At 42.7% G+C, this 72,089-nt stretch overlaps 4 protein-coding genes across 4 annotated transcripts; 1 reads left to right on the forward strand and 3 right to left on the reverse strand.

Moving 5' to 3' along the window:
• Nucleotides 1–8,919: 8,919 nt before the first annotated feature.
• lrrc18b (leucine rich repeat containing 18b) lies at nt 8,920–11,763 on the reverse strand. Its single transcript, XM_070852314.1, has 2 exons — nt 11,464–11,763; nt 8,920–9,924 (listed from the first exon to the last, which is right to left on the reverse strand). Exons 1-2 carry the CDS (start codon nt 11,719–11,721, stop codon nt 9,496–9,498), a joined length of 687 nt encoding a protein of 228 aa, XP_070708415.1. The 5' UTR covers nt 11,722–11,763; the 3' UTR covers nt 8,920–9,495.
• Nucleotides 11,764–23,877: 12,114 nt separating this feature from the next.
• vstm4b (V-set and transmembrane domain containing 4b) lies at nt 23,878–36,631 on the reverse strand. Its single transcript, XM_070852075.1, has 8 exons — nt 36,370–36,631; nt 34,073–34,480; nt 26,445–26,498; nt 26,082–26,189; nt 25,937–25,970; nt 25,702–25,826; nt 24,872–24,936; nt 23,878–24,184 (listed from the first exon to the last, which is right to left on the reverse strand). The coding sequence occupies exons 1-8, from the start codon at nt 36,419–36,421 to the stop codon at nt 24,059–24,061; spliced, it is 972 nt and encodes a 323-aa protein (XP_070708176.1). The 5' UTR covers nt 36,422–36,631; the 3' UTR covers nt 23,878–24,058.
• A 10,738-nt stretch (nt 36,632–47,369) lies between these two features.
• Nucleotides 47,370–55,970, forward strand: LOC139219825 (uncharacterized). Its single transcript, XM_070851812.1, has 3 exons — nt 47,370–47,499; nt 47,583–47,680; nt 49,095–55,970. Exon 3 carries the CDS (start codon nt 49,227–49,229, stop codon nt 55,602–55,604), a length of 6,378 nt encoding a protein of 2,125 aa, XP_070707913.1. The 5' UTR covers nt 47,370–47,499; nt 47,583–47,680; nt 49,095–49,226; the 3' UTR covers nt 55,605–55,970.
• Nucleotides 55,971–58,065: 2,095 nt separating this feature from the next.
• LOC139220344 (bone morphogenetic protein 2-like) lies at nt 58,066–60,626 on the reverse strand. The gene is made up of 5 exons (XM_070852425.1): nt 60,314–60,626; nt 59,901–60,040; nt 59,540–59,656; nt 59,122–59,311; nt 58,066–58,493 (listed from the first exon to the last, which is right to left on the reverse strand). Exons 1-5 carry the CDS (start codon nt 60,624–60,626, stop codon nt 58,078–58,080), a joined length of 1,176 nt encoding a protein of 391 aa, XP_070708526.1. The 3' UTR covers nt 58,066–58,077.
• Nucleotides 60,627–72,089: the final 11,463 nt, after the last annotated feature.

Raw genomic sequence — 72,089 nt, forward strand, 5'->3', positions numbered from 1 at the left:
ACTTCAAATTTGGTCAGGAAAGCCTCAAGATGTTGATGTTGGTCTGGAGCGAACGCCGTGACTCTGTGTCAAAAGCTGTTGCCGTGGTGATGCAGACACTGTCGATTGAAAATTTTTTTTCGCCATCAAAATTAAAAGTGCTGTAACTCCACTGTACAAGGTCCTATCTTCACCAAATTCATACAGTTTGATGACTGTCCGGCTCTGAAGACATGTACATGGCCATTTTGAACCATGGTCATAGCGCCACCTACTGGCGGGAGGAGGTACATGTCTTCTTTCTCGGACGTCTCTCTCTCAGCAGGTTATCCACAGACACCTCAAATTTGAGCCAAACATTCTCAAGATGTGGTTGATGCAAAGGTATGAAGGGCTTGAGGTTTCGCCAAACGCTGTCGCCGTGGCGACGCCTCGTTCGCCATGAAAAACGACTTTAATTTCCGAGCTTACACATGCGTGCACACTCACGAAATTTGGCATACACGTCAGGAGGCCTACAATGAATAATCTTATTGGGTTAACAGATTTGGATGGGCCAAAATGGCTCTACGGCGCCCCCTACAAAACTTTGACAAACTAGCCCCCGGTGTACGTTTTACCTACATGTACCAAATTCGGTATACTTATGCGGGACGATAGGACCTACAAAAAAGCCTCTTGGAGCGTTGACCTAAACCCAACAGGAAGTCAGCCATTTTGAATTAAGTGTCAAAATTTCAGCCATTTATAGGGGTCGTAAATGAGCGAACTAGTCCGAGGGGGTCAAAGCGATCAACTTCAAACTCGGTCAGCTGGTGAAAACACTATTCAAGATGAAAAGTTATCAAAAGCTTTATATAATCTTTTACGATTTACCCGTGGCGAGTTGTCAAAGTTCAGTGTCCCGCCATGGCACCGAAAGTTCTTCTAAGTTCACTGTAGATTCTCCAGTGTGTTTCACACTTTTCATGTTTTGTCTGAAAAGCCTCAAGACCTTCACAGTGAAGTCAACACTTAATATACTGGAATACAGGACGTCATTAGCAGCCGTTTTCTAGCGCAACATGGGGGACGCGGGAAGTGACGTGCAAGTCCTTCACGCGCTGTCCAAACTACATGCACGTTCTGAGCCGCGTGGAAGGGTCGGAGTCCGGCGGCGGGACGGAACCGCCGCACGCCCTGACGAGCGCGGACGTGCGAGGGCCCTCCAACGCTGCTTGCAGCTTTAATTATTATTATTATTCTTCTTATCCACAATGAATTGCTAATTTGGGGGCCTGAACATGCACGAAAACTCACCAAAATTTGCACACGCATCAGTCGTGGTGAAAAATTACGTATTTTAAAGGTTTCGCAAATGGGCGTGGCAAAATGGCTCTATAGCGCCCTCAACCCACTGCCCCAGAAGTGCGATTTTTTCACGTGTATGCAATTCGGTGGGTTCGTGTATCTCTTCAACACGCACAAAAAACTAATTTGGACCAATGACCTAAAACCAACAGGAAGTCGGCCATATTGGATTTTTCACGCATTTTTGGCGATTTACAGGGGACGTAAATGAACGAACTCGTCCGAGGGGGTTCAAGCGATCGACTTCAAACTTGGTCAGCTGGTAGAGAAGGCCTCAATGATGAAAAGTTATTAAAAGTCTTGTTATTACTTTAACGGTTTGGGCGTGGCGAGCTGGCAAAGTTCAGTGTCTCGCCATGACTCGCCATCAAACAGGAAATTGTTAATAACTTGACTGTACGTGATCCAATCAGCACCAAACTTGACATGTCTGATGAGAGTCCCGCCCTGAACACGTCTACGTGTCAATATTCATTCTAAGTCACAGCGCCACCTGGTGGTGACAGGAAACTTTATGTTTTACGCTATGATGGCTCAAGACCAGCCAGTTGATCGGATCCACTTCAAATTTGGTCAGGAAAGCCAGAAGATATTGGTGTTGGTCTGGAGCGAACGCCGTGAGTCTCCGTCAAAAGCTGTTGCCGTGGCGACGCAGACACTGTCGATTGAAATTTTTTTTACGCCATCAAAATTGAAAGTGCTGTAACTCCACTGTACAAGGTCCTATCTTCACCAAATTCATACAGTTTGATGACTGTCCGGCTCTGAAGACATGTACGTGGCCATTTTGAACCATAGTCATAGCGCCACCTACTGGCTAGAGGAGGTACATGTCTTCTTTCTCGGACGTCTCTCTCTCAGCAGGTTAACCACAGACACTTCAAATTTTAGCCAAACATTCTCAAAACGTGGTTGATGCAAAGTTATGAAGGGCTTGAGGTTTCGGCAAACGCTGTCACCGTGGCGACGCCTTGTTCGCCATGAAAATCGAACGTAATTTCGAAGCTTATGCATACGTGCACACTCACCAAATTTGGCATGCACGTCAGGAGGCCTAAAATGAGTAATCTTATTTAGTTCACGGGTTTCGGTGGGCCAAAATGGCTCTATGGCGCCCCCTATAAAACTTTGACGAACTAGCCCCCGGTCTACGTTTTACCTACATGTACCAAATTCGGTATACATATGCGAGACCATAGGACCTACAAAAAAGCCTCTTGGAGCATTGACCTAAACCCAACAGGACGTCGGCCATATTGGATTTTTCACACATTTTTGGCGATTTACAGGGGACGTAAATGAACGAACTAGTCCGAGGGGGTTCAAGCGATCGACTTCAAACTTGGTCAGCTGGTACAAACAATATCAAGGATGAAAAGTTATCAAAGGTTTGATATAATCTTTAACGGTTTGGGCGTGGCGAGCTGGTAAAGTTCAGTGTCTCGCCATGACTCGCCATCAAACAGGAAATTGTTAATAACTTGACTGTACGTGATCCAATCAGCACCAATCTTGACATGTCTGATGAGAGTCCCGCCCTGAAGACGTCTACATGTCAATATTCATTCAAAGTCATAGCGCCACCTAGTGGCAAGAGGAAGTGCATGTTTTATTCTCAGACGTTTCTCTCTCAGCAGGTTGATCACAGACACCTCAAATTTCATCCAAACATTCCCACTACATGGATGATGCAAAGTTATGAAGCTCTTGACGTTTTCTCAAACGCTGTCACCATGGCAACGCTGTTCGCCATGGAACAGGAAATTGCTGTAACTTCAGTGTACATTATCCAATCTCTTTCAAACTTGTCACGCTTAATAAGAGTCCCGGCCTGAAGACATCTAGATGCCAATTAGTGACCACAGTCATTGTGCCACCTGGTGGCAACAGGAAGTAACACGTCTATGGCAATGATCATTTGATTTGCATGAAATTTTCACAGTGTAGTCAACACTTCATATACTGGAATACAGGATGTGATTAGTGACTGTTCTCTAGCGCCACATAGGGGACGCAGGAAGTGACGTGTAAGTCCTTCACGCGCTGTCCAAACTACATGAACGTTCTGAAAGCGCATGGAAGGGTCGGAGTCCAACACAAGACGGGGCCGCCGCACGCCCCGACGCGCGCGGAGGTGCGAGGGCCCTTCAACGCTGCTTGCAGCTTTAATTATTATTATTATTAGGGCCCGAGCACCAAGCGGTGCGAGGACCCTATTGAAACTGCGTGGGGGAAAAACGTGCAAGGGAGGAAAACGGGCCAGTACCCAAGAACCAAGAGGTGTATGGACCTCACAGTCCTCGAGCAGGTAGGCCTTGGAAAAATATGTCAAATGGAAAAAACCAGGTGACCAGGGGGCTTGAAACATAGTTGAAACTGTGTGGATTATTATTATTATTATTATTATTATTCTCGGGCCGAAACAAACGCAAATTTGAGGGCCTGAACATGCACGAAAAGTCAGGAAAATTTGCACACGAATCAGGCCTGGCGAAAAATTTCGTATTTAATGGGTCTCACAAATGGGCGTGGCAAAATGGCTCTATAGCGCCCCCTAACACTAAAACCCCTACCCCCGGAACTGCAATTTATGTACGTGTACGCAATTTGGTGGGTTCATGTATCACTTAAAGACGCACAAAAAAGTAATTTGGACCAATGACCTAAACCCAACAGGAAGTCGGCCATTTTGGATTTTATGTTAAAAAGTAGGGTTCGTAAATGAACGAACTAGTTTGAGGGGGTTGAAGCGATCGACTTCAAACTTGGTCAGCTGGTAGAAATAATATCAAGGATGAAAAGTTGTTAAAGGTTTGGTATAATCTTTAACGGTTTGGACGTGGCGAGCTGTCAAAAGTTTGTGCCTCGCCGTCAAACAGGAAGTTGTTAATAACTTGACTGTACGTGATCCAATATGCACCAAATTTCACATGTCTGATGAGAGTCCCGCCCCGAACACATCTACATGTCAATATTCATTTTAAGTCATAGCGCCACCTGGTGCTGACAGGAAACTTTATGTTTTGCGCTACGATGGCTCAAGACCAGACAGTTGATCGGATCCACTTCAAATTTGGTTAGGAAAGCCTCAAGATGTTGATGTTGGTCTGGAGCGAACGCCGTGACTCTGTGTCAAAAGCTGTTGCCGTGGCGATGCAGACACTGTCGATTGAATTTTTTTTTTCGCCATCAGAATTAAAAGTGCTGTAACTCCACTGTACAAGGTCCTATCTTCACCAAATTCATACAGTTTGATGACTGTCCACCTTTGAAGACATGTACGTGGCCATTTTGAACCATAGTCATAGCGCCACCTACTGGCGGGAGGAGGTACATGTCTTCTTTCTCGGACGTCTCTCTCTCAGCAGGTTAACCACAGACACCTCAAATTTGGGCCAAAGATTCTCAAGACGTGGTCGATGCAAATTTATGAAGGGCTTAAGGTTTCGCCAAACGCTGTCACCGTGGCGACGCCTTGTTCGCCATGAAAAACGAATTTAATTTCAAAGCTTACGCATGCGTGCACACTCACCAAATTTGGCATACACGTCAGGAGCCCTAAAATGAATAATCTTATTGGGTTAACAGGTTTGGGTGGGCCAAAATGGCTCTACGGCGCCCCCTAGAAAACTTTGACGAACTAGCCCCCGGGCTACGTTTTACCTACATGTACCAAATTCGGTACACTTGTGTGGGACCATAGGACCTACAGAAAAGCCTCTTGGAGCATTGACCTAAACCCAACAGGAAGTCGGCCATTTTGAATTAAGTGTCAAAATTGCTGCGATAAATAGGGGTCGTAAATGAATGAACTAGTCCGAGGGGGTTGAAGCCATCGACTTCAAACTTGGTCAGCTGGTAGAAACAATCTCAAGGATGAAAAGTTATCAAAGGCTTTCTGTAATCTTTAACGGTTTGGGCGTGGCGAGCTCTCAAAATTCGGTGCCTCACCGTCAAACAGGAAGTTGTTAATAACTTGACTGTACGTGATCCAATATGCACTAAACTTCACATGTCTGATGAGAGTCTTGCCCTGAACACGTCTACATATCAATATTCATTCTAAGTCACAGCGCCACCTTGTGGCAACAGAAAGTAACATGAATTAACTATCAAAATTTCAGCGGTTTATAGGGGTCGTAAATGAGCGAACTACTCCGAGGTGATTGAAGCGATCGACTTCAAACTTGGTCAGCTGGCAGGACAAATATTAAAGATGAAAAGTTCATCAAAAGCTTTATATTATCTTTAACGGTTTGGGCGTGGCGAGCTGTCAAAGTTCTGTGTCTCGCCATGGCACCGAAAGTTCTTCCAAGTTCACTGTAGGTTACCCAGTGTGTTTCACACTTCTCCTGTTTAGTCACAAAAGCCTCAAGACCTTCACAGTGTAGTCAACACTTCATATACTGGAATATAGGACGTCATTAGCGGCCGTTTTCTAGGGCAACATAGGGGACGCGGGAAGTGACGTGTAAGTCCTTCACGCGCTGTCCAAACTACACGAACGTTCTGAGCCGCGTGGAAGGGGCGGAGTCTCCGCACGCCCCGACGCACACAGAGGTGCGAGGGCCCTCCAACGCTGCTTGCAGCTTTAATTATTATTATTATTCTTCTCGGGCCGAAACAAACGCAAATTTGAGGGCCTGAACATGCACGAAAAGTCAGGAAAATTTGCACACGCATCAGGCCTGGCGAAAAATTTCGTATTTAATGGGTCTCACAAATGGGCGTGGCAAAATGGCTCTATTGCGCCCCCTAACACTAAAACCCCTACCCCGGGAACTGCAATTTATGTACGTGTACGCAATTTGGTGGGTTCATGTATCACTTCAAGACGCACAAAAAAGTAATTTGGACCAATGACCTAAACCCAACAGGAAGTCGGCCATTTTGGATTTTATGTTAAAAAGTAGGGTTCGTAAATGAACGAACTAGTTTGAGGGGGTTGAAGCGATCGACTTCAAACTTGGTCAGCTGTTAGAAATAATATCAAGGATGAAAAGTTATTAAAGGTTTGGTATAATCTTTAACGGTTTGGACGTGGCGAGCTGTCAAAAGTTTGTGCCTCGCCGTCAAACAGGAAGTTGTTAATAACTTGACTGTACGTGATCCAATATGCACCAAACTTCACATGTCTGATGAGAGTCCCGCCCCGAACACATCTACATGTCAATATTCATTTTAAGTCATAGCGCCACCTGGTGCTGACAGGAAACTTTATGTTTTGCGCTATGATGCCTCAAGACCAGCCAGTTGATCGGATCCACTTCAAATTTGGTCAGGAAAGCCTCAAGATGTTGATGTTGGTCTGGAGCGAACGCCGTGACTCTGTGTCAAAAGCTGTTGCCGTGGTGATGCAGACACTGTCGATTGAAAATTTTTTTTCGCCATCAAAATTAAAAGTGCTGTAACTCCACTGTACAAGGTCCTATCTTCACCAAATTCATACAGTTTGATGACTGTCCGGCTCTGAAGACATGTACATGGCCATTTTGAACCATGGTCATAGCGCCACCTACTGGCGGGAGGAGGTACATGTCTTCTTTCTCGGACGTCTCTCTCTCAGCAGGTTATCCACAGACACCTCAAATTTGAGCCAAACATTCTCAAGATGTGGTTGATGCAAAGGTATGAAGGGCTTGAGGTTTCGCCAAACGCTGTCGCCGTGGCGACGCCTCGTTCGCCATGAAAAACGACTTTAATTTCCGAGCTTACACATGCGTGCACACTCACGAAATTTGGCATACACGTCAGGAGGCCTACAATGAATAATCTTATTGGGTTAACAGATTTGGATGGGCCAAAATGGCTCTACGGCGCCCCCTACAAAACTTTGACAAACTAGCCCCCGGTGTACGTTTTACCTACATCTACCAAATTCGGTATACTTATGCAGGACGGTAGGACCTACAAAAAAGCCTCTTGGAGCATTGACCTAAACCCAACAGGAAGTCGGCCATTTTGAATTAAGTGTCAAAATTTCAGCCATTTATAGGGGTCGTAAATGAGCGAACTAGTCCGAGGGGGTCAAAGCGATCGACTTCAAACTCGGTCAGCTGGTGAAAACACTATTCAAGATGAAAAGTTATCAAAAGCTTTATATAATCTTTTACGATTTACCCGTGGCGAGTTGTCAAAGTTCAGTGTCCCGCCATGGCACCGAAAGTTCTTCTAAGTTCACTGTAGATTCTCCAGTGTGTTTCACACTTTTCATGTTTTGTCTGAAAAGCCTCAAGACCTTCACAGTGAAGTCAACACTTAATATACTGGAATACAGGACGTCATTAGCAGCCGTTTTCTAGCGCAACATGGGGGACGCGGGAAGTGACGTGCAAGTCCTTCACGCGCTGTCCAAACTACATGCACGTTCTGAGCCGCGTGGAAGGGTCGGAGTCCGGCGGCGGGACGGAGCCGCCGCACGCCCTGACGAGCGCGGACGTGCGAGGGCCCTCCAACGCTGCTTGCAGCTTTAATTCTTCTTGTTACTATATACGCTTCCACTGTCTATCCATCACGTAACATTGCTCGGTCTGACAGTAAGGCTGAGTCAGTACCGGGCTGCTCGCTCCTTAATGAGTCTATCTGCTGAGATCTTAATCCAGTCAACTCAGCGCTCCTCTGCTCAGCGATGTGGTAAAAACTGACTGGACTGGTTTTCAGATTGTATTGACTTTTTGGGTGAGGACAGTGAGAATGAATATTAACCCGGTAATAAGACAGAGAGGAATAAACAGGGGAGCAGAGGTGGCAACGAGTCTGTTATGTGGAGGTTTCGGAGGTGTAACAGGAGCCTTTTGCATCTGAGCCGTGCAGGTGTCTGTCAAACTGTCCTCGGAGAGACACCTGACCCATAATGGGCCCTGAAAAATGACTGATGAAAGTAGAGGGCTGTGAGTGAGCGTGTATGAGCACAGTCATGTGTAACATAGTTAAACCTGCATGAACTGCCTTTTTGGTCACTTGGGGGCAGCAAAAACAAGCTGTAAACGCAAACAACGACACATTTTCACCCCTTAAACTGGTGAAGTTGTTGTTGTTGTTTATTGATATTCATCTGGGGTCGCCTCTCTGGGCACCACAAATATAGTAATCTATATATATAATTTATGTCTACAGGTAATGGTAGGGGGGTTCTTCCCCTGAAAATAGCTGCTGACTGACGAGAGTGGTCAGATTGAAAGGACATAGTACGCTGTCGGTTGTTACAGCTTAAAGATGCTAAAACACTAAGCTGGGAGGAAGGGTGATAAGGGTGATAATTCTCTGTGGGTTTGTCACTACGAGTGATTACAATAGCTGTATCCATTTTTAACATAAAAATACTGATTATTGCTGCTTTAAATGAAAGTTTAAGGCATCGCCACTGTTGTGCAATAATAACAGTGGTGCTTTAATAAACTATTATTCAATATAAGCAAATCTATAGAGACCAAAAAATGTTCATGTTTAGTCTTCTGTCATTATAATAAACTGTAATAAATGTACACATGTTCAAAATCCCTTAGGTGGTACAATTTAATGAAGAAAAAAAAACTACCAAAAGTTTGATTAACAAGACATTTGATCATTTATTTCCTGCAGCACTACCTTTTTAAAGACCTTTTTCAGTGTACTGACAGAATACTTGTACTGGAATTAAAGTACCATCACTTATTGCTTGTTAAAACACTCTGAATCAATGAGAGAAAGCTGTTGTTTGACAGACGTGCTGGTGCTTACTGAGTGTTTGTGGCCTGTGGTAGTCTCTGCTGCCCTCTGGCCAAACAGGTTGTCAACACATGCCACACAGCACATAGGAGTTAGTGCACAGTACAGTTTTCCTCTGTTCATTTTCATGCACAGTTATGAAGTCATGTCAGGGAGCTGTGATCCTTGCTTGAATTCATGCTGCTTGAAAACTTGTATTTTTACTGTTTTGTATTTGTTTTGTATTTCTTACAATAAACTTCAAGTCAGAAAATCACAAAAGTAAATCCAGATTAAGTTTATGTCATCAAAGAGGCTCACTGGATATTAAACTAATTTATTTTTAGCAATCTGAAATTTTATTAACTTAACTTTAGAAGGTTAAAATGGCTTTTTCTTGTAAGAAAATGTTTTTTTAAGTGAAACCGATCTCTACATCTCCCTGTCTTCCTGGGTCACCAAGCTGGCTATACCCAGTCATTAGGGCTCCTTCCCTCCAGTCACATCCTCCAGCTTCTTCCTCTCAGTTTGGCACTTACTCAGACAGTCCTCGCACAGGAAGCTCTTCTTGACCAGGTAAAGCTTCTCTGTGATCATGAGCGACTCGTGGCTGGGCGCCTGCTCGGTGAGGATGGGGTTCCTGTCCAGGCTGACCCTCTCCAGCTTGGTCAGTCTCGAGAGGCAGCCGGGTATGCGGGTGAAGCGGTTGTCAGAGAGGCCGATGTGGCGGAGCTCCTTCAGTGCGCCGATGGAGCCGGGAAGAGCCTCCAGCTGGTTGAGGCCCAGGTTGAGCGTGTGGAGTTTCTTGAGCAGGCCGAGCTCGCTGGGGATGCTGGTCAGACGGTTGTTGCACAAGTTCAAAACCAGCAGGTTCTGGAGACGGGCGATGGTCACGGGGAGCTCCTCCAGCTGAAACACAAACACACTCTGTAATGTCATACAACAGTTTACCAGTGGTGGAATGTAATGTAAGTTCATTTATGTAGTAAAAAACTACAGTAAAGTACTGTATTTAAAGGATAACTTTGTATTTTTTTTAAACCCAGGCACTATTTTTTACATTTCTTTGAGTTTGAAATGACTGATACATAAACTGAGACATAAAAATAGTCAAGTAGTCCACCTCTCTTGGCAGCCTAGAATGGGTGGTGAGCGTGTGGTGAAAGAAATATAATATCTATAATATAATCCTTTGGGGCAGTTGTGCCACATCAAAGTGGATCCACTAAAAGAACTTGCTTTTGCAACTCAGATTGTTATTTGAAGTGTCTGACAACATTACAGGATGGATCCCTACAGAGATAGACCTGTAAGGTCCTTTTTGTTTAACCAGAAACAGCCATTGCCGCGATATCCAAACCCACCAGACTCCATTGAAAAAAATAGGAATTTACTTTACTTACCCTTTAAAACACCAAAGTCACACAATAACACAAACAAACTAACCGATGTTAGTGGTAGACCATGTAAAATGACTGCTTTTGACAATACAGTCTGGTGGCTTTGAACCAAGCCGTGTAAAGGCTGTTTCTGGTCAACCAAAAAGGATCTCACAGGTCTGTCTCTGGCGGGATCCTTTCCAACATGTTGTCAACATTATGAAGAATTACCTTACAGCTGGGCTCTCGGATGCTGACTGAACAGATCTACTAGACCAATTTGAAACGTTTTTGTACTCACCAGTCATTTCGGAGCCAAAATATGCAAAGAAAAATACAGGAGTCATCCCTTAAGTATAAATTTTAGTTATATGTACTTTGCTTTCTACTACATCCATCCACTGTCTATACCGCTTATCCTTAAGAGTCGCGGGGGGCTGGGAATTTATAGTCGTCAATTAACCTGCATGTCTTGGCATGGCTGACGGATAAGCGGTATAGATAATGGATGAATGGATGGATATATGTCCATATATCCATCCATTGTCTATACTGCTTATAATTAAGGGTCGCTGGGGGGCTGGAGCCAATCCCAGTTGACTCTGGTCACCCTGGACTGGTCAATCACAGGGCCATAGGCCATATATGTCCACATGCTAATCAGTACCTAATACATTCACAGCACACACCGTGAGAGAAACAGGGGGGTCAATAGAGGTCCACTGGTCATTTTTGCAGCAGTTCTCAACCGGGGGTCCTTGAGGGAGTTCCACAGGGTTCCAGCAAAATGGGAATTACTTTGATTTCACAGTTATTTCATTTGTCACAAGTTGAGAAAATATATGAAAATGTTCACGTGTCACAGCAGCCACTATTGATCTGCCAATCTATAGTACACACTCTTATGGAATAACTAAGTCTAAGATGGGGCTCCCTGAGACCACATCTTATCAAAAGCTGGTCTGCGGCCTGATGTGCATCAGTGTGGGGGTCCTTAACACCAAATGCATGTGCCAGCGCCCTAGAGGGTTAACCCAGCCCTCACTTAATGAAGTCAAACAACACTCACATAGTTGCTGTGCAGATCCAAAACACAGATATTGATGAAATGGTCAATGAAGTCCGGGACCTTTCTGATCAGGTTCCTGCTCAGGTCCAGTTCATCAATGTCACACAGCTTCTGGATGCACTTTGGCACCGTGGAGAGCTCCTTGAAGCTGAGGTCCAGGCGGCGTTTACCGACCAGCGACAGCTCCACGCAGTTCTGGGCCATTTTCAGGGTGATGGTCGTACCCTTACTCTGTCTGGTTTTCTTCCCCTTGGCCATTCTGCTGCTGGGGGGACACAGGACAGGGACGGGCTCTGTAGTTAACGGTGATCAGCGACGTGCTGTGACATACGAGGTGACAGTGGAGCCCAACTGCAAGGTTATGTTACCCAGCAGAACCCGGCCAGCTGAGCGGAGTTTCACCTTCCTGCTTGGGTGAAATATCTGTAACACTATCACACATTGTTCCATGACAAACCAAATCCACTAACACTTTGCGGGGCCTTTATTCTAGTGTGTTTACAATCTGTGATCAGTGGACAGAACTGAAGAGCAACACTGTGGTCTGTGAATAGACGTTTAATCGGAAATAAATCAGCTTCTTATTTGGAGATTACTGAGCTGTTTCTCCCCTTTAGGAGAAATAATGAGCAAAAAAATAACTCCGTCTAAAACAAATGATCCTATCCTGCCTTTTTGATACAAGTGAGACAACTCTGAGAGCAGATTGAAGGCACAGGCGGTCATGATCATGGAGACACACTTCTGATATGTTTCCGGCTCATTTAGAAGCCAGTCAGGTGATCTTTTGGATCTTACTGTTATATCTGAAGAGCTGAGTATTCAAATCAGTGTTTAAAATTGAACTAGTATTAGACTGAGAAAAGAGGAAGGAGTGAGAAAATAGGCAAAAATGATCTTATTTTGAAGTGTCCTTTCCTCTGCGTTGACTGTATGGACTGTAACTAAATAAAACGTTATAATACAAAGAGAAGAAGAAGCCTTTAAGAACAAAAGGCAGTGGTTAGTTCCTCCAAATATTTTCAAGAATCTTTCTTACCAGATGAATGGGTCCTCAGATCCAGCACAGAGAGCAGCAGGAGAGACAAAAGGGAATAAGACTCCTGACAGATTTGTAAATAAAAACTAGCCAGGCTGCTGTAATTAGAGCAGGAAGGAGCTGACATGCTGTGCAGTGGCCGTCTGTCACACACACTCACTCGGCCGAACTTGGGATTTGTTTTCTTTTGTTTCCCGGGCAACTGCTGTTTGCTCTTGGGGCCTTTATGGCCGCGAGCATCTACTGCACAGTTTGTTCCTCAGCTGTGTGTGTGTGTGTGTGTGTGTGTGTGTGAGGAAGACATTTTAAAAGATGACGGCAACTGTCTCTGGGATTATTCTGTTTCAAATAAAAATCTCATATGAAGGCAGAGGCGAGTTTTGTGGGCTTCGTATCCTGTTTTATTTTCCTATTTCTACCAAACCTCAGTGCAAAACATAAACTATTCCCCTCCAGAATGTCTAAATCTAACGTGAGTCAACCGTACACATGACTTTATTCTAGTGTTTCACGTACAGCACTAGTGACGCACTATAAACGTCCCTAAAGCCATTTTCCAAACAAAGAAATGTACGTAGTAATGTGCCTACATATGCATGTCGACATTTCCCTCCATAAATGAGTCCCTTCTATCCTGCTCAATAAGAATGAATATATCGTACCAACAGTCTGTGCCTGCTAAACAGCCCAGTCCTTGTTTAATGTCCCAAAATACAGCAAATCTGGATTTTTCCCTAATGCTCAATCAGTCACAATTTAATCTGATTTTGCTTGCTGATGGTGACAAAGACCCCTCACAAATGAACACATGTAAACACGTTAAAATTCAGATTTAACCGGATACACACAGAAGTCTTTCAGCACAAACAATGTCATGTTTGTGTGCAAGTTAAATGCGTAATGAAAAAAAAAAAAAAATACATGAACTGAATAAGAATGAACTATACCGCTTAATGCTGCCGTGTGTATAAATAGTTTCCAGTCTGACCTTTTACCCCCCCCAGTCAAATACATAAAATAACATAAAATGAATGAATAAAAAATAAAAGAATGAATAAATAAGATTTGTCCAGTATTTGTGACACTATACTATAATAATAATAATAATGAAATGAATATTAATATAACATTAAAACTGACTAATGTTATATACATTATGTACAACATATCCTATATCTATATCCCATAATTACATTTAAACAGATCTCAGGTCTCCCTCTCCCTCTCTCTCATCAACACACACACACACACACACACACACACTGTCAGCTCTGAGTATAATGTATCTGTCTACATCCAGCCTGACGCACTTCCTCCTCTCTGCCAGCAGGCGGCGCTGCCTCTGCACTGATCATGGTGTCACATCACCCTACCTGGAGAGTATTGCAGTTCCTGGTCGGACGTCCCTGAGATGCTGCAGGGTGAGACATCTCTGCAGTTAGATTTCCTCCTGCTGTTCAGGAAAAGTTGTCTGGGAGAATAAATGGACAAAAAACATCCTCATCACTCATGTGGTCATAGTCTGAAGTGGCCTTATTCAGGTCACGCTGCTGTCGAGCACTTCTGACCGAGGCCTACCAGGAAGTGTTTAGTTCATTTCCTATATAGAAAATGTGTTGAAAGGTGAAACAAACTGAAGAAAATTAGATAAATGTGAGAATTTCAGCTATAAGAAGATTATCACCATGAACATGTAACTATTTTGTGCCTCCAAAATAACATCAGTTGCTGGTCAGAGAACAGAGGATGAGAGGCAGGCCTGTCAGAGCAGAAGCAGCCGTGGCCACAAAATGCCATATTAGACCAAACCCTTTTCACCTCCCCCCTCTCGCCTGTGTGTCTGACACGTACCTAAATATGTGCTGCTGTTGGATTTCCTCTTTTGTTTACTTACTTATCTTTATTTCTCCTGCGACGGTACGACTCGGCCCGTAAGCCTGAGTCATTTCCCCGCAGCAGTGTGGAGCTCAGGTCGGGAGAAATGCAGGTCACACTGGAGGAAATGGTGCTGACCTAATTGAGCCAGGGAGTGCACACAGCAGTTCAGATTACGTCTGATGATTAGAAATGTGAGCAGAGTGTGTGTGTGTGTGTGTGTGTGTGTGTGTGTGTGTGTCTGTACATCTATGTATTTGTGGGCGTGACAGAGACTTAGAGAGAGATAAGAACAAAGAAAGAATAAAAGTTCTGTCTTTAGCCCAATTTCTTTTTTTTTTTTTACAAACATTCAACATTTGAGCCACTGCAGTCTACCACATACATCAACTAAGTGGTGTTTTCATGTGTTAGATGGGTCAAAGGGGTTAGAAAAAAAAAAAATTTGTATCATAATCCACTGGATTACTTTTTGGATTACTTCAAAAACAAAAACACAAAAAATATTTCAAATTATTAAAATGTTTTCAGTTCAAACAAAATGCATTTTGCGTATTCAGCATTTCCGGTTAAATCAGCTCAGTAAGCTTTGTGTGAGTGATGGTGATGTTGGAGCCGGAGGAGGAGCTGCTGCTTTAATCCTCCACCGTGAGTCAGCGCTGCTCTTATTTCTTTGGCCTAAGAACCCGTCTGTCGGACACGCTGGTCATCACTTAGCAGCATTGGTGAGCTGAAAGCTCATGGAAAAAAAAAAAAGTCAGAATTTCAAAATTGCCACATTTTTTAGATGAAATCAAAATGCAATCAATCTATCTTTGACAATGTGACTTTTTTTTTTCAAATGTAATGGGATCTGATTTTAGTTAATCATTTCTTAAAATCTGAACATGTAATCCTGATTACATGCACACAGACGAGTGTTAGCAAGGATGAGTTATTGTAGCCAATGAGCTAAAAATGTCAACTTTGAACAGCGTCAGTTCTGAAGTCATTGCATTTATGGAATTAAACACTAACGATGCCTAACATGACTCGCTCAGATTTCTGTCCGACGTGCTCTGACAGCACACAAACACGAGCAGTGATAACCTCTCCAAATCAAGGCGGCTGCAGTTTGTTTGCCTGAACATTAGTTCTCCTCTGATAGAAGAGCTGATCGGCTGATCAACAAAATGACATTTTGGAGAAACTTTCCAGTTTTGCTGAATTAGAGAGATTTAGATTTGATTGGTCAGAATTTAAACTTTTGCAGGTTTATTCTGGTGACAGTGTTGTGTGGTCGAGGGTGTCTTTTATCGGTCCGAGAGGCTCGGGTCCAGCAAAGAGCTGTAGAAATAATAACAAAGCCAGACCCAGCACTGACGTCAGGCCTGCCATCACTCTTGTAATTAATTGACCAACATGTCAGCAAAGGTTTCCTTTCTTTCGCTCGCTCATTTCCTTCCTGTCCTTTCTTCTTTCACAGCTACATATTTCACACACTTTCCTGCTCGTCACCACCACAGTTTTGTAAGCTAAGTGTCCTAATTTGCACGGATACTTTCACAATCATTGTTCCTGCTCAAAAAACTCTTCTGTTTTTTACGCAGTTGATGATTTGAAGTGAGTTACCACCAAATGTTTTGGTAAAAACCTGACGTGTGTCATGAGCCAGAAGCTTAAAGGGACAGTTCAGTGTTAGTGTATTGCTCAAGGCAGCAGTAGGACAGACAGAGCGGTGAACATATTGTAAATATAATGTACACTTACACTGAAACTGATTTTTTCTATTTTGAGGCAGCTAAAACCTCAGACAACCCCACTTGAAAAAAAAAAATCGATACTATCCTTTTAAAATACCCTCGGTGAAAGACGAAATGACAATGCTTTGACATAAATTGCATCCCACGGGAAAACCATCACCAGGATCACATGGCACGCGTGTTGGTTAATTGTCACTTCTCAGTTTCGCTGTGATGTCATGTTCTCACTTCCCTGTAAAACTGCCTTGCTTGGGCAGTTTTTGATCAAAAGAGCGAACCATGAACAGCTAAGGTACCATTTTTTTGCACAGATTGCAAAATGCATTGTGTTGCATTGCTATTTTTACTCATTTGAGTCATTCTTTACAGGGTACAGAAAGCTTGAAAAGACACACATAAATGGTGGCTGAAGGATGCAGCTTTACATCACAGGGACGTCCTGTCCAGCGTGCCTTTGTCATCTTTACGAACTACTGTCTAGGCCTTGCGATCCAAAACAAGAGGAAGGCTGCTGTTGTGCGGGGATGAGTGATAGCCTGTTGTACATGTTTAGGAAAGCTGGCACCGCGGGGGCAGAGGCGCTCATGTGTTTATCTAGGCTCCGAATGGATGTGGCTTTTCCTTTCCTTTAACTGTGTGACTGTTGTGTTGTCTTTGCTTCAGGCCTGCAAGTTCAAAGAGCTCCTTTCCTTTCTGCGAATGTTTACCCACGTCTCACTCGGGACGCTTTGACACAGACTTGACATGATGTTCATGCGGCACGTGAGAAAGTGCTTTGGGTGGATGAGTCAATTAGTCATGTCGTTGTCGTTTTGATATATGAAAGTAATGACTGGGTCCGGATTAGTTTGTCGGCACTGTGTATACAGACGTGTCTTTGACTGTTTCAGAGCTTGAATTATGAGACATAAAGTGATCGGTCATTGTTCCTAATCACTTCCAATAACTTGCTAGAGGAAATCCATTCAGCAAACTGCGTGGACATATCTGGGATAGCCCAAAACTTCAGTGTGTAGGTCGTGTCGGCTTTAAACACCACTTCGATGTAACACATTTACACATCAAGCAAACACGGAGCAACATTAGCGTTCACTCTCCTTTTAGCTCCATTTTGCTCTCCGCCAAGTCCTGAAACAAATATCCGAGTCCTCAGTAGCCAAATGCTCCGCCGTGTTCACCACCTAGTTGCTGTCTGTGTTTGGTGCTGGGCAGGAAGTTACTGTGGGTTTATCAGAGCTTTTGAAAGCAACTGCCTGCTGTGGCTGACAGTGAAACCAAAACAATGAGCTTAAAGATGCTACAGTGCTACGTAAAGCTGAGGGGAAGAGTCATTTGACTGAGATGTCATCTACTGGCTTAGCATATGAGACTGAGCTTTGTTCCTGAAACCAAGGGCGTCTCTCTGTTTGACTCCCCTGTTTACCTGCATACTTACAGGCCAGTCGTGCTCAGTCCAATATGGCGGCATTGTATCTCAGCAACGGGCCCATGCAGCATCTATGTATATAAGCCTGTGAGCAAAGACATGAGCTGTCTTTTTTTCCCCTTCTTGTAATCACATGAATGTGCAAATATTCACAAATGTGGAGCAATATCAGTGATAGGCTGCTGGAAACCCCTGTATGAAACACAGCAAGATTGTTTTCCATGAGCCTTTATGTTTGAAGAGGAAGGCGATAGGGTCAAATAATCCTGGTCGTAGGTCACTCAAATCACATGCTGAACAATTTGTGTTTACATGGGACTGTTTATTATGTCTATTATGTGGAGAGTGCTGCCTAAGAGTCCAAAGCACCCGGAGTGTTGGACCAAAATGGTCCAGGGTGAACGGTTGTTAGAAAGGGAAGAGGACAAGTTTTTGGCAATTAATCAGGTCATTATGCTAATTACTCAAATTGCCCAACATGCAAATGAAAATTGAATGTAATCTACTGGGACATTTCAGTCATAAACGTTCATACGAAACACCATTACTGCCTTCGACAAATTTCCAGTAGACTATTAAAAAATATTCATTAGAGCAAGTACAGTAGAAGTTGACCTACAGTCAGATGTGTGGAAGATGACCGTCCTCACCAACTGTTAACAATCTGGAAAGCCATTGTAGTATGATGTCATCACGAAGGGGTGAAAGGCAGCCAGCCGGTGAGCCTGAGAGCGGCTGTTCCTCATTAGCTCTGCTCGGCCTGCAGTTCCATGCAGCAGCAGAGCCAATCGCAGCTCCGGGGGATGACAGTCGCCTCCGCTGCAGACTCATAAATCTCGTAGTGGAACGCCTCATCAGTCACCGCGTGTCTGTCAAACAAATCCAGTGTGAGACAAATGTAAAAGAAAACTAAAACCAGAGCAGTAACAGTTATTCACCCCTGTCATTTATACAGGGCCAGATCAGATATTACCACTTTAGCTGACCTGCGAAGGGGGCAAGCTGACTTCCCTTCCTACTCTAAGAGTTATTTTTTTATCAATGACCGGACTAACACAATGCTCATTTTTACACTCTGGACTAAGACACTGGACTTTTTTAGTGTACTGTAAATAGTTGCACGGTCCCGTTGCCTGCTTCCTTTAGGGCAGTGCTGTTTTTGTCAGCAGTCCTACACTCTGCCTGTGCATCCCACTGGGTTCAGATGCTCATGGACAACGTCCAAGTGGGCCTGGTTGAAGACGGAGGTTTGTGTGGACGTGACCTTAGTGCTGAATACTTACAGAGAGGATCGGTGTGGAAGAGCTCTCTAAACATGGACTGACCTCTCAACACTGGATTTCGTATGCGGACGTCCAGTTCCGAACCTTAATGTAATTCCTACTTCCTGTGTTTTCCACTCGCTTGAGTCTTTCATTATAAGCTCTTTTCTGCCTGGAGACCAGTGTAGCTATGCATTACTGTAACCACACAGGATGTGCATTGTATTTCTATGTACTGAGATGACATGCATGGGACAGACCGAGCACAGACACACGCAAGGGTTTCGGCTTTAACAATAGCCTTTGTTTGGCTGTTTTACTGGTGACATCAGTTGTTTCTTTTTAGGGGAGCGTCTGCAAAGCCTGCTGTTTTGAGCCCAAGACAGGAAACTAGCATCAGTCCGTCCCACAATGCACCTCCAAACCTTCCTCGCAGGATTTCTTTTACTCTTTCTCTCCCGTTCCTTATTCTTCATTCCCTTCTCTTTCCAACAATCCCACCCACTTAAACAATTTGAATTTATTTACCTTACGGATCATATTTTATTGCTATTGAACCACTTCCCTGCGAACCAAGTCATCAACTGATGTGTTTTTTTGTCAACTCCATGTGTTTTCCTTGCGGGTGAGACATTTTTATAAGACCTCCGGGGTTCCTTTTGTGTCACGCACACACAGGGAGCTTCCTGTCTCTTTTCCTTACGAAAATAATTTGGAGGTTGCGAGTAAACTAAACCTAACGTTTAAATCTGCCCCTCTCATTACAGCGCCTCCACCACCACAAGAGGAGCTGACACCCAACCAGGCTGCTGACGGCTGCCCCCTCTCACGTCTCCTCTTTATGTCAACAAGGAGGTGAAAGGGAACCAGAGCTGAGTCTGAGCTTTGATCACAGTTTAGATCTCGCTGATGATGATCAGTGAGTGTATATTAAGAACACATGGAAGCTTGAAGAACACACTTTTGTTGTTATCTCTTGCTGAGTTCAGGGTCCGAAGTGCAAATATGGTTTGACCCAATCCAATAAATTAGTCAAAATATTTTCAGTGCTCGAACTAGGACCATACATCTTTCATCCAGTTAATGGGGCGTGGATGGTACCAGCAGGGTCCAAGCAGTGTAACCTTGAAATCGACCGCAGTATATGAGCTTTGATCAAGAGAAGAGCCAGGCTGCTACTTTTGAAATCTACTACGGATGAAGAGCAACAGTTTCATGTCAATTAAATTTGAAAAAATAAAGCCAGACGATGTGTATCTGACAGAAGTTATCACACATTTTACTTTCTACATCTGATATTCCTCATGCTAAATATAATGATAAGCCTACAATGCCAGTATGACTGGCAGGTTAAAAATAAAAAAGTTGTAGTATTCAAATTTTAAATTTACGGGAAAAAACCTCTATAAAGTCACAAGTATATGAGAAAAAATAATGCCAATTTCCATGTATTATGCATGCTGTGGATTACTTACTTAACTTGGTACAACATACTTATCAGATTTAGCAAAAAGGAAAAACTCATAAATCTCTGATCATTTCTGAGTTGTTTCTTTCAAGTGTATGCCTTTATAATCTCAGAGAATATTCTTTTTTCTTACAAATTTAGCACTTTAATCTCAGAAAAAGTGTTTTTTCTCAGAATATTACCCTCCTCCCCAAACTCTGTACTTTTTAAAAATATTTTTTTTTACCTACGCTGGCCCTTATTATCCGTTGTAGTTGTGCAATGCAGCCCGTTCAATTAATTGGTGCAGGTCAAGACAGGAAACCATGTTTACCATCTTGGTTTAGCATGTTAGCATGCAAACATTTACTAATTAGCACCAAACACAAAGTACAGCTGACGGGAATGTTTAGTTGTGTTGTACAGTCTGTTGTATAATCTGTTTGCATCCTGAGGGCCAATTGAAAAAGTCAGAGGAAGACTAAAGCCATGTCATCTATGTATGGAGTCTGTGCCAATCCTCCTTGTTGTTCGGATTTCACAGGACAAGGGACGAATGTTCCTGCTGGACACACGAGAGGAAAAGTCAGGTGGTTTTTAAAGTCAGAGGGCTTCATCCTATGGGGGGCATACATGTCTGTACAAAACTCCATGGCGGTAGTTGTGGAGATATTTCAGTCTGGATGAAGGTGGCGGACGGCCACCCAAAGAGCGCCGCCGCTAGCATGGTGAAAAACACGTCTCTGGCAGCGTACCGCTCACATCCACTTTTATATTTATTTCACTTACTGATACACAGAAGAGCAGAAATGCTGGAATGTTGATGAATGCAAAGTCAGTGGTGGGCAGAGAGAGGGAAAAGAGAGAGAGAGAGAGAGAGAGAGAGAGAGAGAGAGAGAGAGAGAGAGGCACAATTCACACACATGGTTCTAGTTAGCGGACTCCCATTAAGGACAATGTGGTCTGGAATGAACTTTACATTTCACAGTTTAAGGGCATTTTTAAGACAGTTCTGCCTGCCACTGAAAGGTCACTTTCAGTCACTTCATACACGGATAATACATACTGCGCAACTGAAATACACATAAGAGAACAACAACGGAAAATGGGAATGGTAACAAATGGGGGTCGATAGTGGTTTGAATTGAAATGTAATATATAAGCAGGGAAACAAAGAATGTCAAAGTCCACAACCGCCAGCCTGCAGTAAAAAATGGGTTGTAAATTTGCGGTGCTAGCCAGAAATCTTGTGCTATACTGTACTTGTTGGGGTTTTCTCAACTGACCCCTGGCTGGCAGCCATGTTGAAAGTCAGCTTTTGTGTTATAGCTGCGGATTGAGGGTAAAAACTAAAGTGTGACTTTTTTTTTTTTTTTAAACTATTCCAAACAGACATGGATAACTTCTGTCTAGCTGTGGCCGGAAGGACTCTCTGATGATCGCACCATCTTCCGTGTGTTCATTAGCTGTTCGCTAGCTCGGCGTATTAGCTGCTCCACAGATTCTCAGAAAGTCGTTACATAACTCCAAAGTGAATAAGACATATGAGTTCATTCTTAAATGTTTTACACAAGAGTCTAATTAAATACAGAGACGTGTGTTTGTGAAGGGCTCCATCTCAGTGGTGGAAAGTAACTAAGTACATTTACTCTAATACTGTACAAGTATAATTATGAGGCCTGAGATCCTTCAGTAAAAATTGGGGTCTATTCAGTGTCAGAGCCTCCAAACCTAGTTTCATTTCAATAACTGCTTTAGGCCCAACAAGGTCAAACTTTCCAAAGACACAAAAAATAAACTCAAGTCCAAAAAAATAGGGAGAACAGATCTGTTTAACAGTAATCATCTCAGGACTGCTCAGATTTATCTGGTGACCCTTTGGGTGGGTCCAACCCCGAGGTTGGAAACCACTGAAATAAAATAACAAACTGATGCAACAGTGAAATGTTTCTTACACGCTGATGCATCAGTAACAATAACTAATAATCTAATATATACTTTTACTTAAGTATGATATGGATTGCAGGGCTCTCTCACCACTGCTTGTGGTCCTTCACGGACAACTCCACAGCAGATAGTGGAAGTCTTGGGGGAAGGGAGTGATACGGTGCCTTTGTGTCTGGGTTTCAAGTTCACTGTTTAAAAAACTCTCCTTTGCTTTTCCATGCTTGAATCCAGAGGATCATTAAATGGAAAAAGAGGCCTAAGCACTTTCACACTCAGATTCGTGGAAAGTGAGAACACAGGGAGGCCGCACGAAGGTATGCGGGAGCCGATATGGTGCATTCTTATCTCAAACAAGAAAATCACCTTGAGGTTTGAAGTAAACTACGACTTCCGTCGGCCCAAACCCAGTTCTTTGTTTGTCCCTGATTGCAGATCAGGTGTCACAGTTGTTTGCAGCTTTTTGGATTTATAGTATGTGCCTTTGTACGTGTGAGTCTACAAGGGTGTTTAGCCCTCCACCCTTGTATGAATATACAGTATATGTTGGTGTGTGTGTCACTAACAGCCTGTTAAGTTGATGTTGGCACCAGATGAAAGGGCTCGCATGGTCTCACATAACTTGCCTGTGGGTGGGTGGGGGGGGAGCACTGAAGGGCTAATCGCTACTTTAATATCAACTCTGTGGAGTTGTGGTCATTATAAACTGCAGTCTGACACACAAAAACACACTGAACGCAGATGCTGTGAGGCAGATAATGCTGGGAACACACTAGAAGTAAATCACATTCAAAACTGCACTGGTTCACATCCACAACAACGGATGCCTTTAATTTATTTTGTGTCTCCTTCATAAATCTGCTCACTCTAAATGGAGTTTCCCACAGCTCACTGTGGAAGTGACCTCAGAGATGTCAGCAAAATATTGCTTACAAAGAGCCTGCATGTATTTCAACTAATCAAAATGCCAGGATCCAAAATAGTGTGCGTTTATGAATTTAAAGGAATAGTTCGACATTTTGGGAAATGGTTTAGATGTACATTAACCCTTTATAGGGCACTCATTGAAATACTTAGAAATTCAAAATTTCAACCCTAGACCATTACTGGTGGTCATTACATGGCAAGTTTTTTAAAAAAAATGTCGAAAATCGGGGTCAATTAAGTTACCATATATGGTTTCTTGCCGGTCTGTCATGTAGCCTGATTGTCGCTGATTGGCTTGGAGAAATCTTGTAGTTCTACTGCCTCATGGTGAGGCAAGGGGTGGTATTTTGAACTCCCACTTAAGTTACCAAATATGGTCCCTTTGCTCGATAAAGGGTTAAGTATGAAGCTAAAGCCGGGAGGCAATTAGCTTATCTTGGGAATGTCCCATAGACTGTAGGCCGGGGAAACAGCTAGCCTGGTTGGGACCATTTTCTAAAATGTCTAAAATAAACCATAAAGAAATAGCACTGTTCTTGCCAGATGGTAGCAGAGCACTATATCACTTCACCGCTGACCCGCTTGATTGCAAATATCGACCAGGACCTGTTTGATATGAAAGGGAAGGCTCGGATTAGCCCGCTAATTAAAAATCTCCGATCTCCAATCGGAGAGCTGCACAGCCTTCTATTGTGTTCCCAGTTTAAGCTACACAGGGTTCAAAAATGGGTGCAAAAGAAAAATTCTACAAAATGTTTCCTTTTGCATCTTGGTCTCAGAAAAGGAAGTAGTATCAAAGAACATATAAAGTCATAGGTACAGTAATAGTGAGACATTTTGGCCTTCACAAACCAATAAGAATACAAAATAATACAGACTATAAATAGACAATTCCTTTTTACACAAGGCACAGTTACTAGTGGTGTGTTTCTCTCATAGCTGCTGCTCCCCAAACAGTATCTGAGCGTACACGGTGCCGCTGCATGACGCCTTGGCTTCTGGAATCGGCTTCACCAGATCCAGCTCTGCGTAGGTCAGATTCTCCTCCACTATCCTCGGCTGCAGATGTGGCGACGGAGGAGAAAGAGGGCAGAGGAAGATAAAAACGGAGGAGAGGGGGATGGCGAGAGAAGGAAGTGGTATCAGTGGTTAGAAAATGAGCGGGGAGGTTGAGAGAGATTTTCATGTCAAACTTTGTCATTAAGCTTATGATTTCTTGCCAGGATATGAATTCAGTCAACAAATCCTCTAAAACTGAGCTAGAACTGAATCCGAAGTTGGATGTTTCCCTCTCTCCTCTCCTTGGTTTCTCTCTACTTTACAGCGTTGGTTTGGTAGATGTGAGCAGGCTGTGTGTGGGCGTCACCTTACAGGATTCATAGGTTGACTTTGCCAACATTGAATTACCTCTTGCCGCATTCTGTGCCATTAAAATGCTGAGTTGCCACAGAGCCAGTTCTTTCCAGTGATAATTACAAAATTACAGTTTTGTGGCACATTTTATACCATTTCTGGTGTTTAGGCATACGGACAATAACAATACTAGGCCGTCACTATGAATGCCTTGCTCTGTCTGGTCATTTTTAGGTAAAAGGTATCAACGCATGTTCACTAGAAGAGAGGTTTATGAATATGTAGGTTACACACAGGTGAAAATGACTACTAGGTAGGTTCTTTATTATTTGGCCACAAATAAGTATTATGATTACAGTGATCGATGTATAAAAGGGCATGTAAAGCACTCACCAACACTACTTTCCTTGGTTGTGGTTTTAAAAGTTTGGGTTTCCGTGTTTTGTCTCCAATGGGAGCTGCAGGGACACAACAAAAGTTACTGGTTTTGCAGAGATCTGTGTCTGATTCTAACATCAAGCCTAAAGGTGATTGGTGTCCCAGGTGGAGCTCCATTCACCCAGCAGGCTTAAAGCTGCTAATAGCTATGTGCAATCAAAAAGTTCTGTGCAATGTGAGCACCTCTAGATGATGAACCCACAAAGAATTATCACCCATCCCTGTAGCCCCTGTAGCGTTTTAGCATCTTTCAGCTCAGTGCTTTGGTTGTATGGCCTGCAAGTTAAAGGAACAGTTTGACATTTTGGGGGAAATACACTTATTCACTTTCTTACTGCAAGTTAGATGTAAAGACTGATGAAACTCCCATGCTTGTATGTTATATGTGATGCTGGTTCAGCACGAAGACTGTGGAAAACACCTTGTGTGACTGTGTTTCAATTGTAGAGAAAACGAAGTGCAAAAACTTCACTTTACACCCTGTAAAAAAATGTTTTACAGGGTGTATGTGGCAAAGATTTTTTGCACTGATCAAGGTAACAAGGTGTATGGTGATTATTGAGCTTTGAATGCTAAAGAATGCTAATGTTGCTTGGTGTACGCTGGATGTGTAATCAGGCATAATAAGTATATTATGTCCTCATGTATTCTATCATAGCATGAAGTCCCCATAATGACTATACAGCGATATTATGGCAATGCTCAAAAACAAAAATCTAGTGGATTTTTCCAAAATGTTTTAGACAAACTTTCAGGTGTAAATGCACCCAGACACTCTTGTTTACCTTTTGCAGGTATCTCTGGTGGTATCTCCTCTTGGTAGTCTCTGCTCCTTTTCTTCCTGTACCTCCTCTCCTTCTTGGGCAGAGCAGGCGACACACTGACCACACTGGTGACCGTCTCTCCTGAGCTGGATTGAGAGCACATAACCAGAGTTTCAGTGCAGTTTAGAGAATTTTAGTGTCTGTTAGCTTTTTTTTTTTTTTGGCCATGTGTGAGACTGTCGCCCTAAGATCTTACCTGTTCTGAGGGCTTTTGACCAAGTGGTAATTATCTGCAGAGATACGAGACATTCAGAAATGTAAACAAGAAACAAGACTCGATGGAGAAAAGAACAGAAACAGGTTAACAGAGAATATTGAGTTATCTTGATGTTGCTGCTAACCTTTTAACCTCTGCTTCCTCTGTATGTACTGGCAGGTTACTGTCACTGTGAACATGCACATACACAGCAGGCCCACTGAGCAGATCAGCACTGCACACAGGTACACATCTGCAACACAAAAACGTGCACACACACACACATCAGTCCAACAGAGTATCAGCCTCATACCTAGTGTTTGACTCCACGCAAAAATCTGAAGGAAAAAATGTACAAGTGCATGTTTTGCTGAGCTATTTAAGGCACTGTACTATATTCTTTGGGTTGGGCTATTTTTGCCTGCCAAGGACGATACGGTGCCAGTCCACCACGAACACACACACACACACACACACACACACACACACTAAAAATATAACCACTTACCTTCAAACAAGCTCCACAGGCTCTCTTTGGCCTTGGTGGCTGGTAGGACATGCACTTCATGGAGAAAGAGAGAGAGAGAGAGAAGAGGAGCATGTAAAGTCTGTAGTCATCACTGTGGCCTCCCTGCCGCCTGATTACACGCTGGCTACAGTTTAAATAAAGCTAATTGTAGGAAGACAACGAGCTGAGGTCGGCCTCCTCCCTGCCTGATCCTGACTCTGAATCACTGTCCTGAGGGCTCAACCGTAACCTTCCCTGGACCAAAAATGACAAAAAGCTTATTAACTCAGACGTTAATGCAAAGAGTTGGTTTAGAGTTATGAATCATCGTAAACCTTTACCTCACATCCACCCATGCTCTGGTCGTTAGCCTCTTTTTCCCCATTCATAACAAACTGTTGTGGTAAAACAAGGCGATGTGTGTCCATTTTATGTCCTCTCAGACTAATTTTTCCTTTTTTTGGCATGAAAATGTTTCCCTTTCTCCGCTCCCCTCGGATGTTAAAATGTTGGCTCCATGGGACTTAGTTAAATTAGTAATAAATATGCATTTGATATATACATGCTGTTTGACAACCCATTTGTTATGGTGCGGGACAGATTTATGCTAAAGCTTAGAGCAAAAATGTTGGTATCCTCGCCATTTAATGATCCCTGTGTACGTTGTATTTTAGCATTTAGGGTGAAGTTAATTAGCCCTGGTAATATAGTAAAGTATTAAAACAATGACAAACTGTTTGACAGACTGGTCTTTCCCAAACAGTTTGTGTGTTTAGAAGGGAGTACTTAGTGAACACCATAACAAGAGGGAAGAGAAGCTCTAAAGTGAGTGTGACTTCAACTGTCTTAGATAATTATGGCTCCCTGGACATCCCCGTTTAGAGGAGACAACTGTTGGAGACAGCCCAACGCGCAGCCGGTGGAGGAATGTGAATGCAGCCTTAATCAGTGTAATGAGAATTGCAGCTATGTACTGAGAAAATATGCCTCTCATACTCAACCTGAAATCTCTCCCCACACACTCGCTCATTTCTCCACCCCATCTGACCACAGTAGTCTTAACACCGCTGCACTCTTGCTGAGCTGGTGGTAGGAAGCTCGTGAAGTGACACCCACCAGGGCATCTTGAAATACCCCAAACCGCCAGCGGCTGACGACAGGCAGGCTCGCCACGCCGGCTGGAGACTTTCCCACAGGCAGACTGGCTGTCCTGCGGGCTGACTGACTGACTGACTGACTGACAGACTGACAGACTTGCTGTAAGCATGGTTCAGATGATCCTGCGTTAGTTCTCCAGACTATTTTTTGAGCGCAAAACTACAGCATCAAAACATACAGCTCTTAGCAACCGAACATCTACTATGTCTTCCAACCAGATGGTGACCCGAAAAGTTGGAAAAAGTCTATAAAACGTAAGACTTGATCTTCCGTATCAGCTCTCATTTAACCTTTAGGTCCAACCTCCCGTCACACACACTGTCAGACATCACACGAAGCAGTCGGATGGGATGTTTACCATAAAGTCTGCAGCTCTGAGAGAACTAAGATTAAATGACAGCAAAGAGTTTCTCCACAATGCCGCATCCTGCTGACACCTCCACAGCCGAACTACCCATTTCACTACAAGGCAGCAGCAGTAACAGGGCGCACTTACACACACCTGCTGACAGCACACGTCTTTCACTAGTTCACAGAGCACGACACGTTAAGCAATATCAGCTCAGGATTCCAATAAGATCCCTCTTTGCTGTGAACTGGCTCTTCAGGCTTTTTCAAACCCTCAAAATGAGCTGATGGACATTTTCACCTCGGTTCAATTCCTTTCTTAATCTTTTTTTTGCTAGACTGTTGGTTGGAAGGCTTTTACAGACCAAGCATACCTTTGGATTTGCTCCCCACCTGTGAAAGCACTGAACCTACGCCTCGATCATTTTTAAATTGAGGATCGATGAAAAATAACATATCTCTGTGGATTATTGAATTTTTTTTGCAAATTAGGTACTTTGTAAATACGAGTAGGTTTGCAGTTTAAATGGTTTAGGACTGTGCTAAAACAAAGCCTGTGCTTAATCTCAGTTTAGGTGAAAACACAGATGCTTGGTGTTTTCCAACTTCTAAAAATTGCCACCGATCAAAAATGCAAAATAACATGTACAAAAGAAGATGAAGCGCCGTAATGAAGACAAAGATGTCGGTTTTGTGTCAGCCCACGCTCGGATAAAGTGTGTAAGCTTCCAGCGGGTGTCTTTAACATTGTGTAATTTGGCTGTTATGTTATTTGCTCGCCTGTGTGAAAGCCATTTCTTTGATTTACATAACACCTATGCTGTAATGCTCCCTTTTTCCCCGTTACCATCATTCTTCATGCAAATCTTCAAAAACCACCAGTGTGTGTTATAGACAGTAATATTGGTGCTAAAACCACAGCAAACACACACACTGCCTCGCTGCGGGCTGCACAGTTTCTGAGTGAAATATTATTTAAAACAGACTCTCTACCGCTTGTATAAAATGGCAGATGATTGAATTCAAAGACCCGCCCTTCTGTCACAGTTAATTACTCGCAGCATAAATCTTGATAACATCTATGCCGTTCGTGGGGAGTTTTTGCCTGAGGTTCTGTGTAGCTCTGTCACTGCGACAGCTGTACATGCTGGAATAATCCGAAATGGGATAAATCTGATGGACTGTGCACCATAAAACTGGCTTTTATCCTCATCTAGAAAATGTCTTCTTTTTACTGCAGCTTTCGAATGGCTGAGGACCACGCTGGAAACATTCTAACAAACTACTTTTTGTTCATCAGAGCCAAAGACGTGCATTCATTTGCTGTATTTAATTGGATTGGTGCCTCTTTTTTGTGCCCCAACAAACCCAACACTGTAAACATCAATACACAGACATGGAGCTGGAGTGAATAATGATCCTGTGTGTCTTCCCCATCTACTGAGTCAGTCACCGCTCTAATTTACTGTATAATAAACGACTGGAGATGAATGGAAGTACACAGAGACGTTGTGTGTCTTAACAAAGCTTTGAATAATCCACTCTTCAACTTCCTGTTGTCTCTGTGTGTCCTTTCTTCGGAGAATTAGAAGCTTCCCGTACTTTTGCTCACTGTGTCCCCATCAAGGCAATAAACATAGATCCATTTTGTCGTCTGCTTACTCATATACCTGTTTTTTACGCCACTTTTAGCTCTACAGCCATGTTTGGGACTCCACTACGGTGATAGTGCTGCATCCTCACTATTCTTAAACCCATGCCACATCCGTCTGCCGTGTACCTCCTAGAAACACCCTTGTTAACTTGTATTCGCCCACATGTGTTATAGAAATACCTCAGAATTCAGTTTGTTTATGCCAAGAGGAGGCTGTGTCCACACTGCACTCTGCCCTCGGCTTTTCTACCAAACCCTCTGACCTCTCTGCATGTGTTTATTGCAGCAGTAGTGGGGAGAGTAATGGGACTTTTGTGTGCGAGACAGATCGTGGAAACACCTGGTCACCTAATGTTATCCGACCACAGAAATTCCATCAGCTGTCACAAAAGCACATGTTTTGTGCACATAAAGTCTCCATCATGTGCTGTTTCTCATGCCAAGAGGCGACCAGGAGCATTGGTCCCAGAGGGGTTTTAACTTCTCAGATGAGTAGCTGATGTTTATCATAGCTGTCAAGCATTGGTGTGAATACTGGGATGAAATAGTGCAGTTTTCCAGTGTTTTTAGACCTTTTAGACCTTTTAACGTAGATCCTGGCCAGCGCTTTTCAAAGTGTTCAGTATTAAGAAGTCATAATTGAAATGGGTTAGGGCCTGGAGGGATGTCATTCATGAGCATTATGGGAAATGTAGGATTCAGAATTTTTTGGAGCTAAACTCACACGAGGAATGTAAAGTCAGAATATCACATTTATTTTATTTTTTTTATAAATAAAAGTAAAATACTTAGCTGGTAGAGTGCACCTTTAAACTGATTCCTACCAGGATTCAACTAACCAAACATTTATTTTGCTTCCTGCAGCATGAGCACACCGTTTTCCAAAGTTAAACCTCATATTTCTTACCATTTAAAAGAAATGTATTCCAGGTTCAAATTAAAATTAAAATTCCACAGGTTTTTTAAATCATTACTTTTGTTTTTGATTATATCTGACAAGAAGTACCTGTGCAGTCACACAGAATTAGTTTTTAAAACTTTTATGGCAGGATTTCAATAAATACGTTGGATTAAATGTGGAATAGTCGGATTTTCAGAAACAGATTCACCAGTCAGATTTTGGATTAAAAAAAAATCTGACCTAACTTTAGTCAATTTCAATTTATTTATTCATTTAATTTCAAAGCAAAGGAATTTATAGACATTAAACTTTAAGCGCCTGAAAACACTAAACACTTTCTGGTCTCATCCAGAATTTTGGACTTCCTACAGGCCTGTTATGTGAAGAATAATAAAAGATTTTAGCTTTATTTTCTACATGTATTTCCATTCATGTCATAATTGCAGTATTCATTCAAAAATGTCGCTCTGGGCTTTATTTATTAATATCTCTGGAGCCACAATGGACTGGCGCTTCCTTGCATGAAAATAACTCTCCACATCCTTTACCGCCAAAGGTTATGAGCCAGACACGAGCCAGTTGCCCACTCGACTGTCACTGCAGACAAACATTCGAACTTTACCTTCCTCAGCACAACTATCTCTTGTTCCATTTCTGCTGAGGCTCTCTGGACTGTCTGTTCTACTTTTGGGAGGGAAACTCCATGTGAGAGCCAATGTCAACAGCTCTCAGTAGGGAGTGCGTGTCTGCTCGGGCCCAGACTTGGCTGTGGACACCCCGAAAGTCACAGCCTGTAGGAACGCTTCCATGGAAAATGTGGTGAGCAGCGTCTAGTGTTGTTGAACACTGACAGTGCCACAGCAATGAGCTTGAATAAGATGAATTGTCTTTTAAGTTGTTGTATGGATCACTCCAGATAAACCACTCTCGAAGCAGCAATCTCACATTGACTGCTATCAGCTGAGCTTTTCGTGGAGCACAATACTGACTGAACCTGAAGCCATTTCATCCTGTGTGTGCTGCTCTAAAGGCTTGTTGTTCACATATGAGCACATATGCGTCTAATTTCCGGTCTGTTTGAGGTAAATGACAGAAAATCTGGATACCTAGCATTAGCATCACATTACCAGAAACCTACACTTCATTTACACAGCAGAACGTCCCAGTACTGCAACTCCTGTTGACTAACATGGAGACGCAGGACAAAGCAACTGACTGTTGACCTCTCCTGTCCAATCCTATTTCAGCAAAAGTAACCAGGCACAGCACGAATGTCAAGGTTTGGATTTGTCTTCATGTGGCCTTAATGAGAGTGATTTAAGAGCAAAAATGCACGAGTGTAAAGGGTGGATTACACAGAGTTTCCTTTGGCTTAAACTGCAAATGTTACCATGCCTGGTTAACTAGCCTCTACCAACAGTGGTAACTGAACGTTATTTTCAAGCTATCACAGAGTACTGCAGCAACAGGTCCTAAAATCTGGATATGAGTTGGCATTTTTACACTTCTAGTTCCCTCATTTTAAAGTCAGTGAATTTTTTAAAAAGGGTTTTTGGTTAGATGGTTATGGTTAACACAAATCTGGAGATTCTCACCTTTTGTTCTTCGACATAAAATGTCATAAATATTCCACTCTTGAATGTTGAAGCTTTTACGTGTCTTAAAAAAGTCGATTGCTAACAAATGTCTAAATGAGACTACGAGCATGCCGAACATGGAAACTCATCTAATCACTGGTCCACATTTACAGCCTCTCCAACTTGTAGATTTATCAATTCAAATTGCAGTGTAGCTTATTGATGGTGGTGTTTAAGTCATGCGACCCGGGTGTAGTTCATTTAACTATTCATTTGTTTTCCAATACGCTTATTTTCTGCAGTAATCTAAAATCCAATGGAAAAATTCCACTGGCTTTTTGTTGAGGGAACTCTTGGACACTTATGAGAGTTTAGAGTAGCAGCCCTGCATTTTAGCTTTTATTAATACGAAGGAAAAAGTCAATCTCTTCATGTTTGCTGGTGAACATGAGAACTGTATTCAAAATCTGACACGTGAAAAGTCGGGAGGAAAAATTGACAAAGCTTTTAAAGTGTGTTTCTGGTTTTCTGAAAGCGAAGGGATTTCAGAGCTGTTTCTGGTACCAGTGGATTTGTCATCCATTCCGTTGTGTGAACGTCTCACGTGCCAGCGGTGGCACTGAAACCTCACACTCTCTCTGCTCTTTCTCCAAGATCGTCTACTCAGTCAAAGCTGCAGCGGAGGATCCTTTTATCTCCAGGCTTGCTCCTAACCAATGACATCTCCCCTTCCAAATCAAAAGCAGGACAGTGCTTTTGCTTGGTGAGCCCACTCCAGTGCCTCTTCAGCCAGATGAATTACATCATTCACCACATTACTTGTGGTCAGAGAAAATGCTACTACTGGGGACGCAGAACTGCTCCGCCAGGAGAGTTTTTCTGCTACCTTCAGTGTGCACAATGTGAGTCTTCCCCTTTGGGTCTGGACGCCACATTTGGAAACATTTGACAGAATTACCGATGAAAATGTGGTGGCACAAAGAGTTGTTACCCCCCTCCCTCTCCTTCAGAACAAGTCAGAGAGAGTTAGCAGGGCGCCCATGCTCTTTATAGAGACGTCCAGATAAAGCCTCAAACAGTTTCATGTGTTCACAGCTGAGAGCTGCTCAATAGCAGTCACAGTTTACTGCTGCTGGCCATGAAAGATCCCTGCAGACACTCCTGACATCTGCGTAAAACTTCTTTGCGGTCTTACTATTATCAAAACAGCATTTGTCATTGCTTCTGTTGTGGTTGAAGGAATACTTGTTAAGTCTCCGCCCTGCACCATCAAAAGCACTGATGTCATCCTGTGAGAAAGTGGGCTCCAGCTACTGGTTTCTTCTACCAAGAATGAATTATGGAGCAGCCGAATACAGAGTTTCCCCAACTTTTGTGGCTCAAAACCCCAATTTTCCATAACTCCACTTATTAAAAACAAACACATTTCTCAGGTATTGGGTGCTTTTCAAATGTTCCTGAAGAGTTATGGAAGAGCATTTTAGACCACAATCTCGGCGATGCCACTTGAAGGTGCAATGTAAAGTGTTTAGTAGCGTTTAGCAGTGAGCTTGCAGATTGCAACCAAATGAGATCCCCTCAGCTCCACCCCTCCCTTTCCAAGCATATAGAGGAAGTATGATGGCCGACCAGGATACAATATGGCTGTGCAACATTGTGGCCAATGTCAAGAACCTGCTGCATCTTTTACTATTTTTATTTTTATTCTTTTATTATATTCCATTTCTGCTAATAGATCCCCCTAAATCCTACATTCCAAACCTTTAAGAGTCTCTACGTGTTATAGGTTGACACTGATATTCACACACTGACATTGTGTGTGACATGAATCCAAAGCTGACCATGCTCTCTGTGAAGGAACAAACTACAAACTATTTAAAAACCTTTCACACCTCAGTGTTTCAGTGGTCTTAAATCTGCGACTGAACAAATGCGAAGCAGGGCGATGCTCATGGAACGCCTAACTGCCAAATCTAAATCTACCCCTCACCTCTGAGCTCAGTAGCAGCGGTGCAGTTTGACGAGGCCTTCCAGCGGTCCTGGTGCTTTTTAAACTCCTGCACCCGGCACATGTAGAGCCCCCGGTCCCCCTCGGACACATTGAGGATCACCAGGTCAAAGATCTTCCCCTGCTTCACCACCGTCAGCTTCAGTTTGGGCCACGGGAAGCTCTTTGTGTAGTTGCCATAGAAACGGGCCTTCCTCATGTTGACGCGGGCGATGAGGAGCTCGTCCTCTGGCCGGTCTGTGCCCGCTGGCAGGAAGGTCCATTTCACCACAGGTAGAGCAGCATTGCGGCGCCGCTGGGACACAACACAGGAGAGCGAGATGTTTTGACCCTCCTGGGCCACCGTGAAGGGGGAAGGGGTGATGGTGACGTTGATGGCCAAACACAAATCTGGAGAAGCAAGATTAGCCAGGTTATTTTAGAATCTTGTTTTGGAGCAGTATGTAGTATCAAGACGTCTGGGTCGGTATGGATGATGTCTTTTCTAAATCAAACATCCCATATGTGATCAGATCAAATCCCTTATGAGCTTAAAAGCTGATGCAGGTTACGTCTTAACAAAAACACAAGCGGCTGTGAAGTCATGCTCTGCTCTTGTATGACTGCATGTTGGTCACAGCCGTCCTCTGAGTTTGACAGAGTCGAGGCATCTCCTTGAAAACATTCAGCTGTTTTCCTGTCTTTCCATTGTTTTGTCCATGCTTCAGATGGTTGGCTGCACTGTAAAAAAAAATGGCTACTCAAGTACTGAAACTAGCAGAGAATACTTCCTTTACTTTGTTTGGATTGTTATTTAGTTGTTCTTATGTAGAACTCACAGAGTTAACAGAGAAACGTTCAGCAAATGTTAAGTCGACATTAAGAGCAGCAAGTTTCTGTCAGCACTAAGGGATTTACACTTCTTCACTTCTTCAAATGTCACACAGCCAAACCTATTTGGCTGTTGCTGTAATGTTAGGAGCCACATTTAACCTGCAGCTTTGGCCAATTATTAAAGAAAATCACTTAAAAAGACATCACTCCCCTGAATATGAGAGTATTGGTTGCATCTTTACCAATCCCACTCCCTTGTTACCAAACATAGAGGAGAGTTTTATCAAATCATTTTCACATGTAAATGGTAACTTGATATGTGGTAACATCATATTGCAGATGTAGTCTGACAAACACACACAAGGAACGATAAAGAAACATAGCATGCATGGATCGCGCAACTCTGAATTAGAAAAAAGGGGGATTAAAGAGAATCCAAATGCATTTCATACGTGGAGGCATGGTGATAAAACAATTGCTTTCTTATGGTGTCAGATCTGTGTCAGATGTAGGGAGAAATGGATACGCTCCAAGGTTGAGCATCTATATAACAAATTACTCGACAACTGACAAGAATGGAAGGGAAAGTTGAAAAATGATAATAAGAATAAAATAAAAGTGCACAGATTTGCTTTAACAGAGTCATTTTAAGATCATGAAAGCAGCGTGAGAGGACAACAAGCAGTGGAACATTTGAAGTTTGTTCACAGGTTTGTTTTACAGATGAAAGCCTCTTCCTCTTCCCCACTGCTCTGGTGGCTTTGTTGTTAGCCAACAGGCTTCCTCACCCTCGCGCTGACAGACGCGTTGTTTGTGGCGGCGTGACGACATTCGTTGGCCAAACATTGAGGAACAAACTTTACTGCTGCATGTGTTGCATGACAGTCTATCACGCATATGTTTTTTTTTCCAACCGTGGGCAATTTCATAATGCGCACTTTTCACGACACGCAAGCATTTTAGTGTCCCACAGCTCAGATGCTTTCAGCTCAGTAATTCAAATCAGTGCTTTGTCTTTCATTTAGTTTTGAGTGACAGAGCAAAACAAGGAGAGTGGCTGAAAAGTGTTGCTTTGCTCTTGCATGTTTATTTTGAGCTCTCAAACTGTTCAATTTAATAACCTGGTTGACAGAAGATCACTGAAATCACTATAAATGAGTGTAGAAGAGAAACTAGAAGCTCTGTTTTACTTCCAAACCACCAATTTTCACTCTGGGGTCCCCTCTCATCTCTGCACACACACATTTTGCTTTGATAAACTTATTTTCTTGCTAACACACCCTGAAATCCGTTTGTTTCAGGAGAAGTTTTAGTCAGTTCTTATCGACCAAAAGGTTTTTCTCCATCACACCAACATCCTTCTCTGATTCTCAGATGCTTTCTGCAAAGCTTCTCTGGAAAATAGTGGGGAACATTTAGTCTCCACCACATCCACTTTGGTATGAAGCAAAATAAACTTTTCCTACCTCCAAGCAGTGCTCGAGTCAGGAGAGCGAAGACCACAGAGGAGATCTTCATTTTCCACGGCTGCAGCCTCCATAAACTCCCAGTTAAATGCCTCTGAAGAAAAGAAGGTTCTCCTGGTTCCTTCCTCCTCCTCCTCCTCCTCCTCTTCTCTTTTTTTCCCCCAGCCGAGGAGTGTAATATGAAACATTGGACGCTCTGTTTCTAGTCAGAACCTCCCTCTGGCCCTGCCCCCAACTGTCACACACAGTGAAAACACATTTGGCAGGCTCACGTGCCCACACACAAACACATGCACATGCACGCAGAGCAGACAGAAACTGACAGGTGACACACACACACACACACACACACACACACACACACACGCACGCACATGCACACACTTCTGCATCTGGCGAGTGAGTGGGAAAGGTAATTTCCTGTGCAGGATGGAGGGGATGGTTGGGGGGCGGAGGGTGGGGTGGGAGGTGGTTTGTTGTTGAGATTGACGCCGAGCAAATCACACTTCCAGCTGTGGAGGATGGCGGGCACAGACCAAAGTCAGGGCTTTTATTTTGGAACACTCACACATGCTGACAAAGAGGGGGGAGGGTGGGTTGCACTCTGTGTGTGGGCATCTCCGTGGCCAATAACATGATGGAGAAGAACATTGAATGTAGAATATTTCTGCATTTAAAGTTACTAATTTCTCCCAGAGGTTCCTCTCGTGTTAGTCCTCATCCTGCTCTCAACATTGGCTATCAAACTCCATATTAGGTAAATCATTGTGTGTGTGTATGTGTGTGTGTGTGTGTCCACATCTATCTACCCTCATCTCTTGTCTCATGTAACAGGATCCCACAGTGAATCTTTGTGCAGCACTCTGTCAGCTCGGGGTTTTGGGGACACTTTGCTGGCTTTTATCAAACCTCAGAGAGTTGGATTCTGAAGATCTGGGACACTTTTGACTCACAGATAAATAAAGGAGGGGGTCTGCGGGGCCTCATAAGTGCTTCTAGTCTGGAGACAGTTTGACAAACATGTCTGTTCCCTTGACAGACTTTATCAAAGCTCTATAACCTTCAGCACTGGGGCTCTGAACACAGTGTGGTGTCCTTGCTCATACATTTTTCTGGCTTATTATCAATTCTGCAAACAACTCTTTCCTTAATGTTGAACATCAGTAAAAAATAAAACTGAAGAGCTCTAAAAGTTTGTTTTCCTTCTCCAGCTGGTCCACACCACTGACTTAAAAGTGGTCTTTTCTCTTTAAGTTGCATGAACTGATTTCTCTGATGGTGGAGAAAACACAACATCTGACATATTATCACCACGAGAACCTGTTATGGCTAACATGTTAGCAACCAGCCATGTATTTACACATCCAGCAGACACAGAATAACATTAGAATGAATTAAAGAGTTGCATATCTGTCCTGCTAATGAACGCACAGCCAGCGTTTTCTGTCCTTGTCGCTCTGTTTTGGTCTCCACCAATTCATCTGGCTCTGCTAAAATCTCCACTATGTTCACCAGCTAGTTTGCTAACTTTGTCTGTCGTTTGGTACTGTTGGGTAGCATTTATCAGAGCTTCTGCCTGAAAACAGCTGCCTGCTGTAGCGGGGGAACGAGGTTAATGAGAGCTATGAGGTTTCACAGCCCCCCCCCCTCCAACTTCACTAAGACAAACAATAAGATGAAAGATGCTAAAATGCCAAGTTTAGCTGGCAGAAACTGCTGAGTTGGGTGATAATTCCCTGTAGCTTCATGACTATGAGCGACTCCTCTCGCATTAATACAATACAAATACATTTAATCAAATTGTTAATGTATAAGTGCAGCTCCATGTGTAAGAATTGCACAGTGCATCAGTCATGAATAAGGAGGTGAAGTAACGTCTCGACACAGTCATGTTCTTACAATGTTTTTCTGTGCAAAGGCTCACGGCTACAAATAGATTATTCGATAGTTTTCATCTGGCGGAAAGTGCAGCGGTAGTTCATCGACTCTTCAATAAACAGTAAGCCCTCAACAATGACTACATCTGCTAGTTATTATTCTGTGTTTGCATATAGTGTTACCAGGATATTAGGGAGGCTTTTTTATTGGTTCTTCTTCATCCATCTCTGGGCCGGAGGAGGCAGTCTCACAAACTTGGCAGTAGACTCAGACCCCTAGTTAGGATGATATAGATCATATGGTACGCAGTTGAAAACGTGCCAAAACAATATGTTTGCAGCCTGAGCACTAAATGTACTTGCAGCTTACAGTAGAATGAGTTTCACTTTCTAGATGAGCACCATAGCAAGACTGGTCTTTCAGTGCAGTAGATATTCTGGCCTTGGAATAGGTGTTATTTAAATGTACTCATTTATTTGAATATATATTTGTATCAAACTTACATCTGTACAGTTTGAGATAGTTCCCAAAGGTTTTCAAGCCAACGTGGTCCTTTGAGTGCTGGAAATTGGAAACAACGATCATAATTCTATGACAACTGGACAACCTCCATCAGATGAAGATCATGTGGTATGACTGAAAGCTCCACCACAGCTGCTAAAATTTACCTTGACCTATGTTGACAATTGATCAATTAGTGTGTGTACTTTCTTTTAAGTCAAAATTCTCTGATTGCAGCTTCTTACATGTGAATATTCTCCTAGTTTCTTTATCCCTCCATGACAGTAAACTGAAGATCTTTGGGTTGTGGACCAAACAAGACATCTTGTGCTTCAGGAAACAGCCCTCCTCTCAAATCCCACCTTCAGAACGGGTTGTTTTGGTTGTGTTGTAGGTCCACCAAAAAATTTTTCTAAATATGCGTTTTAAAAGATGGTCGCAGTCACTGACATTTTCTTGAGAAAACAAACTTTGAAGACAAATGAGGAGCATAAAATGTTAATGGACTGTGAGGATTCCTCAGGTTTGAGGTCTCCGGTGTACTTTCTACTTTTTAAGTGTATTACGAGCAAGCCTTACGCTGTTTAATCATGTCATACCTCCCTGAGGGAAGAAACACAACTCTGTGAGACGCCCACGGGGTACAGCTCTATGTTAATGGGGCTATTTCTTTGAACACAGACGGACCCTGTCAGTGAGGAGGGTGCAACAAAAAGCAATAGGAGCTGAGATGGAGGTACAGTAGAAAGGATTTTTTGATGTCCAATGAATGGATCTTGTTGCTTCATGAGGCGAATCTGGGACGCATTGTCATTATCCAGATGCTATTAAATGTCTCTTTGGGGATTTCTGTTTATGGTCTGACGTAAGTGCACGTAATCAAAGTACAGAGCTTTGTTTACAAGGCTCCTCTGGTGCTCAGATGTGAAGCTGGACAGTCAGTCCTATGATTGTTTTTTTCCTGGAGGTAAATGTCGCCCCTTTGTGGACAATGTATGAAATGCTTATTAGTCCAGAAACTTTCTGCTGAGTGGTGTTAAATAATATGTGTGCAGTATGTGTGTCAGTAGAACAGCTCGGTACCCTCAGACATTTATTTTGAAAACCACACGATATTAAGGAACAGTTCCAAGAGATATTGATGTTTGTGTGACAAAACGTGAGGGGACAACAGGCCGACTGGTTGACCTTTCACTGAGATGCCGCTTCTGCACGGTTCTCACACGCTGCAAATCACTCTGCCTGACCTTTAACATTGCTTGTCACTGGACACCGCCGCCACGGGGCGATCTGATTGGCTGGGATGGCTCAAAACGAACAACTGAGGCTGTCGTGTAAATGAAGGCAAAACCTGTACTTTCTGGTGTTCCTTAACAAAATACAAGTCCCATGCAGGGTCCATTTTCATGTCTTCCATGATGAAAACAGACAATAAAAAAGAAAGACAGAGATAAATCAGTTTTGTGTTTAGTTTCATTGTAGTGTTGAATCATCATTATTAACATCTTACCTCTGAAGGACTCCTTATACCATCTGTAGGGAAGAACAGTTCGACATAAAAGATAAATTCAAACATTTTCTCCGACTTCAAAATCTAGATATGAGAAAAAGACATTTAGAGGAATCTAAAAAGGCAAATGTGAGAGGAAGTTTTTATAAATGTATCATAAGTTGTTCTATAGTAAGTGGCTGATATATGAGCACACAGTCCGTCGCCTCACCTGTGCTGTGAGATGCTTCCCGATGATCCAGACCTCGACAAGAATGAATCCTGCAGCTGAGAACAGGACGATCCCCGCGCCGATCAAAACATATTTAAGTCTGGAAGGAAAACAGCCAGTGGGGATCATACGGCCATTAACAAACAAGATGCTACGTAACACAAGATGCTATGGAACACAACATCAGTTTGGGAAATGCCAGCTCATGTTCAGCCCTCCTGTGTGTGTGTGTGTGTGTGTGTGTGTGTGTGTGTGTGTGTGTGTGTGTGTGTGTGTGTGTGACTGGAGCGATGAGTGGGGTGATGGAGAGGAGATGTTTGATTTCACAACTTGTTTACTCTGAGGAAGGTAAAAGTCTCAGTCATGGTATCATGCTCATTTCCGCAAATTTGATTGCATCACCAGTGTTTACAGTTTGAAGCGTCTGGGAGTCACTGAGGAGGTTACTGCTGGTCAGTGAGAGCCAACAGGATTTCAAAGGATTCAAGGGATTTTTATTGTCAATTTTCCTGTATGTACAAGGACAAACAGAAGAATCGAAATACTGCTTCTCTCTCACCTTAACAAATATGTGAATATACAGTATAAAAGAAAAATAAAACAAAGAAAGAAGATAGAAAAAATATAAAGAACAAACAAGAATCAACCTTTATACATCAGTGGCGGTAGTGCAGAGTCGTGACAGCTTCTTAGATAAGTCTTTGTGCAAAAACAGTCCTTGTGTGTAATGGGTGTGTTACAGTCCGGGTGCAGGGGGCAGAGGGGGGAGGTAGTGGACAGAGTTCAGCGTCCTGACTGCCTGGCGGACAAAGCAACAGTCTCACAAGAGTTTGACTTCTTCGACAAGATGCTGCCGGTCGGTTATACAAACATCACCATTGTAGCAGTGCTGCTAATGAAGCATTTCAGCCTGTTCTCAGTCCTCATCATCCTCTCCTAAACCCAACAGAGAAGCTTTAGTGCCTAAACCTAACCAAACTGACCAAACTTTATATCAGTACCATGAAGATAAAGGGCAGGTATGCTTGTGGCAACTTTAGAATGAGAACCATCTGAAATGAAGGGACGGCTGAAGCAGAGTGTCTAATATTAACATGGAAGAGTGCCTTGTGCGTCAGCTTCAGATGCAAAAGATGGTGACAAAGCGTTGCTATTTAATGCCCTGGGAATAAAAGTTTTTTTCACTTCAGTTGTTCAGCTGTTGCAAGACAAAGGTCAACTTTCAAAATCAAGCCTAACAAGCAGAAAATGGCACAACATGATATAATGGAACTGAAATAGTATTGCAATAACATAGAGAAGTGCTCTGATATTAAAATGTCATGAAAATCCTGTTTGGAACCAATCAGATTAACTTACTGTATAATATGTGTGAGTGAAGCCAGTTTGGAGAAATGCACGTTTTTGATCTTCTTTCAATGAGAAATACCCTCCAGTTCAGATGTCACTGACGCTTTAGCAGCTTCTGCGCTAACTTCTTTAGGAGCAGAGCACTCAACACTGTCATCACAGCTAGACCCCGCCCATAGACTTCTTTGATTGGTTTGAATCATTGTGGTTCAGCAAATACCTCGGCCTCTGCTAAGATGGATTCTTACATGATCATGATCCAGCTGCCTCAAAAGGTAAACCTATGATATCTACTGCAGTGGTTCCCAACGTTTTTGGGTTACAACTCCTTAAAATCAAGCCCCCCCCCCCAACTAAGTTTATTTGAATAATTTTAAGGATCTGAAAAAGTAAAAGTATCTAGTTATTTCACAAAAACAGCAACGTTTAGAGGAAGTTTATATTCTGGACAATAGCAAAGTTTTTTTTTTTTGCCTTCCTTATTATTTTTATCATGACCCTTCAGATGTGTCTTGCAGTCCCCAAAGGTAGATCATAACCACTGGTCTACTAAACTTAATTTTTTCTTGAATTTATCAGATACTGAGTTCATAAAGAAGCCTCAAAACCCTGGCATATAAACCTACACATATCCAAGTGGCTAGATAACATTTGGGTCGACTAATTAAAAGTCTTTTTGTGAATTAGCCAAACAGACCCTCAAAGGCTTTGCTCTCGAATGTAAAAGAGGTAACAAAAACAAAGGAATTCACTGTGGCATCGTTTAAGTATTGTTGCTAAATGGATGTTTTACCTTCTGCTGTTTTATCATCTGCAGAAGCCACTGTATTATGTGGGAAATCACCTCAAAAGTGCTGCATGTCAGGTGTAACCTAGTTTTACTTTACAACCTGCTCCATCTCCTCTCACTCTCGTCAGCAGACTCTGAAACACTAACTGTTTTCAGTGAATCATCTTTTAGGAGGTAGTTTCTTGCACCTTTCCTATTCCGCAGTGCTTTTTAAACATTGCCAGGGCAGTAGCAAAGTGGATACCTTGCTCAAGGACCCCTTACTCATCATTGCCAGCATTAGGTCTTCACCGCCATTCTAGACAGGGTAGAGTGGTTGACCTCTGGCTCCTGCCTCAGATAACATCCAGTAAATATCACGTGTGCTGCCAAATGCTTTCTGCCACAGAACACCTAGATTGTTTTCAACAGACTCTCCATGTGAGGTGATTCAATGAACTCTGAATGTGGATGCTTTGAAATACAAATTAAGTATGGACTCAGTGGCAGAAATAACAATGAATCAGGGCCTTGAGGACGTTTCCTCTAAAATACACACACACACATATACATACATAAACATGCACTAACAGGTACACATGTACAGTTCACATGCTTATTTTAGACCTAGCTTGACATGTGCCTGCTGGAGGGCATGCTGACAGCATGCCTTACCTTTTTTATAAGTTAAGGCATAAACATATAAAAATGTATTTCAATATAGCAGGCGGGCCACAGGGCATTATAGAGACCGTAAAGATGGAAATAGGAGCAGAAAGACAGATTTTAGAGAATAGAAAGACAAAACTATAAAAACTTATAAAAGAGCAAAATACTGTAGATGAAAATTGACTGAATTAATTGAGTTTACAAAGTGGGATCTTAGTTTAGATAAATACTTGTATTACTACACAAACCACCTGTATAGGAATAGAATTGTACATGTTTTTTATATCTCCTCCTGTCTGCTGTAACGTTGTAAATTTCCCCATTGTGGGACCAATAAAGGAATATCTTATCTTATCTTACCGGTTTAATTCATTCTAAAGCACTTATTTCATGATGAAAAACCGTGGTAAATATTTAAATTACTACCTAAACTGTGCACTGAGGAGTGCAAATCCTTTATGTGCCTGCTAATAGTTAGCAAGTGTGGCTATTGCAGAAAATGTAGGAAATAAACATCCAGCTTTATGATTTCTTGCCAGGATACCCTTGAGCCAGGCACTCAGCGCTCAGCTGCTCCCGGTGCTGTGGGCGGTGATGAATGACTGTAACTGAGACCGGAGCAGGGTGTTGCTGAAACGGTGAACACATGCTCAGCAAGTGGCTATCTTACATTTTATAACTCCCAGTCGCACTGGCCTGTTGTTGCTGTGTCCTAAATGAGAACTACTCCGCAGAAATCAGCTTATTAATTAACAACAGACGTCAATAACCTATGACCTTTTCACAGGTTTCACAGGTCTTCTGTCAGCATTATGGAGGATTTCATTTTATTTGCTTTTTCTGCCTCTTCTGTATTTCCCCTCTGGAAACGGACCAGGTCAAACTCCTCGCTTCAGGTCACAAGCTGGAGTTGAAAGCGTTGGCTACTGCAGGGGCTGAATGTGTGACTCGTCATGGGACAGTCCATGTGTTATGTATCAGGCTATCATAATTTCAGCTTAATTGTGCCCCGAGTGTTGGAGAGATAAAGTTTCCAGTGACCAGTGTGCGACCTCTTACATAACGTGTCATGTCCAGCATGCAGAGCGCAGACAGTCCAACAGTTCGCTGCGGCTTTATCCCACAGCCCAAGCTACAGTCTTGCAGACAGGCAATGTGACTGCTTTCAAATAATTACTGTGAGTTGGTACGAAGCCTGAAACTGGCAGTCACACAAAAATATTGATTCTTCAACAAATACTAAGAGAACATTTTAAAATGTCTCTCTCTTTTTCTACCATTAATATTTATATCAAAAGCAATACAATACATTAACTTACATTTAATACACAAAAACAGGTCATTTGACTTGTCAAAAGCTGAGACAGCAGCTCCTGAATTCTACAGAGCCCATTATCATTTTACTTTACTACTAACTGTTCATTCAAATATTCAGTCATCAGAAATATCTTATTTAATTACCTATCATAGCTATCTCACTAGCTTGTTTTCACCGTCTAGTTAGCTGTTAAAGGTTTTAGCCAGCTGTTTTAGCATTGACCATTAACTAGAGAGAAATTCTCATTCTCAAGTATTAGTTCATGATAGCCCTCGAGGCTATCAGCTATTGCGGTCCTGTCATCAGTTCCCTCACACAGGGCAAATAAACAGGCTGGAGCTACAGGCTGCAGTCTTGGCTGTATTTAGTTTTTATATCTAAGAAATTAGAAAAATACATGATCAAAGCACATTTATGACCTTTGCATCACTGCTGAAACTAAAATCAGTTGGGAGACATCTTTCAGAACCTCATAACATCTGTTTGCACTTTTTTACAGTGGCCTACATGTAAGATTTGTTTGGAGTTTTAACTCTGTAAAACAAACTCTCCCACCCAATAATAAGGACGCATTGGCATAAAGAAAGAATTTTAAAATCAGCGTGGAGAGTTGTATTGTTTCTCTGTCGCTGGATCATCAGATCCTCTACCATATATGATCTGCCTCAGCTGTCCTGGAGTTACCATACCTGGGTTAACTAGCCTGTCAGTCCTGAAGGCCAGTTCCCTCCTCTGTTTGTCTGTCCCAGTTCTCAGCAGGCATGAAGGAGCGTGAGCTAGGCTGCTTGCTCGCTCCCTGTGGTTTCACAGCCAACCGGAACACATGTGGGTGTCAGTCATGATGGCACAAACAAAGACTGAATCCCCAGCCTGGTGGACTGGACTTTCTTCTTGGGTGTCTGCTGTCCAACTCTCCTCTCTGTCTGGCCTCTGCCCTTAAATGAGCTGTTGTTGTGGATTTTGTTGCCTTTGTATCACATACTGTATATATGAGCCAAAGCATTCAGAAGTGTTGAACAAATGTGAATATGTATGAATGTGAAAGACTATAGGATTTGCTCTACATTGTATTTTATATGGTATAAACTGTCGGCAGGAAATGTAATAGCTGCACACTTAAGTATCTACACAGCTTCACCCTAAAATCTTATAGGTGACTCTGTCCTGCTAGCAAGAAAGCCTGTATCTGTGTGCTGCTTTTTCATTGGTCAGAGCTACTCTGTGGGCAAGAATCAAACAAAAGATCTGCACACCCGCACTAAGAGCTCCCTGCAATAACTGGGCAGATTCCACAAGCATTGGGTCGAATTTGCTGTTGGTGGGGTGAAGGAAAACAGAGAAAGTAAAAAAAAAAAAAAAAAACTGGTTAGAGGAAGAAGTTTGGTGTGAGAGGGGAAGAAGGGGATGGTCCAATGTGAGGCCTCATTCTGGGTAAGACGGGAGCGCGGACAGTAAAAAGGAAAAGCTCTCACATACATGACCTCTGCTCACAACATGATATTCCCACACTGTCCAGCAAGTCAGTCTAACTCCCCCAAACAACACAGGGACTTTTCCCTGCACACCATGTTATATGCAGATGCAATAATATATGATTTGGAATACAAAAAAATATGATTTATATGAATTGTTTTGTCCATTTTATGTCAAAGGATAGTGTGACTCATACTCTTTGACTGAGACACTGGATACGTATAGAATCTGTAAGTGTTACTATCATCATTAAATATATACATTTGTCTAATGTGAAAATCATTTTTGCAGAAAATAGCATGTGTTACTGCACAGACATATGCAAGGATAGCATTTGACTGGTTAGCTGCAGTGCAGAAGGTGCAGTTGGCAGGAAGGCTGGCTGTTACCTTGTGGAACACAACGTGACAGAAATAGACGGGCTTAAATATGGCACCTTGATAGAGCACAGTCTTGTGGATGCTGGGGGCCACGGAGCCACGGAGCCATGGAGCTGTTGTTAGGGCCAAGGAGGGCTCAACAAACATTGTAATAACATGCTTTCAAAACTAATATTCTAGCCTGTACTCTACTGGAACAGATGTAACCGATGTAGTTAAAATGGTAGCACGTGGCAGAAGAACAACAAATTTGAACATGAAATGTAAATATACAGACAAGAGGCTATATATGTTGCTCCTTTCTGACATAAACCTGTTGAGCCACACAGCGTTTCTCAAACACTCAGGGTCAACCCTCACATGTGACCTCATCCAGTGACTTCCTCTGACTTATTAAGGGTAACAAGTCAACAAAATGCCCCCCTCCATTTCTGCTTAATGTTACAGCAACAACAGCTGCATTGGTCCTAAAACTAGACTGCCCAGTCAGACACCTTCATGTCCACAATGTGGCCTTGTAAACAGAACTTGAACAACAAGAATGAGCCCAGCCCCGCTGTCATTCAGCAGACATCCAGCCAGCTCAATATTCAGGGACTGTCCCACTGGTTTGGAATTGATGCAATCGGCTATATCAGAACGCTTGTTTCTCTGGGTAACAGAGGCAAAATGAGTCACAAGCTAAATCAGGTGAGCGTACCAACCCCTCTGTATTGTCGCTACCAAGACTCAAATGACTGATGCCTTGTCTTCATTGACGTGAAGACCTTGTCATCTTCTCAAAGGTGTCTAACAGTAAAGAGAGGGTCCATGCTGGAGCCTATCAGCCCTCACTGCTAAGTTACAAAAATAACCAATGACAGTGTCCATTTCATCCTGCTGGCCTGTCTTGCCCTGCCACTCGACACCCACTGGTTATTCCAATGTGAGCTAGCTAGCAGCCCCTTCTGTTTCTGCTCAGTTTGGCCACACCGACTTGTGCGTCTATTTTGGTATCTTCTGAACTCGCTATCAGGACCCTGGACCACACCAGTGCATTTGAACATGGATCTAAGGGCTTGACTCACTTTGGTGAGTTGTCTTTGTTTCTTCAACTTCGAGAGAAAATGTCTTTTAACCATGAATGACAACCGCTAACCAGGATTTATTCTCAGCAGGTGACACTGAGGCTCTCTACATTTGTGAGGATTTGTGTTTGATACCACAGGCTTGATCGGATGGTTAAACTCAGCATGAAAGATTCATCACCAAGGTGAGGGAGCAGTGTGACTACATGGATGTTTACAAAGACATGAAAAATACTGAGGGCCAGCGCACATATGTGACTGAATATGATAGTTTAGGTTTCAGATTTGGGCTTAACATTAATCCAAAAAGACCTACAGCACATTGGCCTCTTGGCATGTCTGCATTTTATTGCTATAAAATCATTACACATACATACTGTCACATCATTTACACTAACATGTGCACATCTATGAGGAAAACATAGAATTGTATTCCAATGGCTGTGTCTTTATACAGTATAGTTGACTGTGCTACCTCATCTGTTGGGTATAAATACATGAGCAGATGCTGGGAAAGTACCGGGTTGCTAACTGATCTCTGGTTATGAGAGCTGGGAGACTGTTGGCAACCTAAGTCTCCTGGAAAGCCAAAACATCCAGACTCAAGATACAGTACAGTACAAGTCACTAAGTTCTAGCAAATTTACCTGGGGTGTTAGTTTCTAATAATAATAATAACAACAATGATTTGTCTTAATGACTGTTGTTCACTCACCTACCTTTTTTCATATGATCCGCAACTGTAAACATGAATGGGTGCTGACAGCTGGAGTCGCTTTCATATTACACAGTTTTACAAAATGTACAAATACAATAAAACGCATCATTGAATTGTTGAATGTCTGTGTTTATATTTGTCCAAATCAATCCCATCTGCTTATAAGGAGAGTCATACTTATGAGGATAGTTGAAGGAATGAATTATCTGCCAGTGGCTATGCTCCCAGGTCAGGACATATAAGTGGGTTAATGAGCTATTCTAAGACCTCACCCAGATAGCTAAAGTAAGCTACAGTAGAACAGCTGCTGCTGAGGCGGACTGTGACTGATTTATTTGCATTTCCTGAGCTCTGTGGTGTAAACCTGCTGGCATGAATATTGATCGAGGGCTTTGCAGAGGAATTGTCAATAAATTAATGTAACAAATTCATAAAATTGAAAAAGACATGATTTCACTTAAAACAGAGTGGTCATTTGAAATGTAAAAACATGAACCGTGGAATTCTTGATCTTTTGTAATCATGCTCCTGTAAATGTACTAGTAGCTGCACTCATTGCCACCAACAGTATGCTTAGTACTCACAGTTTAAGCCACCACACAGAGCTTAAAATAGCCAAGCGCATGGTATGTGTGTTTGTCTGCTGCCTGCATAGTGACAGCATGGCCAAAGCCGGCACATGTCGTGTACATAAAGGTCATCAATGTCACTATAGAGTTCAAAACCTTTTATAGTAATCACATCACCTTTTGTATCTTTTTGTGAGCTTTTGAACTTCACAAATGCTGCAATGATAACCACTGACAATGTGTGAATAAGCAAACTGGTTTAAAACCACAGCTTTCAAACACTGACACTGTTTTCACTGTCTATTGTTTTAGGAAGCTTACATACCCCACCACTTCCCTAATACCATCCTGACCTGGAACAAAACGAAGGATCTACAGGGGTGCAGCAGCCTTAGAGGAGGCAAGACAGGTGATGCACGAGACAGAAAGAAAACTTTTGACATCATGAGCTGTGTGGAAAAACGACACATGAGCCACCGGGTGGGGAGCATGCTCCACCATCGCTTCCCCAACGGCTTCACTGACCTGTTCATGGACGAGACTGATCGCGAGGTCAGCACGCTCACCGACCGAGCCTTCCGAAGTCTCTGCGTTGGAGATGACGCCGTTTACAACGACGAATTTTTGTATGGATACTCACCATTCAGCTGTCACAAACCTTTGGCAGGGGAGCCTCTCAAAAAGACTCATAAGGAATCTACAAAGAAAGGACAAAAAAAAAATGGTCAGCCTTGGAAACAGCAGCAGCAGCAGAATATATCTCACATGTCGTCTTTCCTCAAGGCATTCAGTGCCACAGAGGAGAGTTGTGAGGGGATGTTAATTAAAAATGGAGGTGTGACAGACTTTAACGGGGAATCGTGGGATAAATCTGCACTTCGCAGCATCCAAAGAGAGCTATCGGAATTCTCCTCTGATTATCACACCAATCTCACTGATGGACATTGCAATAAGCGACATCACTCTGGCGATGGTTCATCTAACAAAACAGGCAAAGACATCACCCCTCCCTCAGGGAAATCCTCAAAGAATAAAAATGGGAAATCCACTGTCAAACTACGGAAACTTAACATCAAAAACTTTTTCCTCCACAGTGAGTTTAGCCCTTTCCAGACATGGAGAGATTTTAAGCAGTTCCCCTTTGGCCAAGAGGACACAGTTGCCTCTATTCTCCCCACAGATAATATCCCTAAATGGTACGACTTGCCTTTTTATAAGGAGCTGACGGAGGCACACAGAAAAGAGACTCTGCATACAGAGGAGACGCAGTCATGCCAGAAAGCAGCAGTTGGACCCCCTCCTCCCACTGCTCCAAAACCCATCCCTCCTGCTCCTCCACCAAAGGTCCTGCCCAAGCCCTCGGCGACTCCGGCTGAGAAGAGGTGCTCATCAGACAGCAGGGATGGGACCGCTGCCCCCTGGAGGCGCAACAAGTCAAGGGCAAAAAGTGTGATTCCAGTCAATCAGCCTGGGATAACACCTCAGGAAAATACTTCAAAAATAATGGATGAAAGTGTTTTTTCTGTCAAAAAGGAAGCCAGATCTGTGGAAGTGAAAGCAATCGAGGAGGTCAGCTCTTTGGCATCTACTCCATTCAGCATCTGCCAACTGATGACTCCCCTTATTCCCTCCAGACAACCGACAGAAACATCAGAAATCCTCCAAACTGTCCTCTCACCATCTGCCTTTGACCTTCCACTACGACCACAGTCTGAGGTCAAACTGACTCCTGAACCTCCGGTCAAGCGGGACAGCTACAAATCCCTTGCTTCCAGCATCCTCTTCAACCTTAAAGACAACAGGAAAAGGGTGAAAAGCCGTTACAGCCCACCTAAATTCAAAACGTTAGAAGTGCCTGAGGGTGACACCCAGTCTCCACTATCAGATCACCTGAAACATTCACAAGCTGGCTCTGAGGGCAATGCGTCTGGCTTAAGCACCCCTGCAATTTTAAAAGACGGACAGACAGTTTGCAGTCCTGTTTTGGAATCCCGCGGCAGCTCAACTGTTGGTCTTACCACACATGATACTGAGAGACCTCTTTCATGTGATTATTTGTTATCAAATCTACTGCAAAGCTATAAGGAGGCTGCAGGTAACAGTAGTCTTGGAGAGGAGAATCCCATCTCCCCATTTATACACTCAAAAAAGACCAAGAGTTCCATGGCTAAAAAGCAAAACTACCCTTCTTTGAATTTGTACAAAAAAGCCAGCCCTGTTGACAGTGATATGAAATATCTTCAAGTCCCTTTGAGCACTGGAGCTCCTACGCACACAGACCAACCAACTGAGACAAATGAACTTTCACCACTCACGCTAAACAGAGAAGTCTCTCCAAAAGTGCTGCCAACAAACACAGGCCTTTCACCAAATACTTTAAATATCAACAAAGATCATTCACCCGTAATTTCTCCTCAAGCACTTGACAAAGAAGGGTTGTCACCAAATGGATCAGCAGGGAAAAGACCACCAAATGTACCAGACAAAACAAAACGACCTGTGAAAAGCATAAAAGAAAAAGACTTTGGAGAGCAGCCTGTTAGTTCCAAGGATAAACATACTAGTAGCCAACCCATAAGTACAATGGATGTGATTAGAGCAGCAAGGGAAGCGATTAATGCAGCCAAAAATAAAGCTCTATCTGCAGCCCAGTCAGACAGCATCAAGCCTGTTTCAGACAACGAACAACTGAGGGAGAAAGAAATAGACAAGAAGCTTGTCTATTCAAAGGAAATGTTAAACAGCAAGAGGGAGAGTTCAGCACCAGAAAGCAACAATGTAGAAAAAAGTAGAAATGATGCAACTGGTGCAATGCTGGTTGGCAAAAAGGGTAATGTGAAGAAGGAGCCCCCGCCTGTTCCAAAGAGAAACTTTGTTAAATCTGATATTCAGCTCACTTTCGACAAACAGCAGACACATAATGACAAACCCACTAATGGTGATTCGGGGGATACGAAACTAGATTTACCACCAAGTGAAAATGAATCTGTGCAAAAACAGGGCAAACTCAAACATGTATTCTCAGCCCGACAGAACAATTACATAAAATATCAGCGATATGCAGTGACAGATGATGAACAAGGGGCAGAGTTTGAAGAAGGCGATCAGAAAGTGAACATAAAAACGGCGACAGATGAGGAGATGATGTCACTCAGGGACATGACAGACAGTGAGCATATTATTAATGATTTGCATGCTTTGAAAGAGCTGGAGAGAGCCAGGCTTGGCGATCGTGTTCTCGATAGCACAAAGAACAAATTGGATATTATCGACATAGATGAGGAGGCGAGGGCTAAGAATGATTTGATCTCAAGGGAGCTGAGGAGTATTAAGAAAGGTATGCTGTCTATGAGAGGGAACACATCAGCTAAGAGGGATCTATTTACAAAGAAAGAGAAGGAGCAGATCAAGCCAGAGGCTTTTGCAAAGGTTGACAGCAATGCCATAGTAAACAAGGCACTTATAAATGACAATTATGACAAAGCCAAAATGGCTCTTGAAGAGATAATCTCGGAAAGGCAAAAGAGAAACAAATTCACAGAGCAGGGTGCAAATCCAATATTTGATGAGAACGTTACTGATGAAAGTTATGAAACAAGGGTACAGCAACGTAAAAAAGCAATGACAGATTCTATTGAAGAGGCCAAGAATAAGCAAAATGGCAGCACTCTTGAGGTAAAAGAGACAGATTTAAAAGAGAGGTTAGTTGATCTGAGAGACCACACTCACATGAGACAGATCCTGTCACAAACTGAACCTAAACTTGGTGAGACTCAGTTGTCAGGTGGAAGGATAGCGCCACCTGGCATGAGCAAGATGGGCAATGAGCTTAACGCCCTCCTGAAAGCTAAAGATAAATATGCTGATGATAAACTAACCAATTCTAGCTATGAATCAGAAGAGATAAATTGGAGACATATAGTTAGACAGACATCTGAAGAGAGCGTAGAAAACCTGATGAAAATAAATGAAGGCAAAAAGGGAAATGCTCCTCCTGTTCCTCCCAGGAGCAAAAAAGGAGGGAATAGAAGAGATGGAAGCGTTACTAAGGAGGTGGATAGTTTGAAAGATGAAGTAGAAGAGGATATCTTCAACAAAGACCTAAAACATGAATGTGATGAGGTACATTTAAAAGAAGAGGCAGGACACGACCTGTCCATAAAAGAAGCTGTTCCCTATCAAAGTGAAAGCAGTTCTGATAAAGAGCAGGGGAATGTGGTAAAAAATGCAAAGTCACAATCTGTTACCGTAACAGACGCAGTTATATGTGAGTCCATTTTACCTTCAAAAGACCCACAATCTAAAAATAGATTGTATTTATTGCCAGAGTTTACAGGAAATGAGAATAAAGCAAATAGCTTGCAAACAGATATGAGACTCACAGGGGAAGCCACATGCGAAAACAGCAATGCCAGTGCACAGGAAACACACACGGTAAAACGGAAAGCTCCTTCAAAACCAGACCATTTAAACACACCAGATGACAATGCAGCTAACAACGTAGTGGCAGAAGAACCTGACAAAATACCAAAAGCTAGTGAGGAAATAAATGTGGATGTAGAGGCTCTCACTGACATCCCCAGGAATATGATATCACCCTTACTATTAGTAAATGGTGTTAACATCAATCAGAGTCCGCCTGACCAAGCCAGCTTGTCCTCAAAATCATCCTACTTCTCTGTGGAGAGTGCACTGCACAGAAATACTGAGACTGAGTCAAATGTTTACCACTCTCTGGAGAACCTGATTGGAGAGGTAGAGGAGGTTGATGAGGTGATGCGGAATATCTCACGAAACACAACACAGGATTCTGACAGGACCGAAGTGGAATATTATTCTTTGAGTGACCACGAAAGTGAGCCGGAGGCTGTAAAGCAACCAATGAAATCTCCTCAAAAAGAGACAGTATTGCTGGACAGCAAAGAAAGAGAAAACACTAATATGTGCCAAAGTGTAACTTGTGATGAAAATAATCAGACACCAATGTCACCCTCCAACATTTTCTCACCACCTTTGGGGATCCCTGCCTTATTTAAGGTCAAAGACAACACTTTCACCAATAAGGTGAGAAGGACTGTACAACCTTGGTCACCAAGAGGGAGTCTAAGTGTTTTGGAGAGGGGAGAGGAAGAGTTGCATCAAGTAAAGGAAAATCCAGAAGTCCCTCCGGCTAATGAACCTACCACTAGTGGTAGCCCACCGATCCCAGATGAAATCTTCAAACCTAAAGAGATTTCATCAAACAGTTCACCCCCCTTGCTGCCGTCACCATCAAATATGCAAATTGAAAACTCCAAGAAACCACAAGTTGGATATTTCCTGACTGTCCCACTGGAGGAAGACAGATTTTCTGGGATGAGTCCGTCATCTGAAGGCATGGAGAGCTTAGCAGCCAGCACGGCTGACACAGCTGATGAGGCAGGATTGAATGCTGGAGTGCCAGTAGAAAGTGAAGTGTCAAAGGTTCCCAGTGAACGGTCTGGGTCCACCTGCAGTGGTAATGACAGCCAAACAGGGTTGCCCAAACCACCAGCTGTCTTACCCAAATCTGAAAAGGCTGTTCTCAAAGCCATTAAGCTGGCAAATAGAAGGATAAAGAAGGAGGAGGCCCAGAAGTCATCCCACAAGTCATCTCAAAGCAGCAGCAAACAGAGAGTAGAGAAGCACAAGACTGACAAATCTGAGCACAAAAGCAGCAGCAGCAGGAGTAGAAGTAGCAAGAGCAGTGAGAATAAACACAGAGAAAAGACTGAAGATAGTCATCGTCACGGTGAAAGTCACTGTGACAAAAATAGCACTGACCAGAGTGAGCAACAACTCTCTGTCTATGAAAGGCGAGGCCACAGCAGTGAAAACCACCATCACAACAGAACAGACATAAGCCACAAGACTCGAAGACAGAGCCATGATTCGGTGGAGAGCAATACCCAGAACAATGACTCAATATCCAGTGTTGCAACAGATAGGCATGGCCGCAGCAACAACAGAAAAATTCGAGATAAGCCGGAGCAAAGACACTACAGCAGTGATAGGGTCATCAGTAATGTTCCTGTCTACAAGGCTCACATCAATGAGAGACCCACTTCAGACAGGCCGTTCCATCGATCACAAAGCACTGATAGGCACTTGGGAGATAAAGTAGAGCGCAGGCTCAGTGCCGATATGTCAGTCAACGACAAGCTTGATCTGAGGACCCAGCGCATTGAAAAATCCATCATGGAAGAACTTCAGCAAAGAGGCCGAACCAGAGACAAGGCGAGCAGAGACAACCCATTGAGAAGGAGTCACAGCATTGATGCATACACCACCGAAGTACCTCAACCCTCAATCCTGTCCCGCCAGTCAAGCCACACCAGCCAGCTGTCTCGCCAGTCTAGCATTGAGCACACCATTGTTACTCAGTCCTTTCCGATGACCCAACGTAAGCTCCTCCAGGATCCAGACTCCGGGCAGTACTTCTTTGTAGACATGCCAGTGCAAGTCAAGACGAAAACTTTCTTTGATCCTGAAACAGGAAGTTATGTGCAGCTGCCAGTCCAACCACCAGAGGGTGCTGTTCCTCAGGCATCCCCCTTCGAGGTTTTGACCCCACCTTTGGTTGTTTACCACGGCTTTGTGCCGGTGCCTCTGTCTCCCATGGCTCATAAAGCTACCATCCAAACTCCTCATACAGCACCAGAGGAGTTTGAGCAGAGACACCAAGAAAGGTCGAGGCAAATGCACTATAAGGAGAGACATCCATATTTAGAGCCTGTCTATGGTCAACATGACCACATGTTAGGGGAGTTTCTAGGCACTGAGGAGCTGGACTGTCCGAGCTGATAAGCCATGGGGTTTGAAAAGGGGGAAAAAAAACCCTACGCTTATGCTGTTTAGTATCATCAAATTGTGGTGTTCATTGCATTCCAGGGATTATTTTGTGATCAAGTGTTTTGTTTCGGCTCGTTCCCTTCACGCTGCTGAGACTACTTTTACTGTGGCTAGTGGTTTCCCACGTTTTGCCACAAGGAATTTTAAGCAAGCAACATGTTTTTGATGACTTCAGCAATCGTCAATCAAACAAGGAAGGTTTGATTGTTGTGAAAATGACAACACTAGACAGAAGCCCTTGATTTACTGAACATTGTGTAGCAGTGATGTTTGGCCTGTTATTTACAGAATGAGAAAAATACACCATGAGCAACAAAATGGACCCAGAAATGCAAGGTACATCGCCAATGTTTGTCGCCAATGTGTTTCAGGGTGGATTTATTTTTTGGTTTCGTGAAGCTTCGTGAGGCCTCAAGAAGAATGAGTTTGACTTGAGCTTTAACTGACAGGAGATCATGAACTTATGAATGAATGAAAGTTGTTGTTGAATGTTTGAATGTGGGTTGATGGATTTGTGTAAGATAATGTGCAATTTTTGAGAGAGATAAGGGACATGGATGATCCATGTACATAATGTATTTAAACAGAGAGGTTAAGCTTGAATGTAAATGTGGAATATCTATTGTAAAGAGTTTGTTATATACAACTACAGTGGTATTGGGGTCTCCACTACTTTTCAGGAATTGTGGTTTTTTGTTTTATTACCTGCAAAGTTTGTTGCCTTGAGATTTCTTTTGTCACCAGACTGTCTGCAGCAACTTGACTAGAAACAAATAGATTTCATTAAACAATTGCTTTTGATTTTTATCTAAATGATTTTAATCCGGTCGTGTCCACACAATTGAAATTTAAAAACATTTTGCATGCTAAAGTTGAAACTGCAGTTTCACCTGTTGAGTGTGTTTGGAACAACATAAATTTCATTTCTACTGTCTAAAAGCTTGAACGGGCATCATTGCAATTAACGTTTTTTAATATGCAGAGGACATGAAGGAGAACTGGTTTTGCAAGTTTGTTGTATTGGGTTTTTTTCTAAACTAGAATAAAGCAGGGCTGTATTGTGTCTGTTATCCATTCCAATAAAAAACAACTGTTGTTACAAACTCTTATTGTACTAGTGGTATTTATTTCACTGTATGTCTAATCTTTATCCAAAGAATTTATCTGAACAAATTCTATTCAAAACCACTGAACCTATATTTACAAAAACTGTTATGTTTGGTGATTGGATTGGATCAGTTACAGATAACAGTCACATTTTTTGTATAATTCTCTCATCAATGAAGCACAGCATGTTCACACGTGTGTAATTCAGTTACTTAATCATTCATTTATGAGTGAACAATTACTATATAGTGATGTTTGTAGTTTGAAAAAGGTATAAAGATGTTCTATTATTGCCCTTGTTTAAGATTTTGTGTATTTTCAGTCATCTTTTCACAATAATCACAATCTGATCCAGATACTGCAGAATTACAGTTATGGAGTAAGTTTGCAGTCGTCAGCCAGACTTTCTGTCCTGTTATCTGTTGGTCCGTTACTGTGTGATACAAGTGAACTAGATGAAAAAGTGAGTAACAGCTTGTATGTTGCTTTTATTTACTAATTGGCACAACTATACAGATAAGACATTGAAGAAAAAATGCAAAGTCTCTTTGGACTGTCTGGGGGAAAATTTCGAATTTTCAAGGTTCCGATGGGTCTAATCCCTACTCACCATCCAGCTGCTAATTCAAACATTTAATAGAAATTTTACATTTTAATTTCTTTCATGATTTTGTAAATGTTGCTTTCTATCACCATTTTAACTTGTGGAAACACTTCCTCACCAATCTGTGCTATTGTGTATCAAAGTTGCAGAAAGAAACAATAAAAAAGATGATAATAATAAAGATTTTCAACTTTTTCAAGAAGGATTGGATTATCTGATCCAGTTCCCTAAAGAACAGTGCATCACTCAGATGGAATCAAATCCAAGGATGTCATCCTAGCAAGTTAAAAATGTAGTCTGAGAGAAGAATTGGCGGTAGGTTATTAGATATTCCATGAACAACTTACCATATGGTGGCTAATTGCCACTGACAGCATCACCAATTCAAGCTCCAGAGTCCCTCCAATGACCTAAAGTGGGTCCATGGGGCCCTTGTGAAATATGTTAACATTGAGCGTAACTTCAAATCTACAGCAACTAGTGCATTACTCCTCCATGTCTAAGAACAAAAATACTCTCAACTAAGGATCGTTTAAACTAAACTACACGAAGGATCACTGATTAATAGTTGAGGAATAGCTGTTTTATTTCTCAAAATAATACAATATTTAAACATATGCACGAAAATACAGTCTTTTTATCAACTCAGGTGAACCATTATCTCCCCATCCCTCATTGTCCCATTGGTAAAGAGTGCAGGAGGTGCACAGCCGGTCAGTGACAGCCGCAGCTTAATGCCACCATGTCGTCATACTGCTTCAAAACCACGTTCTCCTCATCATCAAAATATAACAAACTGATGGACTGGAGTCTGTCGGGGACGCAGCAGGGAGCTCCCACTTCATCACTAGAGAGCTTGAGTGCATGCATGATGGAGCGCACCGTGGCATGGTTGGTCGCTCTGAGGTTTCCCCCCAGGGGGAACGGGCAGGAGCCTTTGCAGTGGTAGGCGTTGTATCCCCGGGGAGAGATGATCCAGCCGGACCAGCCGATCTCTTCAAAGTCTACAAAGAGGGGAACCCGCTGGCAGGACTGGGAGCGGCCGTGGGGCAAGAAACCTGGAGATGCACGTCGTCTCCTGCTGCGGTGGTCGTGGAGCTCAGGTGTGGCTGCTGCAGGTTGGGCTTGTCCTATGGAAAGAGGAAGATGATCACAGTGAGTCAGGAGAGCATCATATGAAAAACTATTTCATTTTCGGGCCTTTTTGGCATCTGTGGTATTCACATCACAGACTGGTGGATTTGCTAAATTTGAACAAAATGTAAATGTTTAAATGCTTTTCACTGCACAGACCAAATATATGTATGTAAATGTATTTGTCTATAACTGTAAATCAAAAAACAATGTCAACAGTATACAGCTCAGGGGTACGGATGAATAACTAAAGACAAAAAGGCTCTATGGATATCAGTCATAGATCAAAAATATATATATTACAGTCTCAGTATAAAATAAGTACATAAATAGAGGTGTCAACATGCATCTACCCATATATTGTCTCTTGTTGGTTAAATTAGTGCTAAGGGTAGATCAGAGAGGCAGGGGTACATGATTGGCTGACAGGTGGGTGAGGACCACATGACTGTCATGAAATGTGTCATTATGGAATCAAACTTGACATGAGATGTGTTACCAGGAAACGTACCATTATGAAATTAAAACAGGCTTTTGAAAAAGAGGCTCTTTGAATTAACATGTTACCCTCTCATGCCATTCTCACCATCCTCCATCACACCCATATCACCACCACCGTCTTACCCAGGTATGACTGGTTTGATGCACCCGTCCTCCCGTCGTCTGAGAATATGACCAGGTAGGCGTTTGTGTCCGTCAGCTCTCCATTCAGCCTAGATGCGGACACCACTGACTCCATCCAGTTGCCGGAAGGAAGTGTGGTCACCACAAGGATGCCGTTATTCTCTTGGCTGTTGCGGATCCACTTTGACACCTGACATTCAGAGCACGGAAGAGCAGGTTAAACACTATACTCAGCATCAGTTGAGCATAGTGTTTAACCTGCTCATAATATAGTGCATTATATTATGAACATCTGAATGATTTACTGCAAACAAATGCTGTATCACTCTAATTAAACACGTATCTTAATACATTTATGCATAAAGTTGTGAAAATGACCAGAAAATGCAATGTAAGTATTAAGTAAATTTGTTTTTACAGTTTGGGTGACATTGAAGACTTCCCATCCCTGCGTATAAAGTGGCACCAGTCTGGAGGTGATGAGGTTTCCTCTCCATGGCTTCACTCGGCTGTCCAGCACCTCATACAGATCCACCTGGTCAGGCACAAATAAACAAAGCTGATACATCACCAGACGGTCAAAGCTTCCTAACTTCAGTTAAAGTTCTACATCTGCTGAAGCTCTGCAGACACCAAAACAAGATAACTGTTCTTACTTGATCAGTGTGGTAAATTACTCCCCAGAATACTGCTCACAATATTAAAATGATCTGTCATGGCTCACTCATAAGTTAAATATCTGTGAACAGATTAAATGATGTCACAAAAAGGCGCTTTACCTTGTAGAAATGAGGTCCATATGACTTTCCGTGGTAAAACTTCTGTTTCTTTCTGAACCAGCGGAACTCCGCTTTGATCATTCTCTCCTCTCTGCCCAAAGACGACAGGTTGAAAAAGTGAAACCTCTCTCCAGTGTGACCTGCAGGCGGAAAAATATCAACACGTATGTTTAGTGAAACGTTAAAATAATTTTCTGATAAAGAAATATCACCATGTCTGTAAATGTATGTGTTAAACATTGCTATTGGTTGCGCGTAACCGTGCGTAATTACACACTTGGGTAGCCATTACGCACCCAAATGGATAGTACATGGTGTTGCTGTATGGCCAAAATCAAGCAAATGCATTTTCCAAAATACATTCTCACACAATTATTGCAGTTTGTATGTAAATGTCAGTTTGATTTACTCACCTTTGTCCTCGAAACTCCGCACTATGTTTCCTTCCAGAATCTCCTTCTGGCTTTTCGGGGTCCCCTCGGAGACTGACACCGCGTTAAAAAGATCCAGCATAAACTGAGGCGCCTTCTTGTGAGGAGCCACGGCCGGACCTCGAGGCAAATCCTTCAGGCTAACCAACCCGTCCAGCTTCCCGCTCATCCTCTTCGCCGCATCCAAAGCGTCCAGCCGGCCCGCCGTCCTTCCGTCCTGCGGGAGGGCGAGCGGGGTGGCGCATCTCAGCTGGAGAGCGAGCGCGAGCCAGAGGCGCAGAGCTCCTGCTGTCATTTTAGTGAGAGTGGACTGAGCTCTGCACCTGTGGGACTGCGGGTGATAAGGGCGAGCCGCTGTCTTTGATGACAGGCTGTCCCTGTATTCAGCTAACACCAGGAGATGATTGGGCCGTGATTGATGATGGTGGAAAAAAACCCACAAAGGAAAGGTGAAAATGACCCGAGAGTCAGCTATAAAGATAAAAAAAAAAAACAAATAAGGGACTAATTCTACTTAATTTGGGCGTCCAGGTTACCGTGCGTTAGAGCCCAGGCGGCTCATTTGACCCGTTCAACTAAATAGACTTTTATCATGAAGCAGAGACGTGGAAGGTTTTCCAAGTCTGGCTGTTAAAAGATCATTTTAAAAAGTGATACATCCCACCTGATAAGAGTCTCTATGGAAACTAAGAGCCTATAAAATAACCTCATAAAAGCTTATTTACACCGACTATGGAGGGTCTCCATCATCGAATAGATGAAAAAAGGAAACAGGCAGTGAATGAATGCATCAACAACAAATGTGTGACAATAACATATGTCTAAACTAAAGAATTTGATATGAAATATGACAAATTGAACCTTATTATTGATAAGAAACATGCTTTTTTTTTTAAATTACACAACCGCATGAGTTGTTTTACAATAGGGACCAATTAGCGAGCCAACCAAATAAAGTTATCCCAGTATGATGTTTCGTCGCCGGGGCTCCACATCATGTGTTTCCCGGCCCAGCTGTCTGTTATCAGTATGAGGCCAGTTGCGAGAGAGCAAACGAACAGCCGAGCCGTGACGCACATGAAGCGCGTTTTCAAAAGCTGCTTGTTAATGCGCACATTTCCACGGAACGCAGTCGCTCATCGTGCCCCCTCCCCCGAGTCATCTCCCCTCTTTCGTTACTGTTTGGACAGTGACTCAGAGTTAACACCGAAATCGGCACGACATGTTTATTCCTCCGTTAAGATGAATCCGAGATGATCTCCAATCAATCAGGTCCAACAAAAGGGATCAAATTCCCAAGATCATCATGCTGATCAACAGCCCGGTCTGTCCCCTATTGTTAATCAAAATCATGGCGATTACGCAAGAATGATGATCCCCTCATTTAGGGACCATTACTCACGTCTAAAGCCCCGCAGTGAATGGGCCTCCCTCTGATCTCTCCTGTATCACTTAGTAGCCACGCTGTCAGATAGATTATTGCCATAAACACTGTCAACAGCAAGATACCTGGAGATCAAGATGATTGGATTTGCTAAAATGTATTTTTCTGCTTTCCCTGCTGTGTAGTATTGTTACAAAATAAAGGTCACTCCTTCAACTGTGGTATCTGGCAAAAAAAAAAAAACTAGACAAAGTAACCTATTATATGGGATTACTCAAACTTAAAGGTATACATCAGGAAGGAAAAGCTGGTTACAATGTCTTGTGCCTTCTTTTGTACCTTTCTTTTAATTTAAATGTGCTGTTAAACTAAGGAAATGAGATGCTGAGGAAGCCATTACTTAGGGTGCAGTGGAGAGCAGCAGAGCTGAATGACTCACATGAGAAAGTGTTCCCCTGTTCATGTGCACTGTCGGTGTGTGACATGTGGCACGTGAACCTATATGAGACAGTAGGTGGGCGCGGGATGTCCTCAAATGTTTACACTGACCATGTGCTGATCACAGATAGACTTAAAGGGAAGCCCTGTGACGTAGATTTGTGCAGAGCCTCACCTAACGGCGAAGGACAGACGACGGTGGACTGTGCATATGGCATGAATTTACAGATGTAACCTGGACACAGTGAGCCTTACCCTCAAGCCTAGAGCCATAGATAGGAGTTTATCTCAGAGATTATTAGAGAGTATGATATTATTTTCAAATTAAAGAAATAGTTTGACATTTTGGAAAACGTGCTTATTCGCGTCCTTAGATGAGAAAATTGAAACCACTCTTAAATGTATCAGTTAAACATGAAGCCACAGCTAGGAGACTGTTAGCGTAGCTTAGCATAAAGGTTGGTGGTAGAAGGAAGCAGCTAGTCCGGTTCTTACAAGCATCTTTCAATCTCAAAACGAATAAAACAAAAGTGTAAAAATGCCAAGTTGTGCTTTTGTTTTACGAGGGGTTGTACCCTGGACTACATCGTGGCCGGGAGCAGTGACTTCCTGGAGTCTGTGCTGGTTGCCTGGCAACCTCGCAGTGAAGACGAGGAAGTCACAGCTCCCCGCCGTGAAATAGTCTGGCACATAAGCCATAAAACATCCAACTGATGTCTGGATTTTGTAACCTATGGACAGAAGCAAACTGGCTGCTTCCCCTTGCCTCTTGTATTTATGCTAAGCTAAGCTACCCTAGGACTGAGGTCTGGTGAAAATAGAAATAAACAATACTAAGGCGTGGGCACTTAAAGGAGGTCTAAGCAGGTGCACTAAAAATCAAAGCAACACCAACAACATGCAAGTGAGCTGCCATAATGCAGAGCTTGATTCGGCCTGTATCACATGACGTAGCAGCATTCACACTGTCTAACTGCAGGGTTGCTTTAGTCCTTTGTCCTTGTCGTCAGATTATCGCCTGAATATTTAAGGCTGCGTTAAGACCAACTTAAGCCCCGTGGGGAAAAAAAAAAAGCTGCCCTCTCATGTATTTGTATGGAGCCGGTCTGGTGGTGCAGCCTGGTGCATGCAGGGCTCTGCGCTGAAGAAAGAGCTGGAAAAACCTTGTCTGCAAGTATTGTGCATAACCTTAAACACCCTGCCCCCACCAGCACTGCCACCTGAGTTCAGAATTCAAGCACCCCGGTCACTCTGGACCCTGAAACTGAAGCAACCAAATGGATTTTGGGCATCATTCATTCATTATTTACTCATGTGCTTTGCGACCTTCCACTCTGTCTTCAACACTGATCACCACTGATCGGCTACACACTTGCACCATTTTGATATTTCATCTATACATGCGTTTACAGCGAAACCTGCTTAGTTTGCAAGTGCTTTAGTAGACTTTAGTGTGCTTTAGTGTGCGTGACCCCTGCCTGCTCTCTCTGGTTCTCATCAACAATGCACCACTGCTGGACGGACGCAGAGTTCTCAGTTGAGCAGCAGATGGCGCTGTTGACCTGTGAATGGTGAAAACTAGAAGCGCTGCATCCTCAGGCTCAGTATTTTCTTGTGGAAACCTCTTGAGTGCTTTTTCTGTGGTTTTTATTTTTTTTTCATTTCAATTAAAGCATCTCAGACGTCCAGAGCCTGTGGAGTCTTGCATAAAGTTGCATTGGACCAGCTCATGAATACGGCAAATGTTGCTCAAACAACAACCTACAGGTTTTTACCCAACAGGGTCCTTACAGTGATACTGTATAAGTAGCATTACAAAAATGAAAAAAAAAAACGCTTACACGGCAGTTGTGTGTTTGTGTGTTATTCTATTCAAAGCATTAATTTACCATTTGAAAATGTGTCCATTTCAATTTATAGTTTCTTGGTTGTTGATGCCCAAATCTGTTGGCCTCCCTCATGCTGATCAAAAGACTTCTTAAGACCGGCCTCTCTTTAATCTCTGTATTACATTTGTGTAAATGTTTTTTTCCTGAGAACTGATGTACAGCATGTTTGGCGAGGAACCCTTCAGATTTCCTCATCGGGCACAGTGGATGGTGCTTCAGATTTAGTGTGCTGTTGTCTACTTTCACCCAGGGCTGCCTGGCTCCACATCTGACAGTGTGTCCATGTGTTAATGACTTCACCTTGTGTTAAATACCTCTACTGAGGCAATTAGAGACACATGGAAGGCATTTGCTACAAGTGCTGGCCACTGCTGCAGCTCTGTTTGAATGAATAATGAAGAGGAACACAATCACAGCAAAAGTGGAAACATATGACAAGGGTGTCGAAGTCGGCCACAATGTAACGTGTTTTAAAAAAAAAAAGAAAGAAATGCATCTCCTTTGCCTCTGACCACAAACAACCGGGGTCAGCAGACCTTTTTCGTGTCTGAAATGACCATTTTAACCACGGGGGCCTGCCGTCTCTCTCTTTCCTGTTGCTGAGGTTACAGGGGCACCGCTATAACTACCGTTTTCATTGATAGATGGTTAGTGACTGCGACTGCAACAACATCTGCCTCATGTTATCTCATCATATAAAATACATCATTACCATATGCCTACAGGGATTCATCAACATTTTTGGAAAATGATAAGTTTTTATGCTGAGAGTTAGATGAGATCAATAAGCTGCCATAGTCTGTGTTTGCATGCTGAATATGAATTAGCATAAAGACAGGAACCAGAGGGAAACAGCTAGCCTGGCTCTTTCCAAAGGTAAACCAGCTCTACCACAAAACTCCTCCTTCGACACCAAATCGTCATTTAATTACAGTTCAGTTTCCGTATGGATTAAACAAGCAAGAAATAATATGTTCATTCTTAGAGTAAGACTAAATTTTGGTATGATAGTGTATACTGTTCCTATTCCTTCCGTTTCTCACATGAAACATTGCGAAAATCTAAACCATAGTCAGGTTGTCAGCTTGTAAAGGCAAGGCAGCACACAGCAGGGCACCTACAAGAGATACATCTGTATCTCGTCAAGGATAATCATTGTGTGACTCTAGCATCAAAATTATGAACGACGCAACCTGAACGAATCTTAGAGATCTGTGCCGCAAAATTTTTATTCATCACAAGAAGCTTCTCACCATCTAATGAATGAATTCTTAGTTTTGGATCAAAGGCTGAAGAGAAAGTGAACGTACAGTTCAGGTTTGGTATGACTGAATCATTTTGTCAGGTTCACTACAGCATACAGCATCAGAGGATTAATATTAACAGCAATACAAGTATTTGTTTCGCACCTTTTCAAGCAAAGATGAAATCCAAAGTGGTTTAAACAACAGAACCGAGAGCAGTGTTTTCATAAAGACATTTTTATGAATAAAAGCAATACCAACAGTGTAACAGTGGTATCTAATATCAGGTTGCATAATAATGTGTCCTAGAGGGGAGAGAAGAACAGGACCCAGAATGCCTCCTTGACATTATATATAGAATGAGCAACTGGAGGTATGATATGAGTACAGTGTGTACACTATAGGTACCATATATACAGTATAGACAGCTGCATAAATACACTACTCACAAAAAATTAGGGATATTCGGCTTTCAGGTGAAATTTCAGGACAAACCTAAAATGCATTCTAACCTGGTTTCCAGGTGAACTTAATGTGACCTTCTCTAAACTTTTGAATGCACATGTCCAACTGTTCAGTGTTTCAGTACTTTTTGCACAAGTTGCTGTTCTCTAACAAGAAGCTTAACAGCTACATTCACAACAGGTTTGATCCATGAATCCACCAATACATTTCCTGCTTCAGTTAGAATTGGTATTTAAACAGTCCTCCTCATCATGCTGTTCACATTCTGACATCATGAGACCAAGACGACACCTAACAGTTGATCAGCAGCACCTCAACACTGGAGGCTTCAAACAGGAAGTCCTCAGACGGAGGTGTTCACTGAGCTTAGAGGGTCACAGAGTGTCATCAGGAGGTTGGAACAGTGATACAGAGACTGGAAGAGTCACAGAAAGGAGAGGAGTGGACGTCCTTTGGCCACATCCCAATTTATTGAGACACTGAAAATGTTTTGTTGTGGTATACCTACCACTGTTGGTAGATTTTCTTTCAATAAATTGTTTAAGATGAATAAAATTACCATTGCATGCTTCTACTTAAATGCCCTACTTTCATGATATAATATCACTGTAGCATTCACTTTTTACATTTTCCATATATTTCACCTGAAAGTTGAATATCCCTAACTTTTTGTGAGTAGTGTATGAATACAGGATTGGTGGGATATACAGTGCAAACAGTATAGACATTGGTATAAAATGTATGGGTATGGGACAACATATAAGAAGAACGTACAGTTTTGTCACTTCAAACACTCAGACAGTTCAGATGCTGCGTCAAGCCGATTAAACTGCGCCGCTGATAAACGTGTAAGTATTTGTTGCAGCGCTGCACATTCTTATTCTGTTTGCATTTCTTCAAAGTCCTTGAGCATATTCCTCATTCTGGAAAACTCATGAACAGTTTTCTCACACTGCAAGGCTGAACCTGTGATACAGTGATGCAACTTTACATCCTCCCCATGAGTCGGAATGACTCGGGAGATAATGATGATGAAGTTCAACAGCTCCCTCACTTGCCGGAGCATGGCTAAAGTCTCACCCATCACTTCCCTGCTCTTTTCTGCCAGTTCAGCTGTTTGCCTAAGAAGCTCCTGAAGCTGTTGTGTTTCCAACAGACTTCTTTTGGCCTGTGCTCTTGTTCTTGTCAATAATGAGGATGATTTTTCCTCCAGCTCCTCAGACACCTCCTTGATTTCCTCCAGGACATCTTTTAGCAGTGCAATGATTGCCATGAATTGGTTTCCCAACTCTTCCACAGTTGTGATGCTTATCTTCTCTGTGGCTACCTTGGTTACATTCGCCGCAACAACACCCGCACTTCCACAAAATGCTGCAGTGACTCCCAGCACTGCCAGTTTTTCAGTTCCTCCTGAGACAACTGCAGCTGCTCCCACAGCTATTCCAAGTACTCCCAAAACTGCCCCTATCATTCTGGCCGTGTTTGTGCATTTCTGCACCTCTCCCACTTCGTAAGATATCGCCCTAAGCTCTCTTGTGATGGCATGCATTTTTTCTTGCTTACTATCAAACAGTTCAATGTACGATCTTCCAGTTTTATTCAGTCTGTACAGCAGATCAGACAAATGAGGAGATAGCTGTTTGATCTTTTTATACCTTGAGGCCATTTTTTTAGGAAGACTCCAATCAATTACAATCAAATTACAAATGCTAGAGTGCAAAGTCTATAAATGGCTGAATTATGTGATCAGTTCGTTAGTCCGCTGGCTGTTTTCTATTGTCGTTCAGAGCCCTCGCAGCACATGCCTGTAATTTTCATAGAGGGTGGTTAGTTACACTTTCACCAAGGTACAATTACTAGAGACAGCTTTTGGTTCCATTTTGCAACATATTTAAATGTAATACCACACAATTCATTAGCAAAACAAAGAGCAGACGAAAACACAACGGGCATACATGATAGTTAGTTTATGTTCAACACATTCTCATCCCATGATGTCAAATACTGCTGCTTTGTCACCACCCTTTGGCTTCTGAAACAGTTGCACAAGGCGCCCTTCCGTGAAAATATTAGATGCTCAGACCAATTGTTGTTGGCATCTCACACGTTGGTATCAGATGCCAGAGGGGGTGACAAAGTGCAGTGGGGACGAGAACACGCTGGTGTCTTAACTGTTTGCAAGAGCCGGGACTTACACATCAGATATTTTGCATTGGATTCAGCTTCAGAAGTTCTTTTCTCTGCAATGGTGAAACACTGAAAGATAAAATACATAGATAATAGAACAGACAGTAGATGTGGTCTCAGTATTTAATTCAAACATGCTAACAAAACATTATACAGTAAATATTACCGTTTTGGTTTCACGTTCAGATGCTATATGTCGTGAGTGAAGTAATCAGTCATCCTTGACGCAGAAATCTAGACGACCTGAGAAGATACAGTAAATATGTCTCACAGCTGTTGCCTGGATGCCAAATTAAATTATTCAGCTGTTCAGAGCACTCTGTTGATCTAACAAATCTCTGTACAGATTTCACAACAGTGGAATTGATGAATCATTAATAAATAAACAATTTATTAATAAAAACATTAATATATAATCAAATACCACTATTAGCCTGTAAAACAACTGGGAAAAAAGTCTTTATCTTCTCACACTTTTAGGTTTTGAAATTTCTAAATGCTGGTGCCCCTAGTGGTGCTACCAAAAAATGACATGATCTGGGTACACCAAGAATAAACTGCTCCATCTTTCACCTTGATAATCATGTAGACCCATTATTAAACTACACATAGTGGCTTTAAAGATGTTTGTCTATGCGCCACACTTCAGGAAAGGGGACAGCAGGAAATAGTCCCTAAATCAATTAGTTGCTTTAACTCTGTGCACAAAAACAATACTATAAATTGAGTTAAAATTGCCTTACCTTATGGTTCATTCTGTCCATTGTCCGTGTCTTCTCACAAAATACTTTCATTTCAATTTACAAGGCTTTCTGTTTCTCAATAGTCAACAGCTTGGTTCTTATATAGACCTTTGGGTCACGTGACCCTGTCATCACACAACCCACTTCTAATACAAAACAGAAAGTAGAAAATTGATCATGGTGTCACCTGGCTGCCAGGTTTGTTTCCTGATAGGAAAACAAAACCACAACATTAAATCATCCATCCATCATCTACACCGCTTATCCATCTGGGTTGTGGGGGGGCTGGAGCCAATCCCAGCCGATCCCACCCTGGACTGGTCGCCAGTCAATCACGGGGCTGATACATAGAGACAGACAACCGTTCACGCTCACACCTACGGGCAATTTAGAGTCACCAATTAACCTAACCTGCATGTCTTTGGACTGTGGAAGGAGAAAACCCACGCAAGTGCTAACCACCGCACCGCCGTGCTGCCAACACTACACTAATGTGTCCAAATGTCTTTAAGATAGAAATGTGCAAAGGATGGCTATAACAGACAGCATGCATGTGAGCACAAGGATGTCTTCAGAAATATTAACCTCAAACGCAGCACTGGGACCAGTTTGACTCATTACTCTTAAAGCTCCATTATCTCAGTAGTTTAACAACGATACTATGTTCTTTAACCAGAAATAAAATAGATATTTAGATGAAAAGCAAAATGAAATGAGTCAAAAAGGAATGGCCAATGTCTCAACTTAAATGAAAATAAAAGTGACACTAGAACGTGCAATGAGGAACAACAGGTTCTGTTTGCTTCTGTTGCCTTGTTAACTCATAAACACTGATTACTGTGGAAGTGAAGCTGTTTAAAATAATCGAGACGATTTAGATGGCAACTTTTGGCATAATTAACCATGGGCTGACACACGCATTTAAGCATATCAGAGTTAAATAATGTGGAGAAATCCATATGAATATCAATCAATCAATCAATCAATTCACCTTTATTGATCCCCCAAGGGGGGAAATTCCATTTTTACAGTGGTGGGGAAAGTGGGTGGAGAAAAAACAAGAGGAGAGAGAGGGGAGGAGAAAAAAACATGCGACACCAGACTGTACTCATGTGGAGTGCAGTGTGGGACCGGTAAAAAAACCTCAGCACATATTTTTGCACATCACATGACAATAACAACATGGCAACAGGGGATGGGAAAAGGGGAGTAGAGAATTCCAGCACCGCAGGAGGCAGGTCACTGGCTACAGCCCCGTGCAGGCGAGCCCTTGGACCACGCCCCTCGTACTGGAGGGGTGGAAGCTGGCGAGGGCGTTGGATATAGGGCAGGAGTAAGTCCCGATGTGTTTGCCCATCAGTTCCCAAGACCCGCCTCAGTTCATTCGCGGTCGTCGGCGATAACATGGCGGTTGCCATGGAGACGTCCCTGGTCCGGTTCCAGATAAGCCAACAAACACCAGGTGGATGGGGGAGGGATGGGGAAGAGCGTCTCAGCTGCAGTGCACTCAGAGGGGAGATTGTTCAGACAGTGACCTTGGCCAAGGCCACTGCTTAGGGAGGCCAATTCAGATTAGATGATTTGGGTTAGAGCGAGACAGCCATATTCAATAGTATAGGACATGTTTCCACAGTGAAAAGTGCGGAGGGTGTAATAATAGATATAGACGAGTAAAGCTTTATCTGTTATGGAGTGATCACTGAGTCTTCCCCTAAGTGTACATGAGCGAATAGTTCCTCTGATTTTGGCTATTTTTCTAGTTATGGAGCGCAGTTCTGATTACAGGTTAAATAAAGCCACTCTAATAAAGCTTGTTGAGGGAGTTCATCATGGAATTTCCAGGAACAATAGATCATTATAGTCATCATCACATGCTTCAAAGCTCATGAAACCAATTGCCCAAACCAGAAAAGCCTGTTGACTTTCTACCACTCGTCCATTGACAGCCTGAAAGCATAAGAGATCATTGTTGTGACACCTCTGTGCCACGTGTTTGTGGACTTTGCCAAATGTCCTTTTACTGTAAATCACGTTGCTCAGTCTCTACTTTAATTGTATTTATAGACACAAACACACACACACACGAGAAAACTGATGCACACTGCACTTGTGTGTCACATTGTCCAAAGGTACCGCTGTCTCAAATACTGCTGGTTTTGGCGTCCTTGAATGCCCTTCACAGTCCTTAAGAGCACAGAGGCAACAATACGTCCGCATATAATTTCTTAGGGGCGAGTCAGCCTACAGAGAGGAGGTCCTGAAGTTAACAGCCTGGTGTTCAGTGAATAATCTGGCACTGAACACCACAAAAACAAAACAATGATCCTTAATGGCGAGTGTGTGGAGAGGGTCCACACCTTTCTTTTCTTGGTGTCCTCATCTCGGCTGACCTCTCCTGGACAGATAACATCACAGCTGTCACTTCCTGAGAGTACTCAGGAAGAACAACCTGGACACTGAACTGCTGCTGACTTTCTACCACTCGTCCATTGACAGCCTGCTGACATACTGTATTGCAGTATGGTTCGGGAGCTGCACTGAGGCAGACAGGAGGAGGCTTCAGAGGGTAATCAAAGCAGTACAGAAGATCGTTGGTTGCCCTCTACCCTCCCTGATGGACATTTACACACCAAACAAGTCCTGTGGATGAAGCAAAATTGTGTTACTTTAGCAGATGAGCAGTGCTAAGGGAACCCAATATGCCAGAATGTTTGTAATTTCTCTGTCTGCACTTTTGTCCTATACATTTTCCCTCCCATTTAAATCCATTTAAGGCCAATCTTTACATTCTCCTAAATCTGTGCCTCATAAAAACGTCAAAACATAGTTTAAGTACATTTTGCAGTAAGGTGAGCTGAAAATGAGAGTGTTTAGAGAAAGACAATATAAAAAAAGGACTGATGAGAGAAATGACAGCCATCAATAGGAAATGACGGTAAAGAGAGACTGAGACAGAGAAAAAAGACATAAAAAAGTGAAGATTTAGACTAAAGCAGCCAGGTTTCTGTAAGCCTGCATCACCACACTTGAGACAGGAGTATTACGATTAATACTCAGTGGAGCCATTAGGATGACTGGAGGATATCCCCCTCAGCTCTAATAGAGCTGATGAGAGTAGGGGTGTATGTGCTGGTCAGGTAGAGACTGGAGGACTTCCTGCATCATCGCTCCGTAAATGACGAATTGGCTCGTCTTTAAAGATATCGTTTTCATGATGGAAGAATGCCCAAAAGTTTTGACTGTGGGTGTATGCGTACCAGGCTTGAGTACATGTGCACATGGCTTCTGCATATGAATACAGATATGTTGACTGATTAAAAACACAAGTCAAACGGAACCAAAACAAAAAAAAGTTCCATTTACCACCATTGCGTAAAGTCTGAACAGCAGAGATCCCAATATGTGGAC

This window comes from Pempheris klunzingeri, chromosome 20 (assembly GCF_042242105.1).
Source record: "Pempheris klunzingeri isolate RE-2024b chromosome 20, fPemKlu1.hap1, whole genome shotgun sequence".
Lineage (NCBI taxonomy): Eukaryota > Metazoa > Chordata > Actinopteri > Acropomatiformes > Pempheridae > Pempheris > Pempheris klunzingeri.

Bases quoted from the DNA above. Each gene is read 5' to 3' on its own strand.
- LOC139219825 (XM_070851812.1), top strand. From the start codon at position 49,227: ATGAGCTGTGTGGAAAAACGACACATGAGCCACCGGGTGGGGAGCATG.
- lrrc18b (XM_070852314.1), bottom strand. From the start codon at position 11,721: ATGGCCAAGGGGAAGAAAACCAGACAGAGTAAGGGTACGACCATCACC. The intron at 9,925-11,463 runs GTGAGTGTTGTT...TTTGTGTTTCAG, and splicing joins TGGATCTGCACAGCAACTAT to CTGGAGGAGCTCCCCGTGAC.
- vstm4b (XM_070852075.1), bottom strand. From the start codon at position 36,421: ATGAAGATCTCCTCTGTGGTCTTCGCTCTCCTGACTCGAGCACTGCTT. The intron at 25,971-26,081 runs GTTAGCAGCAAC...GTATCTCTGCAG, and splicing joins GAGGAAGCAGAGGTTAAAAG to ATAATTACCACTTGGTCAAA. The intron at 25,827-25,936 runs GTAAGATCTTAG...CTCTCAATCCAG, and splicing joins GTCAAAAGCCCTCAGAACAG to CTCAGGAGAGACGGTCACCA.
- LOC139220344 (XM_070852425.1), bottom strand. From the start codon at position 60,626: ATGACAGCAGGAGCTCTGCGCCTCTGGCTCGCGCTCGCTCTCCAGCTG. The intron at 60,041-60,313 runs GTGAGTAAATCA...TTCCGCCTGCAG, and splicing joins GCGGAGTTTCGAGGACAAAG to GTCACACTGGAGAGAGGTTT. The intron at 59,312-59,539 runs GTAAAAACAAAT...TCTGAATGTCAG, and splicing joins TCTTCAATGTCACCCAAACT to GTGTCAAAGTGGATCCGCAA.